Genomic DNA, 72,089 nt, shown 5'->3' with positions numbered 1-72,089 from the left:
TGCATTGTCACCCATGGTGTGATAATACCACAATGCTACTGTTAATGAGCATTTGAGTGGTTCTTGCTTTTGGCTAATAGTGGCACTATGAATATTCTACTCTATGTCCTTTGTTAAAAATATACACACCTTTCTTTTGGGTATATACTTAGGGAGGAATTTCTGGGTCATAGGTATGTACCTGTTCAGATTTAGTAGATGCTGCCAGATAGATTTCCAAAATGGTTGTACCAGTTGATACTCTGAGCAACAGCATGTGAGAGTTTTGGTTGCACCGTGCACTTGCCAACACTTCATATTGTCTGTCAGCTTTTCCTTTTTCCTTTAAATGTCTTTAACCATTGCAGCATTGCTTCTATGAGTTAAGCTTCATGCTTTATGCAGAATTTCTTTGTTTTTCTTTTGCACCACTAAGAGAGATAAAACCTTATATATTCTTTCTATGCCTTCAGATTGGAAGACTTGTTTTGCTTTTGAAATTTAGTTCAACAAACATTCAGGCAATGCTAGGCAGCTTGAGTTTAAAAAGGTTGCTAGGGGCTTCCCTGGTGGCGCAGTGGTTGAGAGTCTGCCTGCCGATGCAGGGGACGCGGGATTGTGCCCTGGTCCAGGAGGACCCACGTGCCGCGGAGCGGCTGGGCCTGTGAGCCATGGCTGCTGGGCCTGCACGTCTGGAGCCTGTGCTCCGCAGCGGGAGAGGCCACAACAGTGAGAGGCCCGCGTACCGGAGGAAAAAAAAAGGTTGCTAACCCTCAGTGTCTGCCAATGAGAGACAAATGCTATTGAGCTAGAGATCAGGACAGGAAGCCTCACTCCAACATTTCCTACAACCTCCCAGTTTAATAGTTAGCCTTATATACTTCCTTTCTTCCTGCCAAGAAAGTTCTTCCTTTAAAGCATTATTTCATCCACAAAGGGCCCTGATAGCCTTATTTAACCCTCTCCTTCCCCCATGAACTGTTGATTTGAGGAAGACTCGTGTGGCTTTGAAATTTGGTTCAACTGTTAAGAAGCATGAGAATTTTTTGTTATTTATTTATGGTTGTTTAATGGCCTCAAAATAAACAAAGGCCATATAGTAAATAAAGGTATAGTCTAGGAGGCCTGTCATTTGGCAGGAAATTGCCCACTGGTATCAGGATTTATCTCCATCAGTCCTGCAGACATGATATCGAGTGCTTTAGCAGATTTCTCGAAATACCAATGTTGTTTTTTTCCAGAAATTTGGAACTATCCGGGCGGATTTGATTGAACAGATGAGATTCAAACAGAGACTGAAGGTGATTCAGACACTGGAGGATACTACAAAACGGAACGTGGTGAGGCTTTTGAGAAATGGCATGTGACCTTCTTTCTGCATCCTTCCGTACACTCCTACCAACTCAAATTCCTGCTTGACAGACTGAAGATGATTTAAAACAAGAAAATCAGGAAGTTTGCCATTATGACATTTTTGAGTTCGTGAAATTCATTGTGTTTATTCTTCTTATAGGTACGAACCATTGTGACAGAAACTTCCTTTACCATTGATGAGCTAGAAGAACTTTATGCTCTTTTCAAAGTGAGTTTCAAAGAAAATTCATGTACGTTCAGGGGGAAAAGGAGTTCACTTTAATAATTCAGTTAGTTCTAGATTTTTCTCTTAAATTATGAAGGGATAGCATGAGTGTCAACATGCATAAATAGGAAGATAGAGCTGAGAGTGTAAAAATAGAGTACTTAATATGAAAAATAAAGATATAACTCATTTAAATTGATGTTTTAGCTTTCTTCCACTCCATATAATATTTTAGCTGTTTCCTTGGTCTTAAGAAAATAGGGCGTTACTTTATAATTCTCACTGGAACGATGGCAATCAAGTTTAAATTCTTCCTGAGACTCCTGTAAATTGCAGTTTCCTATATTAATCTATATTAAAGCACCCTTAAAAAGAGATATGTAGCTAGAATAAGAATAAAGCTGCTCAAATGTCTAAGGAAAAGCTTAGTTGTTAAATTTCTGCAATTTTCCTTTCTGAGTCAGCCCATACCAATCTTGATCCTCAATAAGAAAAATATTATGTCAGTAAATAAAGCAGTATAGAATGGTTTTTCTTCCAGAAAAATACTTCTTTCATAACTGTCATTACCAACATTGTAAAAATGAAGCAATTGCCAAGAAAAAGTTTTAAAAGATGCCTTTTATGTGGGTACCGATTTTATCACAGTCTTTAATTGGCTAGCTTCTTGTGTACAGAGGCTTTTACTCCTAGAACTAAGGAAGACGGTTGAGGACTGCAAAGATATTATAGGAACAAACATAAAGGGACAAACATAAAGATCTGAGTTGGACACTAATAGATCTTAGGATCAGACAAAGTGAGAGCTGGGAATATTTTTGCAAATGTTCCCGCTTGCCTGTTAGCTACTGGAGGCACCACCGTTCTATTTCCTTTTGTCTCACTGGTGCCTAGTTTAGTGTCTCTCCCTACTAGGTGTTCCAAACATGTGTGTTGAATACATAGGTGAATTAGTGATCAGTTTTCCATCTAGTATGATCTCTGTGTGCTTCTGGGGCCGGCAGAGAGAGGTTGATGGCTTTGTGCAGCCCAGCAGCATGACCAACAGAGTGGACAACTGTGTTCCCACCAGGCTGTGTTCAGCACTTGACGGCGAAGTGTCTAGCCTGTGCCATCTCATTCGTGTTTTATTCAGACACGTAAAGCGCGGTAGCTAATTGCTCCGGGTACGTTGGTTTTCCGTAAGGAGGGAGTCCCTCTTCGTTTCGTTAAGCAAAACTACAGTGATCCAACTTGGATCAAAACAAGAAGATACAATGATCCAGTTGAGATCAGATTTTCAAAGGATACTGAGGACTGGAAGAAATCTGCTTCACAGGGTGGTAGGACCCGGTAGGACCAGGATTTGGGGTAACTAAACGGAAGCGGGAGTAGCAGCTGGAGGCGGCAAGATCATGCATAGATAATGGGAAGCGCTATAACATTAGAAAGAGGAGGTTGACTCTGGGGCACACCGGGAAAAGGAAGACCAGGGCTGGTTGTGCAGAAGTCCAAGATCCGGAGATCACTGAAGATACAGAGACAGGGGTGCCCTTGTCTTCTTACCCGGGCACCCCTGCACTCTCTGGTCTATGCACCTCCAGGTACCAGGTGTGACATTTATACACCGAGGATATTGCCTGAAGAAAGCTTTCTTTACACTCCAGAACCCTGCCCTAAGGGTGTGTTGACAAACACGAGTTCCCCAAGTCTGCTGAGCGCCCCAAGAGAGAACCCGAGACCCTTGGCTGGTGTCAGGGATGGGAAGGACTCTCGGGTACTTTGGAACCCAAGACAAAGACTTAAGTTACCGACTCTTTCTTGAGTCTTTTGAAGACTTTCATTGGCTTTAATTCATCTGAACGAACGTTTATTGAGGCATTACTGTGTCAGACACGCTGCCAGACTCTTAGTCCTTTAAAAAGCCAATTTCTGGGGGTTTTCCTTCGGATACAAAGGAAAGAGACATTTGTCTCCCACGGAGCATTCTGCCTTGGGCTTTGGGCTAAAACTTGGTAGGAAAAAGGTGAAAGGCTGCCACCCTGAGGCAGATTTGATGGAAAAATGTGGTTCAGGGCCCCTATGCCTTAGTTTCTCTTGAACTCTTTCTAAATTAGTCCTTTTTCAATCTCGGGTCCCTAGTGCCCAAATGATGGAGTAGGGGGGGCTCATCAAAGAAGAGGGTCATGGTCTGCATGGCTTGTTTCCTGAAGGTTGTGAGCACGGTGAAAGTGTCTGCACCACATTCAGGCCTGGTTCCAGAGGAACGTGAGCGCTTTAGTTAGGAGGAAGTGCTTTGGGTAACCTTCATCCACTGACGAAGCTCCGGTAAAGAGGACCCTTCCTGGGGATGTATCACCAACACCGTCCCACCCAGAGGGCTGCTGGGCATCACTTCAGAGCACAGCTCACCCGTGCAGTCCCTCGGACCCTCCTCTCCGTGACGTCACCACCATCACCACTCCTCCCAAGCCCCGCCCCCATCTCCACCCACAGCGCCAGTGCAGCCCGAAGCCTGGTGGTCTGGTGGACCTGACACACTTCCTTTATTCTCCCGAGGCTGACCTGCAGAAACCTCTCCTTCCTTCTCTCTTGCCTACTCTCACTCCGCTCTTTTGGGGGTTATTAGCTACAATTCCCAGCAAACAGTGAGGACAAAGACATTGGTCCTCTTCGCTCCGTTCTAAGTGAGAACAACACTCACTACTGACTCTCCCTTCTCAGAACCCCTAGGCAGGGGGAGGGGGAGATCTGTTTCGTAAGTGCCTTTTGCTATTGCAATATTTATACATGCTTATAATGAAATAGTACAACAGAGAATAAAGTAAAAAATAAAGTCTCCCTCTGCATGCCCCTCCCATCTCCCCAGGCTACCATTCAGTGCTAACTGTAAATGTCTACATACAGGAGAGCTGGGGTGTTCCGTACTGGCCTTTCTATTAGATGTTTTTCCTTTGCGGTCTTCCTAGAATGGGCGTATATTTCTACCAGAATCAATATGACCTCATGAATAAAGAGGCAGCCTTCTTTCCAAGGACAGAAACAAGAAGCCTTTTGCTGGATCTCTGTTCTCCTCACCCTAGTTGTTCCTGCTCATAAGTTCCCTGGAGCTATTTTCAGATGCGTGAAACAGGAGGACCGCACACTTGTAGCCTGACTACTGGATGACTAGGATGATATTAATGGGATTTTGGTGACCAGGAAGCAGGGGGTTGACAGGACACTAAACTAGGAGTTTGGAGACCCAAAATCGCATATGATGATTCTGCTTTGACTAACTGGTTAGATGACCCCGTGGAAGCTACTTACCCTCTGGGCTGTAGCATCCTCACTGAGGACACAAGGTGACCAGATTGCCTGAATTACAGATCCTTTTTTCAGGTTAACATTCTATGTATTTCTTTTAAATTAAAAAAAAAAAGTTTGTTTTTATGGGAGTTACTTCTTAAAATGCTTTTGAGTGTGGGGATGGGCAGGTGGAGAAGAAAATGGGGAGAGGGAGGGTTTTCTTTCTTTTTTCACCTACGCCAGTAATTGAACCGGGTTTTTCATGCCAGGTGTAAACGCAGAGGTGGTTGCCGTGGAGTTTGGGGGGAGCGGGGTCAAGTGGAGATATATGTAGAAGAGAAGCCGAGGGGCCCTGCGACCAGACCACTGCCCCCCCCCCCACCCCAGGAGATGCACACGGGTGACCTAAAGCCTTTTTCCAAATTTGAGGGAGGGCCTTTCTTCTTGGTATTTGCTGTGAGATGCAGTCCCCAGTAGTCCTGTTCTTTGATTTTTCAGGCGGAACACCTAACCAGCTGCTACTGGGGTGGGAGCAGCAATGCCCTGGACCGGCACGACCCCAGCCTGCCCTATCTCGAGCAGTACCGCATCGACTTTGAGCTGTTCAAGGGCATGTTTGCTCTGCTCTTTCCCTGGGCCTGTGGAGCTCACTCTGACGTGCTTGCCTCGCGCTTATTCCAGCTATTAGATGAAAATGGAGATTCTCTGATCAACTTCCGAGAGTTTGTCTCTGGACTGAGTAAGGCTGTGATGTTATTGCGTGAGTTGGGGCAGGGGGAGGGGGGAATAGGTCAGTAAGCACCGTGGTCCTCGTGGTTCTCTGTGCCGCCCTCAGGACCACAGCCCCGCTCGCTTCAGGAGACAAGGTTTACAGGACAGAGAAGCACATTTTAAGGTTTGCAAGCTGACTGTAAAATTCGTTTTTAGTTAATGGATATATTATATGATTAAATCGTTACCTTCTACATTCGATAGTCCTCAGCCCTAGTTAAAATACATTATCAGAGAGTTTGCAAGAATGCCAACTTAAACACTGAAACCACAAATCACGATAACTTTACAAGGGAAGAAATGTTTGGATGGATTGCTTTTCTTTGTCAAAAAATATATTTACAGTACATATGTTTCATAAAATTTTATAAAACATTTCATAATGTTTTTAATAAAGAGCTGAAAAAAAAAATGCAACAGCCCTGCCGTCTAAATGGAAGTCTTTTCTCTCCATTCTGCGGGGAGGAAGGGTGTCCATCCTGAGAATACACACCCTCACCTCCCAAGCAGCACGAGTTTCTGCCTGTCAGCCTCACTGTCTGACCTGTTTCCTGTCCTATATTCCACTGGACTCTTGTCCCATTAATATTTGAGCAGAAAAGCTACGTGGTGGTCAAGCTTGGCCCGCCCATTACGAGGTTGTGGATATAGCAGGCATTATGTCAGGCTGCCTGAATGAGATAAGAAGGAAGACTTTTTAAAATTCTAATTGTGCCACTCTGTGACCTTGGTCCATGCACTTGAAAATGGCCTGTGCCCACGAAAGATGAAGGCGTCAGACATAGAGCCAACGATGATTCCAAAAAGTACCCTAAATCATTAAGAATAATGACTGGAAGGCTTAAAGGCCAGAGAAAGCTGATGGTTATTAAAAAAGCAAAGAGGTGTAGATAAGGTCCTCTTAGATAAGTAAAAACTATTTGTATCAAGCGCTCAGATATATCATTCAAAGGGGGTACATGGAGGAAACTAGCCTTTTTTAAGTGCGGGCTCTGTTGTGATGCTTTAGAACTTGTACTTTATCACTTAATCCAGACAACAGACCTTTGAGGGTAATAATAGTATTGATAACTAACATTTATATAGCATTTGCTCAGCCAGGCACTGCCCTCGTGCTTTATGTGCATTTAATTTACCTAAAGCACACAACTACAAAGTTGGAGTTTGAACTCAGGCACCCTGGAAGCAGCGTTTGTGCAGTTACTATCAATATTATGTTTTATTACCTGTCTGCTTACTATTAATACCCCCATTGTCAGTTAAAGAGATGGAGGCTTAGAAAAGTTAAGCAACTTGCTGGAATATTCATTTTTAGCAAGTCAGTATATGTCTGTTATTGAACTGAAAAGCACAGTTAGTACGTGCTGGGTCCAGGATTCAGATGAGGGCTGTTCTCATTACTCTGTGCTAAGGACAGCAAATAGGATTTGTTTTTTCTTTTAGGGAAGAAGGAGGCATTAATTTTTAATTACAAAAGTAACATAAATACATTCTGCTTTTCAAAAAAGTGAACAGAATAAAATAAAGTAAAACAACCCAGACAAGGCTAAGGACCCTTTTGACCCTCTCCTAAGCTTTTCTTCCACAAAGTAACTATTATTATCACCTTGGTGTCTATCAAAAGGGAGATTTTTTAAAATTAGCTTTGGACAAAAAAAAGGAGGAGAAGAAAGAGACAGGTTCTGCGCGTAGAAAGGGTTCTAGGAATTTTTGCCGTGAACATCTTTGCTGCGGCCAGTTTTGCTGCAAAGCTAATTGGCCATAAGGCCATTTTGCCATAAGAGATCAAAATAATTGGTTGACAGTTACGACACTAGAAAAAGATAACAAATCAGTTTTTATAAATCCTTCGACGAGCACAGTCATGCCTCCCACTCGTCGAAACCAAAAGTTCACCAAGCTATGGCAAATATAAAAGAAGCGGCGACTAATTCACAACAGCCTTCGAGAACATTAGTGATTGATTCTTTAGCTAATTTGGATACAACAGATTGTCCTCTCAGGCCGTCTTTACCAAATTTATCGTGCAGTATTAGACGCTGGAGGCAAACGAAGAATCAAGCTCCTCCTATCCCCCCAAAAGGAAATCGTAATGTGATTCCTGATGGGTATAAGTTTCTTGAAAATGGTGCAAATTTTAACACAGTCTGGCTTAGATTAGCTCGCTGAAGGATTTGCAAAAATTGCTATCTTATTTTCTAGTGTAATGTAACCATCAACCAGTTATTTTTATCTTTTGTGGCAAAATGGCCTTACGGCCAATCAGTTGTAATGCGAATCTGCTTCTAGCAAAGATGTTCACAACAAAAATACCAGACACGTGTAGAAAGTGATAGGAATAAATATAAATATTTAACTTACTTAAGCCTAGTCAAACCCCAACAAGGTAAATACTCTTCAAAATCTTCCGAAAAGGAAAGCGAGGTTTGCAGTCTAAGATAGTGAAAACATTGGAGAAGAGTACTTGGGCTTCTTAAAAATGCAGTTGAGTTCTCTGAGCAAAGTCAACTCCACCCCGTTTGCCAGGCGGAGTCTCAAGAGCTGTAGTCAGTCATGCGGGTTGATTACAGCTATGGAGACAGACAAGTAGACTAGAAAAGAGAAATTCTATTCAAGTCTTAAGGAACTAAAGAATGAATTCTGGAAGAGATGGATCAATAATTTCAATGTTCATCTCCAGAAAGATCCCTCTAGAAATTAGTGAACAGAACATCTCTATGGAATTAGAGATGAGGGATTACAATCGCAAGCCACAAATTAGCTGGACCTCCTTTTCCAGTGGTATTGCTGGAAGGCAGCCTTTCTAAACACGCCATAGATGTCATGAGGCAGCTGGTCACTGGACAGATAACTCATTATAAATGGAAAGTTGGAGGGATATGGATGTTGGTGATTCAATGACTGTCTGAACCCTGCACCCAAAGCATGACGGTCAATGGAGAGCTCTCTAGTATGCTGGGCTTGGTGTTTAACCTCTGTGATTGTTCCCTCATTTGCAAAATAGTTATCGTCAGGACTAAAAGAAATAATTCAAGTAAAGTTCCTACAACAGTGCCTGGCTCAAAAAGTGTTAGTTATTGTTGTCACTACAATTACTGCTTATCCATCCCCCTCTACCTGACTTAGTCAGGGATTTAAACTATAAAGGTAGAGAAGCTACCATTACAAAAGTGAAGAGAGACAGCCATTGTGTTGGAGGACAAAAACAAGATTTAAGGAAATCAGAGGAGGAAATGGTTGGCAAAAACAAACTGATAGAGATAAATCAGAAATCTTAAGTTTTAAGAAATGATTGTAAAAGAACTGTATGTTTGCATATATAGTATAGTGGTTTCAACCATGCGATCTAGGGTCAGACAAATCTGAGTTCAAATCCTGGGCCTGCCACTTGCTAGCTTATGACCTTGAACATTACTTAACATCAATAAGCCCGACTTTTCTCACCTGTAAAGTTGGGATAATAGTTGTGACCATCTCGTAGAATTATTGTGAGAAGAAAGTGAAATGCATATGGAAAGTAGTTAACATAGGATTTAGCACAAAGTGAATGGTTCAAAAATGTCTGTCATTATTTTCATGGTTAGTATTAGTCAGTGTGTAAGCATTTGGGGGTTTAGTTAACTATGTGGTCAATAAGAAACTCCAGAGTGAAGAGTGTAAGGAGTTGAATGCAGACTTAGGCTAAGAGTCAAGAACAGTTCCACTATTCTCTGCAGTGGACTAGAAGCTTCTGGAACTCTCTGTCCAGAGGGTTATTGATGGACACATTAACACATAAGGTGGATGTGGGTAAGAATAGGGAAGAGTGTACAAACGATGTCGTATAAGAAAGTTGAAAAAATGTAGAGAGGGTATAGCCTGGGGGACATAAATATGCCTTGAAAAGATAAGCTGGAGAGGAACAGGACAGCTGTCCTTAAAATCTGAAGGATCGTTGTAATGAAGACGTAATAGACCTATTTTTTTTTTTTTTACTCTAAAGAGGAAGGAAAAGGAATAGTTCTAAACCTTTTTTTGAGTTGTGATCTCTTTGAGATCTGATAAGGACTGTGGAAATCTTCCCAAAAAGTGACATCGGCACGTGGCCACATTTTACATTGTTTGCGGTTCATGGAATTTATGCACTTGAACCTGTAGGTTAAGGGTCCTGACTAAAGTTAAAATGACAGAAGCCCTTTCAGTGTTTCTAGAATTCCCCAGTGAGATGAGATGCCTCTGGTTGTGATGAGCTTCCCGTCCCTGAGGATGTTCAGACGTCTCTCTTACGTGGATGTGGGTGTGGGAGGAGGCCCCTGCGTTAAGTGGGAGGTGGGACGAGATAACCCCTGGTGCCCCTGCCAACCAATCCATATCCTGTGATTCCCCTTTTCCCAAATCTTATTAACCTTCAACTAGGCGCTCTGAGAACACGCATTTACAAAGGATTTTCTGATTCCTGAAATACGTATGGACTGTAAGGGAAAAAGTAACAGGATTCTTTGGGTTGAAGCAGTGGTGATATAATGGCGGCTAGGTTAGGCTCAATTGAACTGAAGAAATATTTAAGAGACCCCAAAAGCAACTAAAAAAGATTTCTAAAATGAGTAATTTGAAGCACTCTTAAACGTGTATTGAGATTATTTCTGAACTCTAGCAAGTATTTAGGGTGTTGAGGCCCAGTCACCTGACTTTTCTTATCAATAACACTAGTTATATTTGTGCCGGCCACTATTCTAAGTGTTAACACCTTTAGTTCTCACATTTCATGGGCCCTGATATCAAGACCACTGGTAGTATCTTCTAATTTGTCATCCTGCCTCATAGAGGGGAAACTGAGGTACAGAGAGGTTCACTCTCCCAAGGGCACATAGTAAGTACAAAGCATTTGAAACCAGGTATCCTGGCTCCAGAGCTTTCAACCCAAATACGTCCTGGCCAAACTTTCTGCCACACAATACCTGGGTTTCAATTTGTAAAAGTAGGTGCTTCAGGGGGATGCTGAGCCTGGGGTGGGGGGGGGATTGTAGCACACATGGTGCATTTCACATTTTTACTTATGTGACTTCTAGGTGCCGTGTGCCATGGGGACCTCACAGAGAAGCTCAAACTGCTGTACAAAATGCACGTCTTGCCTGGTAAGCGAGACACACAGAGTAGCACATGTACCTGTGACTCTGGCCTGGCTTGAAGTCTTTTTTGGCGAGACCCGTTTGCCTTTTTTTTTTGATGTACAAAATCACTCATTGGTCACTGAGAACAAACTGAACGATACTTTTTACATGAGTTCCTGAATCAGCAGGTGCTTAATTCAATGATCATTCACCTGTGTGAACTGTGAGTTGTAGTAATAGAAAAGAGCAGGCTTCTGCAAGAGAACAAATAACACTTGGTAACTCATGGGATTCTGAGTCGAGGGGGAGCAGTGTTACCACCGACAGAAACAGTGGGAAAGATGGTGAAGTTGTGAGTTCAGTTTTAAACAAGGATGGCCTCCAGCTGGAAATATCTAGCAAATACTAAAAAAGAAATGGAGGGAGAGGTGGAGGGAAAGAGAAAGAGAGGGAGAGAGAAAGGAAGGAAGGAAGGCAGGAAGGAAGGAAGGGAGGGAGGGAGGGAAAAAGGGAAGAAGGAAAAAGGGAGGGAGGAAGGGGGATTAGTTCCAAGGATAGAGATAGGGTAAAACTACAGATTTGGGAATTATCATGATAGTGTACAATTTCCCAAAATTTGGTTCCTTAAACCATCATTCCATAGGATTTAGGAAAAGTCTCCAAAAAAGGCAAATGTGAAGGGACACTTCAGTGTGGGGTTGTTATAAAGGAAGGTGGAGTTAGTACTGGAGGGAGCCCCTCCCCCATAAGGGTTTTGAGGAGGTGGGCGTTCGAGGCCCGCACCAGTGATGGGACCCCCCAGCCCACCTTCGTAACTTCAGCTTCTCATGAGCCCCGTGTCATTTCTTCAGCAATTAAAGCACACTTTCATTGAGTCCTGGCCCTGCCAATATGAGAATCATCTCTCCTCCCTCTCCAGAGCCATCCTCTGATCAAGACGAGCCAGATTCCGCTTTTGAAGCAACTCAATACTTCTTTGAAGATATCACCCCAGAATGCACACATGGTAAGTGACTTTCCTCGTCAGGGCCTCTCTGTTTCTTTTTCTACAGAGCCCTCTGTTATTGGGAAAAGTTGCCTCCAAAGCTAGGCAATCAGAAGTATAATGAATACAAGTGCCTGATATGCTACTTTCTTTTTAAATTTTTGAACTTGACTAACTACTGGGGAGTGGGAACTTCAGCCCACCGAAAGGACCATGTACATTGTGTCCTGCTAGCTTAGAAAAAGCGTTACCTGGAGAGCATATTCTTTGCTCCCCTCTCCTTGATAGGGAGAAGCGCTCACTAAGAGTGTCATTCTGTTGTTATGCTGCTGTCCAGAATCTGGACTAGCATTGACATCAGACACGCTGCTCTGTAACAGACGTCAGCAAACTTTGGACCAAATCCAGCCCACCACCTATTTGTACGGCCTGTGATAATAAAAAATTTATTTTTATTTATTTTTTATTTTTTGTGGTACGCGGGCCTCTCACTGCTGTGGCCTCTCCCGTTGCGGAGCACAGGCTCCGGACGCGCAGGCTCAGCGGCCATGGCTCACGGGCCCAGCCGCTCCGCGGCATGTGGGATCCTCCCGGACCGGGGCACGAACCCGTGTCCCCTGCATTGGCAGGCGGACTCTCAACCACTGCGCCACCAGGGAAGCCCGATAATATAAAATTTATATCAAAGAATTAAAATAATATAAAATTGAAACATTACTGCCTATAAATAAAGTTTTATTGGAACACAACCAGGAACACAGCCAAGCTCATTCAGTTATATATTGCCTATGGCTGCTCTCACACTACAGTGGTAGAATTGCCTCAGATATTTGCCGTCTGGCCCTTTACAGAGAAAGTTTGCTGACCCCTGCTCTGTGCGGTTGTTAGATCTACACAGACATGATCCGGCTCATTGGAAATATCTCCAGATTTACATATGAACCTGTTCTGTTGTGCCATGTGTGGATCTAAGCAGCGTCTGGGCTTGCTGCTGCTGAGCATTATCTCCATCCTATTGATACTTCATCCGTAGGGCAGGCGGCCTCCTGACTTCACCCAAGGTTGAAAGTCAGCATGGGTTGCTCCTGGATCCTTTTGCCTCTTAAATCTTACGGTCCCCAAATAAGCACAGCTTAGACCTGCTTTTAAACTGTGAGCCCCTAAGTGATTGAGTGGAGAGGAACGAGAGCCAGACAGTCTTCTTATTGGTGATACATGTTAAGGGCAGGGGTTTTGGACAGGATGCTAGCTCTGTTTGTCTAGATGACCTCAGGCAGTCTCGGGCATCTGGGAGCACCAGCGTCCTTGTGTGGAAAGTGGAGATGAGAGCTGTCACATTGGGTATAGTAAGGACTTAGTGAGATAATGTAGTAAGCCTCTTAGCTTAGTGCCTTAGCATATCTGACAGTATTCTTCAAATCCTTAGCAATCATATTTTGGCTGCAAAATGTTAGCCGCATCTTTCTTAGTGGGCACTCATCTCAGAAAAGGAGTCACTTGTTTCAGAAATGCTTCAGGAATGGTTACATGCCAGTAGCACTTAATAGCCTCAAAAGATGCTTTTTAAAAAATGTTTTTTCTGGGCTTCCCTGGTGGCGCAGTGGTTGAGAGTCCACCTGCCGATGCAGGGGACACTGGTTCGTGCCCCGGTCCGGGAAGATCCCACGTGCCGCGGAATGGCTGGGCCCGTGAGCCATGGCCGCTGAGCCTGCGTGTCCGGAGCCTGTGCTCCGCAACGGGAGAGGCCACAACAGTGAGAGGCCCGCATACCGCAAAAAAAAAAAAAACAAAACTATTGCTTTGTATGAAAATTTTTTAAATATGGGTCAAAATATATAAAATAAGCTAATGATATCTTAAAACTGCATGATATAAAGATAACTATCAATAATAATTAATATCTTGAAGTATTTCTTTTCCTTTTTTATCCATATAATTTTAATAATATCCATAATGTATATATAAAACTGGGATCAAACTGCCGATACAGTTTTGTTCGTTTGTTTGTTTTGGCTGAAGGATCGTTTTATGAACAATTTAAACATAGAACAAGTGTGTTCTGGCACATGCCATCTCCACGTCTTCTGCCTGTACAGTTTTGTATCCTTTTTTCACTTAAAATCCAGTGAGACTATTACGATGTCATTTACATTCTCTGAAAACACGGTTTTTAATTGGCTGTATAATATCCATTTGATGGGGCTTACCATAACATTTTGGACTATCTACTTGTTCCCTAAAGCTAGTTCAACATTAAGAGGAGAGGACTTTCTCCACGGCATATATAGTTCATTGTCCTCAGTCTGTCTTAAAAGCTGCTGAGATTTTAATTTGGCACTAAATATGTAAAGGTTACATATGCGGCAAACCAGCCTCCTTTTGTATGGCTGAGGAAGTGCTTGGGATGCATTCTTACAGCTCACAAACTGAATGGGAAACTGGGGGGATAGTACACCTCTCCCTTTTGAAGCCCTGGGATGTCCTGTTTTAAGAAGAAAGAAGAAAACAATTATAAGTTGTTTTCTTGAAAGTCAAAAAATGCCAGATTATGAATCTGAAGGAATTTAGTAGCACATGACATTTGTTTTCTTTTATCAACATAGATGTCAGTTTCTTTTTAAAAAGTGGGTTCTTGATCTTTTGCAGAGCCTGACAGAAGGTCAATCTCATGTATACAAAGTTAAGATGATAATGTAACAGAGGAGGGAAATCAGCATTCACTGGGGCCAGCACCACCGTTTTTTAAGTACTGAACACCACATGACATCGCTCCTTTAATTCCTATTTATACACCGAGCCCTGCTTGTGAAAAAGGATTCTTGGGGAATCTTTCACCTAGAGATAGAGTTTTTCGATTGTAAAAAAAAAAAAAAGCACTACCTAAAAGTTGAGAATTACGTTTTATTCAGCAGACGTACTGAGGACTTAAGCCCAGGAGGCAGCCTCTCGCATAGCTCAGAGGGACTGCTCCGAAGAAATAAGGGAGGAGAGCCAGGATATATAAGATTTTTTTCGCAAAAAAAAAAAAAAACGGGTAGTGGGAATATCAAAAGATTAGTGTTAATTAAAGAAACCAGATATCTCAAGTTAATGAATTTAGTGCTTTTCTGTGTATGGGAAGATGCAAGAGTCTGGGCTTACTGAAATCATTCCTTTGATATGCACTTTAGCTGTCTAGGGCCAGTATCCTATTTTTCTCCATCCTGAATCCCTGCAGGGTGGAGATGGCACAGTTGGGGGCAGCTGCAGTGCTGCTGGCTTGATGGCTGCAACATCCTTTGTTTACTGACCTGGCAGGCAACACTCAGTTGTCAGATCAAATATGAGACACCCAGTAAAATTTGAATTTGAGGTGGACAAAAATAATTTGCTTAACGTGAGTATGTCCCATGTGATAATGTGGGAACTCACACTTTAAAAAATTATTTGTTGTTTACCTAATTATTTATGTGCTGGGGTTTTGTTTTGTTTTGCTGTGTTAGGCAACTCTACCTAGAGGTTTTTCTGTTTTCTACTACACCTGCTAAACCTATGGGTTTATCATGTAACATTCTCCTTTTCTTCTTCTGAATCTTTCCTGGTAGTGGTTGGATTGGACAGCAGAAGCAAACACAGTGCAGACGATGGCTTTGTTACAGTGAGTCTAAAGCCCGACAGAGGTACAGACTTTGTCTTCTCTGTGTTTCCCTTACTGCTGGTTCAACAGTTGCTTCTTGACCTTTGAACACTTACTTCTCGGCATTTGGGTTTTAGGGAAGAGGGCAAATTCTCAAGAAAATCGTAATTATCTGAGACTCTGGACTCCAGAAAATAAATCCAAATCAAAGAATGCAAAGGATTTACCCAAATTGAATCAGGTGAGTACCGAACAGTGTAGTTCATGCATTTCAAACCTTGAAGCTCTGTTTTCTAGTCATAGATAAATGTAGAATAAGTACTCCTCAAGGCGCTTAAGTAGTACCTGTTTGGATCTATTTTGTGCATGCTTCTGTGCATTCAAAGCATGCTCTGTTGTGAGAAAATGACCTCCTCAGAGAATATGTGAACCACGAAATATTCAAATTTGAGAATACATGCATTGTCATCCCAGTCTTTAAAAATACCCTCAGATACTCGGAAGACAAGCTCATGCTGTTTTCAAACCACTGTGCTCAGCTATAAAGGTGTCTGACATATTTTTTTCCTTAAACAGCTGAAATGTAATGAGGGCGATAAAACAATATAAATAATTAAAATACAGGATGCAAATGCTGTTTTCTAACAGAAGAACAGATAAATCATCCTGGTGGGGGTGGGAGGCATGACTTCCGTCCGTGGACACCAGCAGATGTATCATGGGAGAGGGGATTGGAGCTGACCTGACCTTGGAAACATTGGGCTGCCTGCTGTAGTGTGTAGATATGAGATGAGGTGAGGTCTGCGATTTACTTAAGATACTGCAAGAAAGGATAAAACAGTTAGTGAAACATTTGTATAACATGGTCCTTCTTTTTTTTTTTTTTTTTTTTTTTTTTTAATATTTACTTATTTATTTTGGCTGCACCGGGTCTTAGTTGCGGCACGTGGGATCTTCATTGTGGCACGCAGGCTCTTAGTTGCCATGCATGTGGGATCTAGTTCCCCGACCAGGGATGGAACCCAGGCCCCCTGCATTGGGAGCGCAGAGTCTTACTCACTGGACCACCAGGGAGGTCCCCGTGGTCCTTCTTGACTCTAGAATGATAGGTACTATTATAAAGGCGTATTATTTCATTCTTTCTACTTTCATGGATGTTAGAAGTTTTCCCCGTTTAAAAAAAGGAAGCATTGAAAGAGACTTTAAACTACACATCCATCCACCCTACGGTAGGACTCTTCCAGGATCTTGTAGGAGTCCTGATATTAAATGGCTTTGCCGTCCACTTGGGTCCTGCCTCCGTGCTCCTCATGAGGTGGCCACATACTTGTGTTTTCCCTCCATCACTTTGCAGGGGCAGTTTATCGAGCTGTGTAAGACGATGTATAACATGTTCAGTGAGGACCCCAACGAGCAGGAGCTGTACCACGCCACGGCGGCGGTGACCAGCCTCCTGCTGGAGATCGGGGAAGTGGGCAAGCTCTTCACTACCCAGCCCGCCAAGGAGGGCGGGAGCGGAGGTGGCGGGCCACCCGGCAACCAGGGCCTCCCCGGCGGCATGCTCTTCCCCAACAAAGGGCCGGGCCAGCCTTACGCGCCGGACCCCGTGGAGCCCCTCCCGGCCAGCTTGGCGGGGGACGGCGAGGAACACTCCCTCGGGGGACAGATGGAGGACATCAAGCTAGAGGACTCCTCGCCCCGGGACCACGGGGCCTGCTCCTCCATGCTCATCTCCGACGACGACACCAAGGACGACAGCTCCATGTCCTCGTACTCGGTGCTGAGTGCCGGCTCCCACGAGGAGGACAAGCTGCACTGCGAGGACATCGGCGAGGACACGGTGCTGGTGCGCAGCGGCCAGGGCACAGCGGCGCTGCCCCGGAGCACCAGCCTGGACCGGGACTGGGCCATCACCTTCGAGCAGTTCCTGGCCTCCCTCCTGACAGAACCTGCCCTAGTGAAGTACTTTGACAAGCCCGTGTGCATGATGGCCAGAATCACCAGTGCAAAAAACATCCGGATGATGGGCAAGCCCCTCACCTCGGCCAGTGACTACGAGATCTCGGCCATGTCCGGGTGAATCCCGCGCCTTCTGTAGGGACACGCAGGCCGGGAGCGGGGGGAGGGTCTTTTTTATGTTCTGTGTTGGGGTTTCTTTCTTCCTTTTAAATTAAATATTTATTAGTACCCGGCTTAAAGCCTAGTGTTTTCATAATATAATACAATGAAAGCTGTTGGAGGAATACTTAAACACCTCGATGTAGGCCCAGTACACTCTCTTGTCGGGGGGAGGGGGATTTACCAGAATACAGTTTTATTCAGTGAATTCCGAAAGAAAGATGACTGTCCGTGATATGTGTGTATTTATAACTTCTTAATCTTGCTGTTGAGCTATATACATAGTGCTGTTTAACACTAAATAAGGCAGCAGACGTGTATTGGGGCTTTTTAAATAAAATTAGAGCTGTTAAGGAAAGTAGAATGCCACAAACACAGAATGTTCTTAAATGGAATAGGCATTGTCAGCTGGGGTAAATCCTACACCACTTTTAGGGAGCATTAAAACTATTTTTTAAGATTTGAAATATATTTCATAAAAGTCCTCTATTCAAAAATCATGTTTAACAGATGTTCCCTTTTGAGGTTCTAAGCAATTATGAAAGTGTAAGTGATTTTTATGTGATGCCGGAATAACACCTCTATCTGAACAGTTTGGACAAATACCAGGCCAATTTTGCATTTACAAAACTGATGATTTAAGTCAGCTGGCCAGAATTCAGGGGAAATGAACAGTCTTTTGTTACAGAGAATCTGAAAGTGGCAACAGAAATGATGAGAGGGCTCAGGATTTTTTTTTGGGGGGGGGGGAGTAAAAATACTGATGCTTCTCATACTAGATTTTCAGCCTCTTGTTACTCATTGCAAATGAAGCAAAAAGTAAAACGATAAACTTTACCATTTCCGTACTCTCCATAGGTTCAAGAAATTATACCATGTATCACATATGACCATCTTTCCATTTAAATCCATGTAAAGTAGAGATAATGTAAATTGAAAACACAACCTGCAAGATAACGTAACTGAATGTTTAAAGCGGAACTTGTCACTTTATATAAAAGAATAGTATGCTCTATTTCCTGAATGGACTGGGAAATGAAAACTATCGCACCTGCACTTTGTATTGTTGCTTCTTTTTTATTCCTATTATATTTCTGTCTTTTACACATGCTGGCGTTTTTTTCTCTTATTGTTGCATTCATTATCATGGTCACATTTTCTTTGCTTATGCAGAATACTCCTTCCAATGCATTCCTTTATTTTAGTATCCATTGGTCTTTATTTTAGCTGCTGCTGCTGTTTTTTATTTTGTTTACAGAATGATTTTTTAAACTGTCCAATGAAGTAGTGTTAACCTCAAGTAGGATAAATGTGAACAAATAAAATACATCCGATACTCAGATGTGGCTTTTATCTCAGTGCTTGAGTTCCTGTCTAAGGTGATAACATTATTCTTTTGACAGTTTAGCAGGGGAAATTATGTTAGGCAACCATTTTGACTTAGGTAACAAATTTTTGTAGGCAAATATTTTGAGGTAAGAAATACAGTATGGGGAATTCCCCGGGCGGTCCAGTGGTTAGGATTCGGCGCTCTCACTGCTGGGGGCCCAGGTTCAATCCCTGGTCAGGGAACTAAGATCCTGAAAGCCTGCAGCATAGCCAAAAAGAAAAGAAATACAGAAATACACTACATAGTGATGTGCATATGAATGTAAAATAAGGAAGAGAATCATTGTCAGTCATCTAATCATTTAACTTATCCTGCATAAGTAATAAAAGGGTGAAAATACCTGTTTAACCCTGATTAGTGCATGGTAACACCATTTGGCATGTATTTAATTGAGTAGTCATTCATTTGATTCGACTCTTAGATGATTATACATTATTCCATTATTCTGTCTATCACTTAAAGATGCCTCGAGAGATAACGCTATAGAGTCTGATCCTCTCTCTCACCTCCAGAATTAAAGATGGGTTTGGGAGGGGAATGAACATGTATTTAAATGTGTAGCCCTAGATAAATAAGAGGAGCCAGAATTTTCCATTATCACTGAGAACGGGATTATAACTGAACAGTGTATCACGCTGAAAGTGTATGTTCCTATTGACACTCTGTCGTAATACTGTCCTTATTTGTTCAAGCACCTCATAGTGTTTCTGTCACAGTGTCAATATACTATATAACAGCAGGTTCTAGTCCGTTTGCTTCTAAAGGCTACCTATGGAGGAGCCCTGAGCCTTTGAGATGATTCTTTCCAGCTCAGTCTCTGAGACCACCTTGTCAGTGCCTTCCTCCAGAGGCAGACAGGGCATTTCAAAGAGCATTAAACTTCCTGTCTAGTTTTTAATGGTCTGTATGCCTTTCTGGTATCCTCATGGGTTATTCTCTTTGATTTCAGGGTATTGTGATTGACCATCTTCTCTGAATGGCCACTTCCCATCTAGTTCTGTGATGCTAATAATCATTCCACCATCACAGATGACGGGCTCAATGTCTATATCCTAATAGACTTGATCTGGCATCCCAGTGAGCTTCTAGCTCCAGAGCACTGGGCACTGGCCTCAGTGGACCTTTCATATATGAAAACTCAGAAGAGGAAGCTACTACTGGGGGAAAAGGGGGAAACCATTTGCAGCCTGGGTGCTAGGGAAGTGAGTGCTCCAGAGAAACCACAGATCTAGCCACATCGTCCATCCTGCATTACTTCAAGTCTGATTCTGGGTAGGAGGGGGATAAGCTTTGTGCAAGTGCCACCAGGGGAGCCACGGACAATGAGAAGGTCCACTGCCAACAGTGTCTTCATCCCCCACCGAGGATGCAGGCTGGGAACCTTGGCGGCCAGGCAGAGGGCAGGTCCCCGTATGTTCTTGTCATAGTCATTAGCTGGGGTGGGGGGGGGGTGGCGGTGGCTAGGCTTCTCCTCCCTTTCCTGTCCCCAGAGATAGAGCAGCTTCCCAGTCCTGGTAGAGTGACCTTGACCTGGTCTCCGATGGAAGCTTTGTAGAGAGAACCTCAACTCAGCTACTTAGTTCATGAATCTAACAGTGGAACTCATGGGGTGTCCTGGCCGATCCCTCATTCTCCTGTACATCCGGTTAAGGGCTCCTCTGCGTGTTCTTCACGACTCGCCCTGTAAGATGGCTCTTTTGTTACAGCATCAGCTTCTAACCCGAAAAGAACAGCAACCGATGTGGTGAGTACAACATTTCACGCTGTTTTCTGTTTTAAAATAACTCTTTTACTTAATGTTTAGGGCCCTGTGCCTTTTGTGTAACATATTCGTGACAGTCTAATCCTTTAAAAAGAAATCTTAGGCAGCCAGACAAAGGAATTTATAGACAGACACAGAGTGAGGAGGAAAGGCAGGGCCTGGGATGCTCTCCCTGTGGGCTTTGGTAATAGGACCGTCTGCCGGGAGACGGGTCTGCACATCGGCTCGGCTGAGGGCCAAGCTGTGGATTATTTGGGCTTCCTGGATTCACAACTACCTCCCCTCACCCTCACAGAGAGGCCAGGACTCTGCAGACGTAAATCCTGTAGCTGTTCTTAGAATACCTCAAGGGGAAAGTATCAGCTAGACGGATGCCACATCCTGAGGACTAGGTTGGAGATAATCTGTTGTCTAGTGAATTCCCTTATTTCATGACTGTCCACCACCTACGGTGTTCCAGATACTGTCATGCACTTCAAACACTGAATGATTTTGTCCCCATAACCTGTTTCACTTTATTTCTTAACTTGATTAACAATACCAATATCCATCCAGTACCTGAAGCCAGAAATGTGAGTCACCCTTGATTCCTCCTGTTGTCCCACCTCCAGTTACTGAGACCAATCCATTATTTCTTCTGAGTGCCTCTTAATCTCTGTTCCTCTGTCTATTCCCAATCATACTTAGTCCAGCCTTCTATTTTTCTGTATGTCCAAGAGGGTTTTATTAGACTCATATATTAATATTTGTTCTAGCCTCTTCACTGCAGACTGTACTCAAAAAACAAAAATAGGTTATCCTTAAATGAAAGTAGCAATCTCAACTACCTGCCACATAACAGGAGATCAATTGCCTTTTACTTAAAAGAACAAAGCATGCCTCAACCTTTGGTGGATCAAGCAGGTTCTCAGCAGTTTTGTCTCTTCTCGACACCTCTGCGTCATAGCTGATGGTCCAACCCTTATGCCCCAAAGTGTGACCCAAAATGAGACTCATAAGTTTATGCTCTGATGGAAGATTATATGTAGATTTATAGTCCCTGACTCTGGCAACTCCAAGGCAACTTTCCTTAATTGGATCTGTTTTTTAACAATAGGAAGGCAGTCATTCAGATTAGCCCTTTGGCTATCGGTTAGTCTGAGTGGGATATAGTTACTCTTCCATCCACTGGCAAGCAAGAAAGAAATGGTCAGTTTTGCCAGTGCGTGATGCCACGCTTTCCTATGTGTGTATAAATGTTTGTGGCATGTGTTTTGAGAAGAATAAAGATTTGATGACAACAAAGATTGCCAGATTGTGGCCGCTTTGTCTGCCCCTAGGCAGCCCCGTAACTCCCTCCAGTTACTCTTTTAAGCTGCTGCCTACATGATCTTTCTAAAACTTCAGTGTGATCACGTTTTCCTCTGCGTCAAACCTCTTCGGTTTCCTACAAGATAATAAACAAGCGTATAAGAATGTTTATGATCAGTTACTGCTTGTTTCTCATAGAAATTTATCTTCACTTATTGGTATTCTAAGGGCCAAGGAACCTAAAATGTATGAGGTTTTACAGTTTATTTTTCCCACTTGCTGGTTTTGGTACATAATTTACAGCATCCTTTGTCATACTGTCAAAATATGAACCACGTGCAATATTTCAATCCCTCCAACAACTCCTGTCCCAAATTTAGACCTAAGAGTGAGAAATAGAGGACAGTGTTGACATTTGAAGTTTTGGAAGTGAACGAAATCTTGGTATGAAATGATATCTGATCAATATGACATTTCATCAAAAGCCAAAAAGGAGGGTTTAGCATCACACGTTTGGACAATATTCCTCTGTAATTTGTATTGAAATATCAGCTATTTCCAGTGTAATGCAACACAATATCTCTTCTCACTGTGAGAAAGAACTGTATGTCAGAACAAGGAAAAAAATAAGGGAGTAACATTTGAATTCACTGGGTCCTTCTAGGAGAAATCAATCAAAGAGATGCTCATATAAGCTGAGAAGACCTTTGAGAGAGTCCATGAAAAAAATAAAAGCACAAAATATTTTGGGGTGAGGCCCTCGGTTATTTCTTCAAGAGCTGCTCTCATGAAGAAGAAGATGCAGTGTTCAATAAGGGGATTTGTGAATGCCTGCTGAGGTGAAGTGAACCCGGGCATACTGACTTCCTAAAAGACTTCAGCAACATACGAAACGCCTTTGAAAATGAAATGTAAGATGGAGTAGCTTTAATAATACACACAAGTTGACATGGAGTTTTCAGAGTCTCCTTTGGAATTCCATTTTCTTTCTAAATGGGAAGGGGAAAGGACAATTTTAGAGCAAATTGTCTCCTCGGTGGCTTGACCAGGTTCAGGGGTGTTTGCTGGGAAGAGACGTGATGGTTGGAGTCCCCAAGTTGGCCCTCATCACTCCCCCAACTCTGCTGCCATCTCGTCCATCCTAGCCCACTCCAGAGCCCCGAGTAAACAGCGCTGACTCAGGCAGTGATGAAGCCAGGAAAAGATTCGGACTATCCGGAAGGTTACAGATCCACTCATTTCTCCAGCAAAATGTTTACCCAATGTGCTGGGATTTCTTGAAAAATGACACTTGGTAGAAAGACGTCCCTGGGCTTAGTCTTGCTACTTTGCTAAATTTATACTTTCTACACCCTACAGTGGTGAAGTCTCCAATCAACATCAGTATATCCACAAGAACACCACATAATTATATATAATTATTTTTGTTTACTTTTTACGCACAAGAAATACACAGATGCAACAATCAAAAAAGAATACCCATATCGAACACTAGAAAATTACCTAGAAAGTCTTCCTTTATTAACAAACTCCTATTTCCCTCATGGTAATATTATTGAGTGATTGAAGCTCATTGGTTCCACAAATTTATATACACATCTATGTACATACACACATAGGTGTCTTTTCTCTTTCAAACCCTTTTCCCACTTAAGTTTTTGCAGAATATTGAACAGAGTTCCTTGTGCTATATGGTAGGTCTTGGTTGATTATTTATTACATACACACATTTCAAAAAGTAGATCAAACTAGAAGTATTTTCTGATTTCATTTTCTCACCTAAGTGTCAGAGAGATCGTTCCATGTCAGTATAGATAGATCCACCTCATTTATTTTAATGGTAGCACAGTTTGCCGTAGAAAGGGAATGTTCCATGTCTCATTTAACAAACACACCAATCCCCCCTCAGGTGATGGACTTTCGCTATGGTAGACTCTTCTAATTATAAACCTTGTGGCACTGAATATCACTGTAAAGAGATTTGGGTCATATGTAAGAATATTTCTCTGGGACAGAATTGAAGGAGTAAAATTATGGGGTCAACGCATACACCCATTAACACTGTAGCGCACCCCGCCTAATGGGCTTTCAAAATAATTCACTTTGTTCACATTCCCAGCAACAGCCATATGCATTCACCGACATTTGAAGTTAACCATCTTTCGATGTATGCTAATCTGATAGATGAAAGATGACATTTCATCTCAATTTGAATTTCTCTCATAGTAGGGACGTTGAATATTCTTTGAAATGTTTACTGGTCCTTCCGGCTTCTTCTGGATTTGTCTTCTACCTTTGGATGTCACGTGTTCTACAGTAGTGTGTAAATTTTCATAAGAGCCAATCTGTTACCCGTTTTAAATCTGGCTTCTGGTTTTTGTATTCACTGTGGCAACAAAGAGAGAATAAAATGAAAGAAAATGAAGAGGTTATTAAGCATGATGAATTGCTCCACCCTCACCAAAGGCTAGTGACTTTCCAAACATGAGATGTATTTTAAAATTTCCTTCTTTCTCTTCTGCTTCTTTCTTTAGTCTTAATAGCCACTTGTATTTGTCACAGAGCAGACCTGACACAAAATCTCCAGTTATACCTGTTCAGCTGCATCCTACAACCTAATTAATATCTATTCTATTGTATCCCACTAGAGGGTAATGTTGGGCTAAAGCCCATTCTCTGTGACTAAGTTTGAGGCCCACATTCAATATATCCCGGTTACAGTTTTACATCTCTAGTAAAAAATAAAAGGACACGTTGCCCCTTAATGCTCAAAACAAATAGGGCAGAAAAGGAGGGCAGAGCTGTGAATTCAAGTGTAACTCAAAGGATATCAGGAAGAACTTGACAGAAGCATCTGTTTCAGGTCACACAGAGCAGAGACGGTGCGCTTTATTCTATTTTGAACACCGGAAGTCAAAGGATCAAAGGACGAAAAGATTACAAGGAGGATAGATGATGTCCTCCATGACGCAAACATTACCTAACGGGAAATATTTCCACACGATTTTCTTTCTGCTTACAATGTAATTTCCTCTTGGGTTCATGGCCTTAAACTGGCAACATTTCCTTATAGGCCATGCCAGGGCCAGGCGGTCTTCAGAGGCACAGAGCCCTCAGCTGGCACCCCATCAGGTGCCTGGATCACAGATGACTTCTGGTGGCCTCCCCTGACAGTCATAAGCTCAAGAAAAGCATGTACAAAAATCACGTCCAAAAGCACGGGTCTAGGTCAGATCCCTTCATCCTCCGAAAGACCCTCCTCCTCTCCAAAGGCACTTCAATCTACTGCACTTAGTATTTTCTCCGCAAAAGAGGCAACGTCAGTTGCTCTTTCAAAAGCTCCTTTAAAAATATGAGAGGCCTGAATGAAGAAACAAAGGTCACAATGATCCACATTCAATGAGACAACCATCTAAAAATTCAAGGCTGTTACTTTTTTTTTTTTTTTTGCGGTACGCGGGCCTCTTACTGTTGTGGCCTCTCCCGTTGCGGAGCACAGGCTCCGGACGCGCAGGCTCAGCTGCCATGGCTCACGGGCTCAGCCGCTTCGCGGCATGTGGGATCTTCCCGGACCGGGGCACGAACCCGTGTCCCCTGCATCGGCAGGCGGACGCTCAACCACTGCGCAACCAGGGAAGCCCCCAAGGGTGCTACCTTTAAAATAATAAAGCCTTAACTTTGACAGGGGGCTCAATGCTGAGTGGGCCTTCCACCAGGAGAGCTCCCAGACAGCAACATCAGCAGACGAAGCTGGGTAATGTTCTCTCTCAGTTTGGCAAAGGGGAAACAGGGTGGGAGGTGAGATCAAAATGGCCAGGGTGCCAAGCTCTCAATGGTTTATGTAGTAACAGAGGCAAAAATTTCTTCTACCCACAGTCCAGCAAAATCCATAGGGATGGAATAATATTTTAATATTTAAAAGGATCGCAAAGATTATCCAGTTCAAACTCCCCAATTCCCTTTACTCAATTTGATGTTATAAAAATGGACCTGGCCATCTTCAGTTTCAAGCTTGTCTGATTTCCAGACAAGAAACTCTGACAGTTTTGGACCTTTTGTGTTATGTCAAAACATGTGTTATGCATAAATATTAATAGTCAAGTTATCCCTTTGAGAATTGCTAGTATTTCACAGTGCTTTTCTCTACATCCCCCAGGCAGCCTTCCCCGCCGAGCTGCTTATGTCCTGAGTATTTTTCCTTAGTACACACTCGACAGATGGGGGGTGAGTATCCTCCTATTATCCTCTCTGTGACCACAGGCCACTTCACTCCCAAGAAACATCAGAGTTCATTTAAAAATGGAAATTTATTTTTTTAAATTTATCTTATTGAAGTATAGATTTACAATGTTGTGTTAGCTTCTGGTGTAGAGCAAAGAGATTCAGTTATATATGTATATATACCTATTCTTTTTTCATATTCTTTTCCATTATGGTTTATTACACGCTATTGAATATAGTTCCCTGTGCTATACAGTAGGGCTTTGTTGCATCAGCTAATCCCAAACTCCCAGTCCATCCCTCCCCCATCCCCCAATCTAGAGATTATCATACTAAAGCTATGAAAATTTTTAAAACATAAAATTAATAAGTAGCAAAAAGCTAATGGAAAAGTGGATGTTAAGTAGAACAAGAATGTGAAACCATTAAAAACCGTAAACTTGAATATTTTAAAACAATGCTAATACCCAGAAAGTTAAACATTTAAAAGTAAAATAAATATGCCCTTACTAACAAAATCAAAAAACAAAATACAAATAAAAATGAAATTTTATAAAGCAAGCAATTAATCCTTAAAGATGAGGGGAGAAAAATCAATACCATAATCAAAAACACTAAAGTTTCTCAATGATCAAATTGTAAAATATTAATAGCAATATACACCTTTACCCTCTTACACTCATTAAAGCTGCTCAAAATAGACACAAATTTTTAAAATGGAAATTTAAACTTCTCCGCTGCTTCTCACTATTTACAGTAAGAAGAATCCCTCTTGTTTTTAACTGGCAGTAAAAATGGCTCAATTTGTACCAATGGCATTGAAATACAAGCTTATGGCTACAGAGCACAGTACAGACTAATTGGTTTCATATAGACTTTGATTTAGGATGACTCATATATGCAAACCGAATACTCAGAGAATGTATGTAAAGGAGATGCTTTACTTGTTTCAGATCATTTGGTATTCTTAAGGATTTCTAGTACAAATCAATTTTCATAATCCAGATAAACTAATTTATGTTTAAAGGTATGAGTCTATTTTAATTTTTCTGGTTAAATAATAACTTCTAATACCATAAAGATCAAGCATTGCTCACCTTTATTAACCCCCTTAAAAAATATGTTGCTGAGTACTTTGGCTTCTAGGTACAATAGACTACCTGTGTCAGACTGACTCTACTACAAGAACAACTAGAAAAGCTGCATAAAATACCAAAAACAAAAATAAAACCAAAACAAAACAAAGAACCTATTTGACATAAGGAAGCCATCGAGGCAGCTAAGACTTCAGGGACCAAGGTCCTGGAGAGAAGAAATATGCGTGGAGGTGATCCCAATATGCATGGAGCTGCTTAGCTTTTCTCCTTAGAATCTGTCAATTATTTATCAGTGCAGGGTCAAGAGGCTGAGAAGTTGAGCAAAAACTGGTGGTAAAGAGGCAAAGTGCTGAGCAGAGCTTTTAGTAACCTCTCAGGCTGGAGAGACAAAAATTGGAGTGCAGGAATGACAAGGCAGCAAGGCCTTGAGGAGTCCAGATCCTGGAGAGGATATCAGCAAAGAGAAGTAAACTCTACACTGCATGCTCCTTTCCCTTCAAGGTTTCTTCTGACTCCCAAGCAGCAAGTGGGTGAGGTAATTCAGACAGAGAAAGATAAATATCATATGATATCACTTATATGTTGAATCTAAAAAAAGTGATAAAAATGAACTTATTTACAAAACAGAAATAGACTCACAGACATAGAAAACAAACCTATGGTTACCAAAGGCAAACGGTAGTGGGGGGAGGGTAGGATAAGTTAGGAGTTTGGGATGGACAGATACATGCTACTACATATAAAATGATTAAACAAAGACCTACTATATAGTGCAGGGAACTATATTCAATATCTTGTAATAACCTATAATGGAAAGGAATCTGAAAAAGATTTTGTATATATATAACTGAGTCACTTCGCTGTACACCTGAAACATTGTAAATCAACTATACTTCAGTTAAAAAAAAAAAAAGAAATGCTGAACAAGAGAGTTTAGCAAAGGATTTAAACAAAGAGGGCACATCTCAAAAGGGCAAAGAACCAGAAACATGGAGTAGAGCATATAAAGGACAGCTTCTGAGTAAACTAACCTCCACGTGAGCTATTTCATTATGAAATCAAGCAGGGCAAAGAAAGCTCCCCTGGAGAGCCATCAAAATGTCATTCTGGAAACCACTGGAAAACAATGGAAAGGAAGCTTTAGTCTCTTGTCTGTGAGATTCGGGCATCTTAAAATTAGTCACATATGTGTTTCCAAATAATCATTTTAACCACACAGATAAAATGTAAAAGAGAGTGCTTTTATGGAATTTTGAGCACTCATATATATGTGCACATTGTAAGAAGTGCATGTACCCTGTCCTTTCCCTTCAGACGCAGCACCTTCAGAGGAAAGAGATACTGAATTCCCCTGAGGAGGTTCCTCATTACCTGCCCCCTTAGCATTTTACGTTCCACACTTACACAACAAGGTGAGAATACTTAGAGGCAGTACTTTATCTTGCCCTTCTGCATCATGCTGTGGATGAAATAAAATCCATCTTTTTCTTAGTGTCTTTCCCAGATAACTCGGGATCAGCAACTCGTCACAGCTCGTCACACAGGCCTGCAGTGGCTCTGTTCACAGGCAGCGCAAAGCTGAGGGGCTTCCTGGCCTGTGTCTGATTCCCGAGCCACCGCCATGCTGGAAACTGGCAAACTGTGTTTGAAGCAACGGCCTCAGACGTCACAAAGAATGCTTCCAGCATGGGTGCAGCTAGAGATGATCATATATACTACGTAAAGCAAGTCAGAAAGAGAGACACAAATACCATATGATCTCACTTATATGTGGAATCTAAAGTAGGACACAAATGAACCTATCTACGAAACAGAAACAGACTCACAGACATAGAGAAGAGACTTGTGGTTGCCAAGGGAGTGGAGGATGGGAGAGGGATGGAGTGGGAGTTTGGGGTTAGCAGATGCAAACTATTATACATAGGATGGATAAACACAAAGGTCCTACTGTATAGCACAGGGAACTATATTCAGTATCCTGTGATAAACCATAATGGAAAAGAATATGAAAAAGAATGTGTATGTATATATGTATCACTGAATCACTTTGCTGTAGAGCAGTAATTGACACAACATTGTAATTCAACTTTATTTCAATAAAAAATAAACTAAAAAAAAAAAAAAAGAGGGCTTCCCTGGTGGCACAGTGGTTGAGAGTCCGCCTGCCCATGCAGGGGACACGGGTTCGTGCCCCGGTGCGGGAAGATCCCACATGCCGCGGCGCGGCTGGGCCCATGAGCCATGGCCGCTGAGCCTGCGCGTCCGGAGCCTGTGCTCCGCAACGGGAGAGGCCACAACAGTGAGAGGCCCGCGTACCGCAAAAAAAAAAAAATGCTTCCAACATAACCTCAGTTGGTCTTTGCTCCTTTCCCCTGTGTCTGTGTCACATTCACACAAGGGCTGTACTCCCTGACCTTTGGCCAAGTCCTCTCTGCCAGGCAGGATGCACCACTCTGAAATCTCCTGTTGTTCAGGAGATTAGGAAGAGGAGGGATGTGGGAAGGAGAGGGTCCTGGAACTTGGCTTTGACCTCTGACCCGGCAACCACGTCCTCATCAGAACAGTGACCGGGCACCCCAACCCCGTGCACCAGGAGCGCATCAAGGCTCTTTCTCAGCTGGAATGTTCCCATTTCACCCTCATGCCACTCCTGGCCGCTCTCAACAAAGAGATCTGGGATCCAGCCCTGCTTCTCCTATATAATAACTGCATCCCAGGGTAGGTCACAGAGTCATAGCCTCAGGAGCTCAGAGTGAGCAGGGACCTTTCACATCTGTTAGTAAAACCTTTAGTACAGGGCTTTGGTTCCCAACAAGCTGCAAAGCGGTCATCCAAACTGTATTAATAAAAAATCAAAGTGTAACAATCACTTCTTATGCCCTTTCTAGGGGCCACTCTGTAGTTACTGTGCTAAGATCTTCACCAGTGTTATTTACTGTGTGCTCACAATAGCACTGTAATTAAGATTACTGTCCCCATTTCATAGACAGGAAAACAGTAGTGTAAAGAGATTAAATAAGGTGCCTGAGGTCACATAGATGGCAAATGGCAGATTCAAAACCAGGTCCTTCTGAAAATAAATCTGACACTCTGAGTTAATCTTACACCAAATCACCTGAAATTTAATACCTGTAGTGACAGAGAACTCATTACCCAAAACAGTATCACAGTCCATCTCTAATCACATTGACAAAGTAGAACAATTTTTACACTTACCTAAAATCTGTTCACCTGTACTTTCCACTCCTCAGTGCTAAATCTTTTCCTTAATTGTGTACAGAGCAACTCTAACTGTTGGATGGATATGCCTTTGAGTATCTGAGGACAGGAATGTCCTCTCCTCTAAGTCACCTCTTCATTCTCTGCTCCCCCCACTGGGCCTCAATCCCTATAAATCTCATTTTTCTAAATCTCATATATTACCTTCCCCAACTCTTCCACCAGGTTCAACTGAAGATGGAATGAAATCAAGTGATTTTTAAAGCAAAAGTGTTGTAATGTTTATTCATGTCTTTGTAAGTCCCCTAGTAATGTATACAAACAGAGTAAAGGATATGTGTTTCATGTGATTTGGAGGCAAATTTTGATATGTCTTATAGAAAAAATATGTTGAGTATATCTAGCCATTACACATCTTCAAAGCATAGTAAAGTATCCTGTCACAAATATATTGGAAAGTTATATATTAGGCATTTGGGATTAAACTATACACACTACTATATATAAAATAGATAACCAGCAAGGGCCTACTGTATAGCACAGGGAACTATACTCAATTCCTTGTAATAGCCTATAGTACAAAAGAATCTATATATTCTTTATATATACATTTAGAATATATATTCTATATATTCTGAATCACTTTCCTATAGACCTGAAACAAACACAACTTTGTAAATCAACTATATTTCAATGAAAAAATTTAAACAATAAATAAATATATTGAGAAGGCAGCTTGGGCATGATTTAGTGATTGAGAGCCTGGGGGTCAGATAGATCCCAAGCGTACCATGAAATGGTTACGTGACCTAGAAGTTACTTAACTACTCCGAGCTTCTGAGTTTCCTCATCTGTGAAGTGGATAACAGTAGTACATACCTCAGAGGGCGGCAATGAGGACTAGGTGTGTTAAATTCAGTAAAGTGCTTAGAACAGTGTCTAGCACTTGTCAAATGCTGTATAACTATTCATTAAGTGCACGAACTGGATAATCTTTCATTGCATTATGAGGATTATATATATCCAGGGCTAAGCACAAGGACTTAACTTAATGGCTCATATCCATCATTAAAGTGAAGCATTTGAGGTTCAGAGAATTTAAGTGATCTGTCCATGCTCAACCAGTTAGTAAGCATCTTAGAATTTGGACATGGGTCTGTTCTCTTAATCACTATGCTATGCTACGTTAATCAGAACGGAAATGGGATATTTTCTCCTTAATGTGGATCTCGATAGGCTCCCTCTCTTTGGGCTCGGATGGACCAAGAAAACCCTTTCCTATCCTCTCCCTACTGTCTCCCTGTTCCTAAGGGCAGTTTCTTTCCCCACTCACACATCAGTGCACACCAGTAGACACTTATAGACACGAGCATACACAGCCCTTCAGACAAAGCCAGACATGCAGACCTAGATCCCAGCTGAGGCTGGTACTGCCACTAATTTGCCGTGATAAATATTAGACTGAAATAATCATCCTACGTATGTATGACTTTTTCATATTTTGTCTAATGATTTTAGGGTAGATACCCAGAAGTAGAATTATTGGAGCAAAGAATATGGACATTTTCTTGGCTCAATGCATACTGTCAAGTTGTTTTCCAAAAGAATCATGCAAATTTATAATGCCATCATTCATATCATGTTGATATTAAAATTACCATATTTTAAATATTCATAATTTATACATTCATAATTTATATTTATAAAAGTAAATTTAAAATGTACATGTAAATGTTAAAATAATAATAATTTTGGTAGAGACGAGGTATTAATTTACTAGGTGAAAGAAGTACATTTTTTAGTAGTGATAGTGAATATATCGCCCACTTTAAAGGTTGTATTTCTTCTTTTATAAATTGTCTCTTCTGTCATTTGCACATTTATCTATATGACTACAACACGATTTACTACTGGTAGTTAATGAGAAAATTACAGAAACTGTAGAACATTTTTCAAATGCACAGCATTGTTATCCTTATTTTTTTTTAACACAAAGACGTTTTGTTCAGAGATTCCTGGTTGACCACAGTTTGTTGTTCTAAATTTTAAAAAAGGAAAATAGGAATTTAGTACAGTAGGAACCTGCTGCCACCCCTTAGCTACATCATAAAAGGTCTGCTGCCCTTACTCACACTGACCTATTCTTTACCTCTTTACTTCTTTGTTTCGGAAGAGCAGACCTCTGACCCTTTGGGGACACCACCCTCTCCCCTACTGTTCTCTCCAACCTGAGGCAAACTTTCTCCTACTTCCCAGAGCCTCCCAGAAGGGGTGAGGTAGCCTGGTCCTTGGAATCCAGAACCATTTGCTGAATCTTGAACTCCCCTGACCTGTCAGGGTCCCCTGCTTCTTCTGGACCCTTAGTACTGGCATTGTGCCTAGCACACCTCAGATGCTCAGCCGCGATTGAATAAACCATACTACCTCCTGGAGAAGACTCTTAACTGACCACACCTACCCAGCCCGATGTTAATATCCCAGAGCTCATGCTGTCATTCAGCTCACAGTCTGAGATCAATCAGCCTCTTTATCCTGTCACAAATCCCCTCTCGGTACCTGTCCTTACCTGACTGGGACGACAACATTTCTGGTTTTCTAACAGATCCTTTTCTCACTTTCCCTTCCCTTCTAATAGCTTTCATTTCACCCTCTCCTCGAGTTGTCATACTCTGTCCTTTTAAAACATGTGCCTTGGACTTCCCTGGTGGTCCAATGGTTAAGACTCTGTGCTTCCACTGCAGGGGCACAGGTTCGATCCCTGGTCAGGGAAGTTCTGCATGCCTCGAGGTGTGGCCAAAAAAAAAAAAAAAAAAAAGAACATCATCAGTTATGGGACATAAAAATAAAACATGTGCCTAAAGGAAACAAAACATCTTTTAGTTTACCCTGCTTCTCCTTCAAAAAGTTACTGTGACTTATTGTTATAGTCCAAATCCAAAAATTCTACACCCACCCACTGCGTCCAAATCCTCATCATGAAGGTAGTGTTGTAGGAAAGGGCAAAGAGTCTATGTCACTCTCAATTTCTCAAAAAAGAAAAGGTGGTTCCAGCTTAAAATCACAACCACTGCATTGTATCTCACAATTTCATGGGTCGGGAATTTGGGCAGGGCTCAGCTTGATGATTCTTCTGTCCTACTCCATTGATGGAGATCACTTGGTGTATTTAGCTGACAGATGGGTTTATCTGAAGAGTCCAAGACGGCTGCATTCTCATGTCTGGTGCCTGGTGGGGAGGGCTAGAAGTGCCTACCTGGGTCCTCTCCAGCATAACAGCCTCAGAGAAGTTGAATTTCTTACATAATGACCCAGGACTCCAAATGTTCCAGTGAATAAGACAGGAACTGAAAAGACTTTATGAGCCAGCCTCAGAAACCACAGAGCACCAGTTATGTCTTATTCTATTGGTAAAGCACGCACAAGCCTGCCCAGATGCAAGGGGAATGAACATGGAGTATCTATCTATCACCTTTTGATGGGAGGAATTTGCAGTTATGTTTTAAGACCACTACCGACGGAACCACTGTGAAGGACGGTGGGTAGGGTTGGTAGAGTTGGGTTGTGGGTTGAGGATTGACCAGATGATAGCAGTTCACTAGAGTTATTAAGGAGTAATGCCCCCTTTTATACATTTAGTCACATTATACCAAACATTCTCAATCTGCTTAGCCATCAGTCTCATAACCTAATGACTCCACTGCAGTTGCACCCCCTAAGATGACCAATTATGTTAGAGCCAAATCCAATAGTCTTTTCTTTGTTTTTATTCTCTTTTGACATTTTTTTCTAAACATTACACTAGTCGAGACCCAACACTTTGTTAATTATATTCTCAAATGCCATAGTTCTGTGACTGGGTTCTCTATTTCTTTCCTAACTTTACCTTTGACAAGGCCATTCTTCCTCGGCCATAACTCTGGGGACCCCTATGACTTAGCCCTTGACCCCTTTCCCTAGTCCCATTATACTTACCCCCATGTAAAGTGTGGACCCTCTTTTATCACACTCATATTGCTGATTCTCAAATACCTCCCAGCTCTGATTTCTCACTCTCTTTGTATGTTGTATGCAGTTGCCTGCCGTAGCTCTCAACTATGAGAAACACCCTTCTCTTCAAATAATTCCACGACTTTTAAAAGCTGATCTTGTTTCCTTTCCCCTAAATTCACCTCCCCTTACCAACTGCCTCATGACAATCAGCTGGCACCAACACTGAGCCTACTACCCATGTTCTTAATCATCTCCAAAAAATCTTTGACTTCATACCCAGTCTTTCATAAAGCTGTATTATCTACCAGATGAAATGTGACATTTACGTGAGGACACGTTACAATCTGTAAAATAGTACACAGGCATGAGGTGATAACATGACTTCACGTTCAGATGACTTGACCAGGGTCACAGAGAAGGTAAGAGCTGCACCTTGAGCCAAGCGACCTGCCATTGTCCTTTCCACTGTGCTCCGCTAAGCATGAAATTAAAAGGAGCCAGTGATAGCTCCCTTTATATAGTGCTTCAGCAATTTACTACCGATTTGCTTTCTAGTATGTCTACTATCTCATTTGACATGCTCCTGCCCTTGTGAAAAACAATTAACAGGTAACTTTTTTTTTTACACGGCAGCTCTGCACATTTATAATTTCATCTTGGAGTTTCTCCAGCCATATTATACTGAATCCCTTAACTGTAATAATTTTCTCTTTTAAAAAAATAGGCACTTTTGAACAATAGATATACTATAACCAAAACCCTAAGTTTGAGAAGTTTTGTTGCAACATTCTTTTTTTTGCAACAAAACTAAGATGCAACTGTATTCTTACATCAGCATTATTCTCATTTAATACTAATATATGGGACTTCTGTTAGCATCTTATTCTTATAAAGAAGAACTCAGGAAGTGAATCATCCTCCACTATATCCAGATGAGCCAGTTAAATAAGGAGCTTCTTGGTGGTTTCATCCAAAAAGTAGAACCATTGGATAGGTTCCTAAAAATTTTATTCTAACAGGTTCTGGAGACATTGAAATCCTCCTTGGACAATGACTTTAATTCAATAAAAAAGTATTAGATGCCTATATATCAGGCATTATGCCATACCTTAAGGACACAGAGAAAGGTGGCAGGTTATTTTCCTAAAGCACTTACAATCCATTATGCCATTTACTATTTGCCAACTTTTTCTAATGTGAGTATAACCTTCCTTACTGTATTTTATTTATTTATTTATGTTTAATGCTCTCTCTTTTTAAATTATTTATTTATTTATTTTGGGCTGCATTGGGTCTTGGTTGCTGCGCGCGGGCTTTCTCTAGTTGCGGTGATCGGGGGCTATTCTTCATTGCAGTGCGTGGGCTTCTCACTGCGGTGGCTTCTCTTGTTGCAGAGCACGGGCTCTAGGCGCGCGGGCTTCAGTAGTCGTGGCATGTGGGCTCAGTAGTTGTGGCTCATGGGCTTAGTTGCTCCGTGGCATGTGGGATCTTCCTGGACCAGAGCTTGAATCCGTGTCCCCTGCCTTGGCAGGTGGATTCTTAAGCACTGCACCACCAGGGAAGTCCACTGTTTTTTATTTATTTATAAGAAATCCACACTGACCTCCTGCTATCAACAGGTTTACAAGGATCTGATAGATAACTAAAAGTCTGGGGTTGACCTGTCTCATTGACCCATTTCAGATGATGTGCCCGGTCACTTTGTGTCTGCTGTTATTGCTGGATTTTGCACAACGGTTCTGTCCTCTCCAGTGGATGTGGTGAAAACCAGATTTGTTAACTGTCTACCGGGACAGTACACAAGTGTGTCCAACTGTGCAATGATGATGCCCACTAAGGAAGGACCATCGGCTTTTTTCAAAGGGTAGGATGTGGTCTTCTGTACCTGTAATGTTGTGTTCAGGGTATCTGTGTGCTATGGAACGCTATCTCATCTAAACAATTGACAGTTAGCTGACCAGCCTTAGAATGTGCAGTATACTTAGTGTCTACTTTTCTTTGCCATAAATTTCTCCAATCCACCAATTCCACTGTGCCAGAAAATTTAAATCTGTGATAGTAAAATTTTCTCAAGCTTGATCTGAGGCTCATTCAAAACCAGCAACCTCTCCCTTGGTCTCAGTCTATTGGAAATGTAGACAGTATTTTGCCTTCTCTGGGCAGGAGAACTATAAAATAGAGGGAAAGCATAATAGAGGGCTATGAGAAAGCAAGATTTGATTTTTACTATTTTAATTTAGTGGACTCCGTTTTTTAGATTGTATTAAAGCAAAACTAGAGAAAAATCATTCTTATTGATTGAGAAAAGTGACATAGAAAATGATGTAGTTTAATGATTACACTCACCTAGAAACTAGTATTGTTTCTAGTGAATCATATTTTCCCATAAAGCTATCTTTTATATTATATTATATTGTATTATAAATTACCTTCTTAAGAAAATATAGTATGAACTAATTTATGGATATACTCAATAAGGATTATGCTAGTGGTAAAATAACAAGCAAGATTCCACAACCTTTAAAAGTTGTAAAGCAATGCCTCAAACCTTATGAAATAAGCATAAATGCACCATACACGTTATACAAAAGTTCTAATTCACTATAATCTGTATTTATGACATATTAATACAAATGGAATATATTGTAAAATTAACTTAACATAGATATATCAGTTATCAACCAGTAAATATTTAACAATTCTACTTTTTTCAAATTTAAAACCTTTTGGGGGGATATATGCTACAACAAGGATGAACCCTGAAAACATTATGCTAAATAAAATGAGCCAGCTACAGAAGGACAAATATTGTATGACTCTACTTATATGAGGTACCTATAGTAGTCAGAATCATAGAAACAGAAAGTGTCATGGTGGTTACCAAGGGCTGAGGGGAGTGGGGAGTGGGGAGTTATTTTTTAATAGGTACAGAGATTCAGTTTGGGATGACCAAAGCTTCTGGAGATGGAGGGTGGTGATGACTGCTCACAATGAGAACATATTTAATGCTACTGAATTATACTATTTAAACAAATATATAAACATATACGTACATATGGCTAAAATGATAAATTGATGTATATTTTATCACAATAAAAACACACAACAGGGCTTCCCTGGTGGCGCAGTGGTTGAAAGGCCGTCTGCCGATGCAGGGGACACGGGTTCGTGCCCCGGTCCGGGAGGATCCCACATGCCGCGGAGCGGCTGTGCCCGTGAGCCATGGCCGCTGAGCCTGCGCATCCCGAGCCTGTGCTCCACAACGGGAGAGGCCGCGGCAGTGAGAGGCCCGCGTACCGCAAAAAACAAACAAACAAACAAAAACCACAACACACACATATCCAGGAATCAGGAGAAATATGTTAAGAGACCCCACAAAATATTTGAGAGTGACTTTTATAGGCCAGATCTCTAAAATATCTATCCAAGGCAGATTTAACTATGACATCTTTTTCTCTGGGAATATTTCATTGCTGCAGATAGGCATTCAAAAATCAGTTATTTGGTCTGCACAGTTTGGCAGAATTCTTCAAGATAACAAGAGCAACAGCAACAACAAAATGCAATTAGATCCTTGACAATTCCTCTTAGGACAAGAATTGCCAAGATCTAGACAGCACTCATTTCTTGACTCTGGAAAATGGTCCAATTACTCATCACTTTGCTTTCTCCACTTACTTCCTCTTTTAAACTATTAGTTTTAACTATTAGTTTCCTACTTCCCATTCAGAAAGCAAAGCAAAACAAAAGTTCCTCTCCCTTCAAAAAAGAAAAGATGCTAAGGAGGAGACAAGCTTTGGTTTGCTTTGGTGGGATCGTATTTGTATAGATGTGATCATTTGGGTTTTGTTGTTTTGAAGAAGGATAGGGCACCTGGATGAAACTTTAGGCAGAGGAGGGAAAGATGAAGAATAGGTACTTTCAAGCATCTGCATTTGAGGGGAGTGGCACAAGGAGAAGCATAAACTTGCCTGTGCTCTAATAGCTTTAAGAATTTCGAGCAAACTAATAGGATGGTGACACGCCTTTTTCTAGATTTGTACCTTCCTTCTTGTGACTGGGATCCTGGAACATCATCGTGTGTGTGCTTTGAACAGCTGAAGCGAGAATTGATGAAGTTGAGGCAGACCATGGACTGTGCTACCTAATCATCTTCAGGGAAAGGATGGAACAGACCAGTGGGAATCTTTGCTAACTGGATAATTTTTAAAAAGCAAACAAACCCATTCACTTTATTTCACACTAAAAAGATAAGAAACTCTGGACTATTTTTTTCAAAGGAAAACTAATACCTATTTCTTGTGACTTTTATCCTCAGTGTTTTAAGGAAGGGAAAGCAAAACATTCAGTATACACCCTGGCAAATGTAATGTCCAGATAAGTTACGACATTTGATTGACCATTTAATGGGATAGGGAGTTTATGATTGAGTATATGAAGATCTTTAACAGGTTTTAACTATTAATTCAAACTGATGGAAAAGGAAAACTGAGTGAAATGCACTTTATAATAAATACTTAAAAATGAAGTTATCAAATACTACTCTTTCCTTTTTATTTCTTAACCCAGTTGTCAGTTAATACATTCAGTAAAGAATTGCTGATACCTTTTAAAGTTTGCCTTTTTGGATCTATATCTAATGTAAGAGTTGAAGTTCACCTAGATTACAACATTGCCCAAATAGCAAGGGAAGGTCTTTAGAATCAATAAACTCACTTTAAATAGTATTAGTAGAGATTTTTAATTTTTAGAGTCCATATTTTATGGCATCTATAACAACTTCTAAGATACAATATTCATTTGGGCATTGTTGTTAGAATCGTAGTATCTATTCTAGAATCACAGAATTTTAGAGCTAGAAGGTACCTCTGATAAGATAGAGGAACAAACTGAGATGAAAATTAATCTTCACAGCATCTTTCTAGCAAAGCCAGATTCATCATTCACATCTGTAGTAACTTTTGTCATGTCTACAAACTGAGTGCAGAAGAAATAGGGAAAGAATAAACAAGGACTTAAGTGTTAAGACAAGGCTCAGCCTTGTCTTAAGCCAAAAACAAGGTGTGGCCGCCAAAGGGCCAACAAGCCCACAGGCCGTCAGGCACCATAATCAGCTCCACATTACATTTACTGCTGTGTTTCTCCCCCGTTGACTTCTGAGGTTTCCCTCCTGCTTATTTCCCCCCAGTTGTTAACTGTAAAATGTCTTGTAGCAGATGTCCTAATATCCAGCCCGGCTCACTGGGCTCTGACCACTTTAGTGATGCTGGCCTGACTTCCTATCGTCCTGTCAGCACCTGTACTTTTTAGGGTCTTCTTCTGGCCTCCAGAGACATATCTGCCCACCTGTGCATGGCACACTAGAAGAACAGGGGAAATAACACCCCCCCCCCCCCCCGGAGAGCAGCCCTGGACCAATAACTGATGGGAGTTGGCGGCGAATATCTCAGGCCCCTCAACGTCAGGTGGAATACCTCTGAGCGATCAAAATCCAGTTACACACAGAGCTATTTTGCTTACCTCTAAAACCATTTATGGGATGACTTCAAGTCCCTCTCTCTGTTCCCCACTCTCTTACCCGTATTTCCTGGGATCACTTCCTGAATGAATTACAAATCTTTGTCTCAAGGCCTGACTCTGGGAGAACCCAAACTAAGACAAAGCACGACCTTAGAGTAGCATGTTTTTTTCAAGAAGGAAGAAAACATAGAACTTCACTTGCTGGGATCCTGGTCGGCCAATGGGCAGTAGTGACAAGTCGCTACCAAACTTTAGTCAGGCTCCTCTGAGTTTTCTCTACTAGGTCCTGTCCTTGGGCATGTCCTCAAGAGCCCAGTTTTAGCCAGAATCCTGCTAAATTGGTTTAGCCAGAATCCCTCACCCTCAACATGTGATCACTATTGACACCAAATTCCTCATCCCTGCCCTGAATACCCAACCTCCAATTCTTTTAGATGTTCTATGTACACACTCATATCATTTATAAGCAATAACTTTTCTTTCCATCCACTTGTTTTCCTGCAGTAGGCGGGACCTCTAGCAGTTTTGAATTTATTTGCTATAACAACTTGAATGATTTGCTCCTTATCCCTTCTTAATAGAGTGCATTTCCCCGCTCTATTGATGTTGGACTTGACCATGTGACCTGCCACAACTAAGGGAATGCTAGTATACATGATGTGAGCAAAGGCTTGAATGTGTTTGAGCAATTGGGTTAATTCTTGTGTTTCTGCCACACCATGAAAAGAGCATGCCTCAGGTAGCCCACTGACCTCAGATGAATTAGTCACATGGAGCTGACTGGAACTGAAACCATGGCCCCAATTTAAGGCCAGCTGAATCCAGCTGAGATTAGCAAAACTGCCTGGCTAGCCTACCCATGTGTGAGGAGGAAATTGTTTTTGTATGCCACTGAGATTTTTTTTGTGGTTGGTTGTTGTACATTGTTATTGTGGCAATAACTGACAGATACAAGTGGTGACAGAGGACATCCCTTCTTAATTCTGATCCCAATGTTTTACAATTAAGTATATTTGCTATAGTTTATTTTATAAAGATGCATTTTTTTTTTATTTTATAAAGATGCATTTTATAAAATTAAGGTAAACCCTTTCTATTTCTCATTTGGTAAAAGTTTTTAACATGAATGGATGTTGAATTTTTATCAAATGCTTTTTCTACATCTATTAAGATCTTCACATGATAGTCTGATGAATTGCAGAGTGTACACTCTAAATTATCTGGATGAGTTTGTGAAAACTAACATCGTTTTATTTTTAAATGTGTTAACTCACTGGTGAAAGCCATATAAAGCTGCAGGTTTTTTAGTGGAAAGGTTTTTAGCTGCTGAATCCATTTAATAGCTCTAGGACTTTTTGCTTCCCTATTTGTTCTTGGATAGTTTTGTTTTGGTAAGTTGTATTTTTCTAGAAATTGTTATATTTCATCTAATTTTCATAATTTTGACAAGGTTACTCAATATATTTTCTTTTCAATATCTGTAGGATCTGTAGTGATGTTTCATATTTCATTCTTGACAGTATTTATTATTTGCTTTCTTTTTTTACTGTTTATTTGCCTCACCAAGGTTTAGCAATATTGTTCTTTTCAAACATTTTATTTTTGTTGATCCTATTGTATGCATGTTTTCTTTTCTATGCATCTAAGCTCTTGTCTTTAAGATTTCCTTCTCTATTTTCTTTAGGTTTGTTTTGTACTTCTTCATCAAACTCCTTGAGATGATTGTTTGCTCTTTAATTTTTGAGCACTTCTTTTCTAATATATACATTTAAAGCTATAATTAGTACTAACTTTAATGAGCATGCACACACACACACAGAGGAATGATTTGCAGCTGTAAAAAATATGGAAGCTATGTATTAATATAAAAATAGATCTATGATACACTGTGAAGCTACGAAAAACATATTGCAGTAAAGTATGAATTATTCCTATCCTTTCTAAGAACGGGGGTGAGGTGGGGATGGTAGCTTCTTTTCTGGCCTCATAATCAATTGTTCTTATCCAATAACATCTTAAATAGGTAATTAGTGGATGAGTTAAAGTCACAAAAATAAAAAAAAATTTCTGTATATTCTGATTTACTCTATAGGAACATGATTAAAGGATTAAATAAGAAAAGTATTATTTCATGAACATAAATGACTTAAATAAGGGATGAGGAAGATGGGAAGTGAGAAGTATTAACAGAAAGGCTTATAACAATTTCAACATGTTTTTATTTGCTCACAACATTCCAAACAAAATGACATCGCATTTCAACTATTGCTTTTACATAAGAAGTTAATTGCTTTATCCAAAGTAGACAAAAATCTATTTCTTTAAGTTGCCAACCAGCACTCTTTCCCCCCAGGGAAAGCTACTGCTTAAATATTTTTTGAATACTTTGTTTAATAAAAACATAGACTCGCCCTATAACAGTAATGCAGTAGTTGGGTCTTACCTGCACTACATTTAACATTTTTCTTATCGAAAGCTGAAGCCAGGAAAAAAAAAACAAAAACAACTCACTCACGATTTTTCTCAGATTTTTACCAATTCCCTTAATCTTCATTAAAAAAAAATTACTCTGTGGAGAGGTTCATAAATATGAAATGGAAACTAACCCTCCCCAGAAATTGGGTGGACCATTTATCCTGAGAAAATAGCTGCTGGTCCCCAATCATTAATTCAAGAAGGATAATAACATTATTGCCCTCCAATTTCTTCTCTTCTGTGCCAAGATAACATGTAATCTCTTTTGCTCTGGCAATGAGCACTCCACTTTCACACTCATGTAATGCTTCTCTCCTTAGAGCAAATCTTTGACCAAGTTCTATTTCACTGAATGCAAAGGGGAGAAACAGCACATAAACAATTATGAACACTGGAATAAAAATGAAGAGTATATGTATTTCGCATAGAAAAATACATACAAATCCAAGTTGCTCTTAAAATAGAAAAAAATCAGGAAGGGCATTTTTAAGAAAAAGGTTCTGTTTTCTAAATTGTAAATGGTGCCAGTAAGACACTGATTTTTATATCTAACTATATACCACCATATTTATATATAGAAAGGGGTTTGGTCTAGGTTCGCTGATATCCCCTGATTTCTCTTAATTCTTTAGAGATTGTCTTTCAGAACATATTTAAACTGCAACCATTTTAATTATATTTTTAGACTATTCTTATCACTGGTTCACTCTTCAATCTGGCACATACAAAAATTCATTTCAGCACTGATTCACTTTTTTGATGCTAAAACAAACAATTTTCCTGCTACTTCAATTCTATCACTACTTTGGTATTTTATTATTATAGAAACAGGTAAGATTCTAAATACGGATTTTCAGACTACCTAAAATTCTAACATACAAATGTTGAAAGCAAGGAAAAGTAGGAAGGCAGACACAATTATCATATTTTTCTTTTCATGTACGTCATTATCACATGAAAGTCAGAAGGCTCATGTTACATTCTAATTTACAACTGATGGCACTTAGCTTGGCTTTCAAACTAGCAAACCTCAGAATCTGTTGGTGGCTTTTAGACCAATTTGCTACAGAATTATCTGAAATGGTTACAGATTATTTTAAGCAAAAACAGAACAATGCATTATACGAACAGAGGTGGACTTAAATAATATATTATTGAACAAAATTTCTAATAACATTTTAAAAACATTATTAAAATGTTTGTTTTACTCCCTAGAAGGGGAAAAACTTAATTACTTGAAAAGTTTCCTCTTCCATACTTGAATCATTCTTTTATTAAGCATACAGACAAAGGTTTAAATCAGTTCAAGACCTCATCTGTTAAAAGATGAAAATATAAAGGTAAACATTTTCTAAAACTAAAAGACTAACAATTGCTTTCCATGTAATGGTAAACACCTTGATAAAATGAACTTTAATGGTTAATACCTGATCCTTATCTCACAGAGCTCTGGCTGGATGATAAAGCATAGAAAACATTTAAAGAAGTTAAGATACTCCCAAGGTTGAGAAGTCTCCTATAAGAAACCAGTTTTAAAATTCCTATAATACTGAAAAGCGTTTTGCCACTATTATAATAAAATGAGCCCAATTTTTAAGTTTTATCTTGTTGAGAAAAGAATTTTAATGCACGCACTTTTAATGTATGTGCTAGACAACACTGCATCTGTTATTTTCCAATTGTTTATTTTTTTTAACCACTCTTCTCTTTGGCAAGTTTAAAGAGAGAGGTTTGTCAATAGACATAAACAAATACTTGAAAGTTTCAGGTCTTGCTATATATCACATAAAAGCCAGTCCTTAAACACCTGATATATACCATTTTAAAGCTGTGCTAACTATCCTCGTGTTTTAGATTAAATTATGTGTTTAACAGGCTGCTTTTTGTAGGATTTAGGGAGAATCTGGTAATCGGATGAACCTATCCTTAAACTTTTAGTTTCGCGATGAGTACAAATGTCTAAAACACACAGAGAAGAAATCGTTCCTATTAGAATCTCATCACTATATAATCCTTGACAGCACTTGCTGCTCTCCTGAGATTTTCGGAGAATAAAGCTATACAAAAAGCACAGTCATCATCTTAGGCTACTTTAGAATCCCACAGACTGTTAACTCAGTGAATACCCACGAAGTCCATACATCGTTATCTAGAAACACTGTGGAGTCAAAGCAAAGAGAAGCAAGACTTAACAGTAAGTAAAATAAACCAACGATGTTTAACTGAGATGTTTAAAAGCTTTGTTTTTCTCTTGTTAAAACTCAAAGACAGCTTTATTGAAATAGCACCTGTTCTTTGAGTATAATCAAGATTTTCTTAGCAAATGCATCTCTTTTCATAAACATACATCCATAGAGAAGCTTCATGAAAGGCCCTCATACCAAGCACTAACTACAAGTTCTTCTCTCTAACTGATAAAAAGCAAATACTGAAGATGAGAAAATGTCTTTAAGCTTTAAAATTCCACTGTGATATTTCAGTGTGGTATTTAAAAACAAAAAAGCTAATCACTAATACTGTCATTCCCTCATTACCTATTACATGACATAATCAGAGAAAGCGAAAAGGCCATAATTCTTCGTCTTCTCTGACTTATCTATATGCTCCTTTTGCTCCTATGAGGCAACGGTATGACGTGTGATTGAAATGCAAACAAAGAAAACCATGAAGAACGAATCTCTCTGTTAATTAACCTACAAATAAAATAAGGCAAAGAAAATTAAAAAACAATCATTTCCAGACTAAAAAACAAAAAATCTTAGGAGCTCTGAAAAGATACCAACTTGATAGCTACAATACATAAACATGAAAACTGGTTTTTACACATTTTAATCAATCAAGTTAATAAAAATACCTGATTTGTACTTTTACACTAAATGGGTTAAGTCCCAAGTTCCAAACTGTAGTTCACATGACTCTACAGAGGGGATCTTTGGAAGGATAAGGTACCTTTGGAGGACAGTGTATAAACAAGTGTAAACATACACTGATTGTCTACTAGCTTTCTTAAATAGAATTTCTGAAACATTTTTGTAGGAAATTATATATAAGGAGTGTAAATGATCAGATAATTTCTATTACAACATATAAATTCTGTTGTGTGTGCAAAATGTGGTAGAAATAGAAGATACTACGGATGATTCATATTTTTAAAGTAAGTGATACATTACAATCCAGTAAGAGTCCTTTAATCTTTTCATGAAACTTCTCTCTGTACACGTTGAAATACATAATACTTTCTGGCTTTTCTTCAAACCAAAACTTGTCAAATTCATACACAAGATAACCTGCAGTTAAAAAGAAACCATAAATACAGTGCTCAATAGTGAAATCACATCCAACCATCTCATTTTAAAAGTATATCCTAATCCATATTAGGATTCAATGATCAGAAACCATCTTAAACTACTAGAAACCTGAGGAACTTTATAAGAAATATATTTGTATGTTCAAAATAAATATCAATTTCAATAAGATACTTAGAGTACATATACTCTTTGTCGCAAAAAAAATCAACAAAATGCCTCAAATTTAAGAGAGACTGTCAAAAGGTACCTTGAGAATAGAAAAAAAAGGTTATCCCCAGAGACCCCTGAAACAGGAAAATAAAAGTACAAGAAAATGGATGAAGTATAGAAAAGCTGTTTTCCACTTGATTTATAAATCTAAGTTATTTCTGCTTTTTTCAATGAACTATCATATCAGCACCTTCCCTTTTAGAAAAGAATACATGAACTCGAAATAGGCTTAATATTTTTGTTTTTCAATGTCCTTATTACAGTAGCCAAATTCACACTCAAAATGTTAAAAATATTTCAGATAGGGCTACCCTGGCGGCGCAGTGGTTGGAAGTCCGCCTGCCGATGCAGGGGACACCGGTTCATGCCCCGGTCCAGGAGGATCCCACATGCCGCGGAGCGGCTGGGCCCGTGAGCCATGGCCGCTGAGCCTGCGCGTCCGGAGCCTGTGCTCCGCAACGGGAGAGGCCGCGGCAGTGAGAGGCCCGCGTACCGCAAAAAAAAAAAAAAATTCAGATAAATGTGTAAACAGACATATTTACAACAACAAAAAAATGCGAATTTAAAACCGCTCCTAAACCCTATTTGGATTCAACCGAATGTATCTATTTAATTATTTAAGAAATGCTTCTATAGTCCTCGCCATGCGCTCATTCACTCTCATGGCAATTCTATGACGCAGTACTGTTATTCCCATTTTTCTGTAGAGGAAACAGAAGTGCAGAGAAGTTAAATGACTTGCCCAAATCACACAGTTTGCAGGTGGTCTCTATTATGTTGTAAATTAGACTTTGTTTCCACCAGAATCTCATTTTCCCTTCTGAAAAGCTATATTCAAGAAGGGATAGAAGTGACTTATTTCAGATAAATGGGGGGGGGGTGGGATAAAGCCAGTGACTTTACATAAAAGGGTGGCTAGGCTATCATAATTGTCTAGTGTGAAATAAACGTAAATTCAATTTTAAAACATTAGTCATAAAGCAAACATTAACAGGTAAGAACCATGACATTTCAACATTGAAACAGCACTTCATAAGAAGGTCCACTGAAGAAAGATTTCAGATTAATCCCTTCATATATGATAAAACAGATTTTTGTCAACCAGGATATGGGATAAATCAAAGAATAAGGCCTCTTTGAGCAGACGGACACCATCTGCTTCCTGTTCCCAAAAGACAAGCTGAGAATAGTAATCTTGTAACTATTTTTAACTAATATTTTAAGTCTTTCTTTCATTCAAAATTTATTTTGTGTATACATTAGCACAAAAGAACATCTACAGAAATTACTCATCCATATATAAACTGAGTCTGTGTTCTCCAGCACCCTACCCCCAGTATCCTGATAGGGGTGTGCAATCAAAAACTTTGGAGATTAATGTTCTAGGTAGTATGAAAAGTCAGACATCCATCTAAATTTTATAGAATACAACTTGTTTTAGTATTTCTGGCTATCAGGTTTTAGCTGTTTACCATTCCTTTAAATTGCTTTCATTACCTATTCAAATGACTATATAGTCTAGAACAAACTGCTCAAGAGTAAAATACTAGAAATTTCTTGCTTCAGAGTGAGGTCGTTATAATGTAAACTGGTGTCAGAAAAAGACTGACTCAAAAAACTGAGACTGAAATGGCTAAGTTGATTTAATGAGACATGAGGAAACTGCAAGATACCGAAATTCTAGGATGCTGGCAGGGCCGTACATGGCATAAGACTCCTAAAGCTTGCCATGAAGTGATGGAAAAGAGTTGTTTCCATAAAGCACTCCTATTGCCCTTTTGACTCTAGGAGTTTAGAACACCAGACTCAAGAGAAACACCATAAAAAATTTCTAAACTTACAATTCCCTGTATGCTTCTACTGCCCCTAACCAAAGCTGCAGGGACACCTGAGGTTTTCCCATAGGGATTAAAAACAGGAGAACCACAGGAACAGGGATTAACTGTAAACTGGTATGAGGGATCTTACGGGGGTGACAAAAATGTTCTACAACTGGATTATGGTGATGGTTGTACAACTCAGTAAATGTACTAAAACTCATTGCATTGTACACTTAAAATAGGTAAATTTTATGGTATATAAATTATACCTCAATGAAGCTAGTCATAACTTTTTGTTACTAGTCATAACTTTTTGGTTGTAAATTTGAGGAGTTATTTTTTTGAAACCACCAAACCAAAGGTCAGTGACTTCCCAGGATGACAGTGACTATGTGCTTACACGTTAGATGTACAAAAGGTGACAGCAGAGCTAAGGAGCTAAATTACCACTCACTGCTTCCGCCTTGCCCATGGAGAACCACAACAGCAAAATAGCAGGAGAGAAAAGGGGGAAAGGGGAGATGGACACAGATCACAGGGAAAGAAAAAATGTGAAACCTAATCTCTTTATATAGTTCTTTCTTTTAGATAGAAATTACTATCTTGGAACTGATTCGTACGAATGAATTGGGCTCAGTCCCCAACCAAAAAAGGTAGGTATGTTTAAAAGATAAGGTTTCACATTATTTTCTAGTCAGAATACGCCCCTTCCTAGAAAAGCAGAACCTTAATTAAGATATGAAACTATCGGTAAAGGGTATGAAAATCAATTTTGAGGGGGAAACTTCTGCGTAAAAGATGGATGTACGTACGTGTGTGTGTGTGTTTGCTTTAAATGTTTCAAGAAATTTGAAAAACATAAGCTTCATTGTTTTCCTGATGATCCACAGCTCCATGGATAGGACTGATAGAAACAAGGCAACTAAGAAGGTCCTATAACGACTTTTCCACCTCACATATTACTTTGATGCTCTTCCTGGTCAGGAGCCAAACAAGATGCTGGTGTTGAGGGCACTGGAAGCAACAGTATCCAAAGATGCTCCAGCTACCCCTCTGCAGGGGAAAACAATACTGCACAGAGGTCATTTTGTACTGCTTTCCTACCTGTCACTCTCCTGTATTTATTTAAATATGGTAAAATGCTTGATTGGGGGGAGGGAGTTTTTTGGTTGTTTCTTTTTATATTTGTTTTATGTTCAACAGGCACCACTACACAAGCATCTATTTCATACAGAAAACAAATATCTGGAAGCAGTTAGCAAAGTCTCAGGAGTTTAGGCACTATGCTCAAAGTCAATGAGAGATTTAGGAGAGGAAATCAAATAAGACTGGTGGGGGGAAAAAACAGTTCCTCAGCAACAAGATGAAAGAAAATGACTAGATTTTCATTTTAAATAACTATACCTTCAATGTGGAGATTTGGAGGAGGGTCATCACTGAAAAACTAGGGAAAAGGCTATTACAGTAACGTAGTAACAAAGGACTGATGTCGTGCAGTTACAATGGGATAGGAAAAAGTAGACAAGTGCAAGAGGAATTTAAGAAGTAGACAAACCTGGAATTAGGGGGTAAGTAAACATGGGATGTTGTGGGGAAGAGAGACCTGATGACTCCTTCAAGAATGGAGTTGAAGAAGTTATGATTCGGACACTTATTATCTAAGTAGTTTCCTATATGCTAGTTTCCTATGTCCTATCTAAAGACACGAAAAGATCAAGAAAAAATAGAGTATGAAGCCAAGCTAGAGTTGAATTCTTTGCTTCTGAGCAATAGCTTCAGAAGATGGGTTCATTCAATTAAACCTTCAGCATTCAACTATCACAATAAAAGTTAATGGAACAGCGGTGATATGACTGCTTTAGGAACAGTTATTTAATACCCCAACCTAACACAAGAAAACCTGGCCTTGAAATAAAAGGTGTGTGTGTGTGTCTGTGTGAAAGGTTCCCTGAAATTTCCTTACAAGAGCAACCAAATGATCTGTCCTTGACTCAACAGCATTCACTAACCAGTATCCAGGAAGAAAAATTCACTTTATAGTTGACTGGAAAACAAACGTCGACAGAAAAACTGTGTAAACCCTACATTTGCATACATGTCAAAAATTGCCTCACTGAATTTTTTAAATCAGCAAATATATAAACTGAAGTACAAGATACTCTTGGATACCCATCTTCCATTATCTTCCTGTTTTTGAAAGATCCTAAATAGTAAAATGACAAGTATAAGTTACATATTTGATAAAGGTATTATATGTAATACTTTCCTAAGGATTAAAAAATTCTCTTAGAAATTTCTACTTTTAACTCATTTCAATACTCACAATAAAACTGGTGAAAGTGTTCCATTGTTGGTATACCAGGAACAAAGTTGTAGAGGTGAAACTTCAAAGCTTCACTCTTCAGCAAGCTATAAGCCATCTCTGTAAGATTGATTCCAACTATTGCATAAGAATACCTATGTCAGAAACATTACCAGTTACCCCAGCTAGCCAAAATAGCTCATAAAGTAAATTTTAAATTATGCAAGGAATTAGGAAAAAGTAACTTTGATCCATTTCCAACACTGTATTGAGTTTACAAAAATTTCTACATATTAATTTATGTTCTTTAGAGGCTGTTGATTTTCTGGATATTATCTAAGATATGAAAACAAAGCTCTGGCCACATGACTATCTAAAACCAAAATCATTTAAAAAAAAATTAAAAAGAGTACTACATACACCCTCATTGATTTCTAAAGTATACTGGGTAATCTGATATTCTCTCCTCCATTATCAGGGTATTTATTTTTATGGCGTAATAGCGTTACAATGCTTTTTCAAAGATAGGTATCATTGGAATATAAAAATAATGACAAAGCTAATAATATGATGTCAACTTGCATTTCACTTCACAAGTTTCAAAGCTATTTCTCATTTTCTTATTCCCATTTCAAAGCCATTTCCTATATTCTTATTTTCAAATCTATCTCTCAGAAAATTTTTATAAGGTCCTTATGTCCATTTTATAGATAAACTATACCTTGCGATAAAAATATATTGAATTACATACAAAATTGGTTATGATCTCATTTAGCCATAAAATAATATATCACGCAATATTCTTTATGAAGTTCTTATTAACTAGAATAATCTAATTTTAAAAAATACCCGGAAATACTTTCAATTCAAGAGCTTATGGTTTCTTTAACATATCCAGCTTACCCTAACTTTGGATGATTTGAACGCAAAAGAATCTGATGAGCTTCACTGGTATAATTTTCACTGAAATACCTGAAAAAGTTTAAGAAAAATAATGAAATTAACACGTCATGCAAATTGAAGATATCCAGAAGCAATTTTAAAAGCTACTGTCAAAGTGACAGTCTTACTGCCAAAAGCATCCCAATCTCCATCTCAAGTCACTTCAGTGACTCCAAGATGCTTCTGAATCAAAACTTAATTCTGAGCCATCAGGCCTATCTAGTACAGGACATGGACCCTTCGCTAGACTTTGAAGTATTTTGACAAATAAATGATCTAACAAGAGACTTTTATCTATTTTAAAAGAAAATCTAGAGTTCTGATTATTTGTTTGTTCTAAATTTTCTATAAAGTAGTCACTGTGTACCTGTTAGGACACTTCCTTTCACCTGAGCTCATTCCTTCTGTTGCAACTTGAGTCTATATTGCTTAATGCCACTGTCAATGCAATCAGAAGAAAGTCAATAGCCTTCCTTTTGCACTAAAAAAAAACGCTCTTTGATCAGTGGTGTAACTAAAATACTGGCCACAAAACAGAAGTATTAGCAGGTACAACAGAGAAATATATAAAGGTTCATAAATACTGTTGGCTTGTACTAATGCAACCTCTTCGAGTTCTTTAAGACAGGGACCAAATCTATTCAAACTTTGGATCACCCCATAATGCACTGATACTCATACACATATGATGACTGGCTGGATGTTTACGTAAGGATAAGAAGTAGAAGAAAAAATGGATTTCCATGGTTTATTTAAATTTTAGAAGGCACAGTCATTGACATTTTCATAAAGCATAGAAATTTCTAACCAAATGTCCCTCTATTTTTCCTTCTGCAAGTTAATACTACAGACTTCCATTTTTCTTCATTGGCTCTAATTTTCAACCCATTTAAACAGGGATTGTTAACTTAGAAGTTCATGAATGAATGATCATTCATGAACAAAGGGGGATCCATGAATCACTTTATATTATTCATACATTTTCTGTGTGTACATTTTCTGGGGAGAGAATATACAAAACTTCCATTTGATTCTCAAAGGGATCTGTAAATCCCCAAACAGAAAAAAGTCCTGTTTTAGTGCAATGCTTTCTTTACATGTTCTAATTTTCTACTTTATCTGGAGGCAGGCTCTAAAATGCCCTTAGTAGACTATTTATATTTCTTGTTTTTTGCATGATACTTAATACAATTCAGTATTATATTAGTATTTCAATCATCAAGCTACTTTTAAAATATTCAATCTGTAACACAGAGAAACTTAATTTCCTTGCTGAACTTACCTAGGAAACCCCTATGTAAACAGTATCTAAGGAAAATAAGCATCTATGTAATAAGGAGACCTATTCCTTACAATAATCTGCACTGACTTACTTCCCTTCTTTCCTTCCTTCCTTCTTCTTTCTTCCTTCCTGCCTTCTCTCCCTTCCTACATATATTTTTGGCCTTAGCTTGTATATTTTACCTTTCTGCTTCTCTTTCCTCATTTATTCAGATTTTTCCAGTCTCTCTTCAATTCATGTTCTGTAAAATATCCTTTTTATTTTATACCTGCCTGAGCATTCATTTACCTAAAACATCGTTATCTGTCAAACTACCAGCTGTCCTTCAAAGCAACAAAATATTTCAAGAGATTTGATGACAAAGGCCAAGAAATTTTTAAAATTCATTACATAAAGGTATTTGAACAGCTTGCCTGCTTCCTGACTGTATCTTTATTTTGATCCTGAACAGTTATAGCTCCATACACAGGACAACAAACATAATTAGAGAGAAATGAGAGCTAATTTTATGTTTTCAAGCATCTCTAGTACATCAATGGCAATCAAATAATTAATATATCTGAATCTTGGTCATTTTTCAAATTAGTAGATACTAGCTCTAAATAGAGTAAAAATATCTGCAAATCATTTAAAGGTCTACCAGAACTCCTTACCACAGTCTTGAATCAAATTCTATTAAATTATTTAAATTTTAAGCTAAATTAAATTATCTTCTGGCGAATGCTGAAAAATCTTGATTTCTGAGGAAATGAACCAAAAGAAAGGTTACTCAGCAAAAGTTAAGAAAGGAAGCATCAGAAGAATGTGTGTGTGTCTAATTAAGTTTCAATTATCTGTGTAGTTTATAAGTACCAAGAAAAAAGATGGTCTTTAAATGCTAAAAACAAAAGATCCATGTGTTCTGAACAATAATGAATTTTAAAATATTTCATAATTTTTCCAAGTGAAAACAAACTGCATTTATTCTAATTAAATTCCCCAAATGGAAGTTTCTGTTTATCAAAGTGGAAAATTGGCAATCTCATTTTCTGTAATTATTATTATTATTCAGACAACGGTGTTTTATCTTTGAAAAGTAGATGCATGGAAAACTTTCATGCTCATACAATTTAGGTACTACAGAAAATGAAATACTTTTGTAACTGGAAAAAATTGTAGATATTGAAGCCCTACTGTTATCTTCTATTTTCCCCCCAAACGGCCTTATCCATATTGACCTAGATACCTTTTCTGAATATTAACATAAATTAGCTCAGTTTCAGGACTAATTTTTCACAGTAACAATTATCCAAACTTTCTTAATGGTTAGCGTTCCCATTCTAGGCATTTTATAGTCTATAAATCACAATTCAAGGACAGACCCAAACACTAGACTATCTTCATTTGCATATTCATATTAATCTTCCAGTTTACTTTCTAAAATAGTTTTGGCTATCAATTCTGATTTTAGTTACATATTTTGAGATTTCATACATGTGCCCAAGCATAAATATTAAAGAAGAAAAACAAGAGACAGTTCATATAGGCTCTGAAAAGTCAGGGATTTAAATTACTTGTCACAGATGGCAAAGAAGTGTTTAGAGGCTTTATCATTATCTTATCTGGTTAAAACTCCTAAAATGAAGTCAGAGAGCCAAGAGAGAACAGGCAAGAGGATAAAGAGATTAAGAAGAGAGTACACACAGTTCCTTAAAAGGTATCAGAAAGGCGGTTAGGAAGAGAAAGAAAGAGGCAAGTATTGGGAAGTAAAGAAATCACACACATGCACGCGTGTGCGCGCACACACACACACACACACACACACGGTATATGGCTTATGTATTCATATTGTTGCCAGCGTATTAGTAAATACCTTTAGCACAGCAGTTATTAAAATTCAGAGATAGAATAAAACTAGATTGATTCTCACTAAAATTTAACAAGATTAGAGATTACATGTAATTTCATTTAGAGAATTAAAGAGAATTTATTTTCACTTACACAAGATTGATTAATCCAAGTATTCCCATGCCTCTGAAGTCTGTTTTGGGATCATCACCCTGGAAACCAATGTCAGCCCACTGCTTGGAGATTCTAGCCTTCAATTTTTTCGTGGGCATTAGAAGATTCCAAAGCTGTACAAACATGCTTCCATATTACAAATAATAGTGATGCTCGTAATTTACCAAGACATTTTTCTTCTCATAGCTGATATACTGGTAAGTCGAATGCTTTTAATTAAACAACTTTTGTAGACAAATCATAGGCTCAACAAAGACTATATTTAGAGAACTTTTCAATTAGCCTAAAAAATGTAGCATACTTATTCCAATTTAAAAGACATACAAAGAACAGTAGACTTTGAAAAGGTAACAAATACACAGAAATCGAAAACAATGAGATGTCTTTACTTACTAAGTAATACATATATACCAGGATTAGTAAACTGCTTCCTTGAGAAGAACACAGTGCCAGGCACTTGGTCCTTGCCTCAAACACTATATACTTAAGTAGGCTCTATTCTAATGGCGGGTGATTATCCTTAATCAGAAGGAAAATAAGTCTGAGACAGGGAGGGGATCATGGAGAAATAACACTGATAGTATTAAAACCTATATGATCATTATTTTACAAATTTTCATAGTTTTAAAAGAAAAAGAATATGACTTGGTTGTAAGTAAATATATTCCTTAAGATTGAGGATTTAAGAATAGCTATCAAATATTGGATAGCAACAAACCAATTAGTGCAAAATAAAGTTTAAAAATGTAATCAGTCGTTTTCTAAATTCAGCACCGCAAGTCATCAGACGAAAGAGACTTACAAAAGTTGATAAGAAAGTTTGTGAAAATTTGCAAAACAGAAATACTTGCTTTTTTTAAATTTTTCCCACTTCACTACCATTTCAGGCACTGCTGAGTAAAGGACTCCTAATGAAAGGAGTATCCTGTGACCTAGAATGAAATGTGAAGACTTTGTGACCTTACTGTAAGACAGGGTCAGCACTCTGGCCCTGAAGTGAATCCAATCATTAGACTGGGTTTTATCTGGTCCCTTCTCTCATTACTCACACATGCACCTGCTCACCTTAGCCTCTCTCCATGAGCTCAGCAAGGGTTTGATTATGCCAAGGATGAGGCCTCAGTGATGTGGTGAGAGACAAGGTAAGACCACTAAAACTCAAAATTCAGCATGCATAAATATCAAATTTCGGGGTTCCACCCCTGAAGATTCTGATTTCGTAGGCAAAGGTGGAACCTTGGATTCTCAATATTAAACACTGGTTAACTTTAGTGAAGGTGGCTCTTGGACTGTACTTAAAGAAACACAGATCTCCTTAGCCCCTTACCCTGCTGAGCATGTGTGAGGCTGGGTGATTCACTGCCAGCAACTGGCTCTTCACCTCTGAATGAGTTTCATGATGAATCACCAAGTTGAAAATTCCCTTGACTCAAATGCTAGGACTTGGGTCTTACCCCTTCTCTAAAGGGAAGGTATTGTGTAGAGAGGGTCTGAAGTTAAGGGAATAATGATGACGAGGAAGTTATAAAGAAGTCAACCCTTAGTGAGTGCCAGGCACTGTGCTAACACTTGAAACATAAAAATTCAACCCGCAGCAACAGTCTTTTGAGTAGTTTTATTATCCTCACTGACAAAATCAAGTTTTATTTTTAAAATTAGGTGAAGTGTATATTTATCTCCTCCTGAAAACAAGTTTTGTTGTTTTTAAACTTGTCTCTTACTTACTTGAATACTCTCACTGTTTGTTTCTTTCCACTGCACTTTTAGTTTATAACAAACTCCTAACACCAGGTGCCATGTGCTATTTTCCCTAACTATAACCATTTAAAAATATAATTAGAATAGGTGAAGTGGATGGGCAGCTGATTCAGCTCTATTTCAGAATTGATCTTTCTAAAGCAAATGACTTCATCTCCTCTAGGCCTTAGAACTAACCTCATCCCTACAATAAAGGTACTAGATCAGATGATCTGGAAAGCTTACTCCAGGCCTGATATTCTGGAATTTCAGCATCTCATTGGCCTCATGCATTTTTACTTCAGAAATAAGAAATAGGAAGGTCCTAAGTAAATTTCTTTACTCTCTTAATTTTTAAATCTATTGTGGCAATATTTGGCACATTTCATAAATCCCAAAAGATCTGACATAATAATCTGAAAAGGGACATCTATGTTCATAATTCAAGAGTAAGCTGAAAAAATGCCTAATTTATGTGAGGATTTATATAAAAAGTAGGAAAAAATCTGAAGCTTGTGGACTCATACTTCTCAGTTGAAAAGATCTCCCTTTATAAGTTTATAATTTATTTCAGAATTAAAAGCATTAAAATAAAATTTGAATCTATTTCATTGATGCCTATCAGGAAATTATAAAAATAGTTAACTAAAAATCTTTCACCAATATAATAAAATTCTCTGAGAGGCAAAGAAATCAGATGGCTGTGTAAGCCTCCAGATTCTCCACACAGGCCTTACTGGCTCAAGCCTGATTTATTTTCCAGTGAACTCCAAATACAGAACACCAAAACTTACCTTGAGAAGCAGCTTTTCATGTTGCAGGTTATCAGAATCATATGGTTTTTTTCGCACACTTTCTACATCCAAATAGAGCTGTTTATAACCAGATATCTGTAGTAAGCATGCCTTCATACAGATTTTAAAACTGAAAATGATAAAAGTTATTATTTTAAAAAAATCGTACCTTCTTATCACAATAAAGTAATGCCTTCCATAGCTTGTGGTTCATATGTCTATTTAGAAAGCATTCCCTAGCTTTTGGTTTAATACAAGAAGCATCAAGAGCCTCTGTAAACACAAAACATCATACAAAGTATCATGCAAGATGTGATAGAACAGGGCCTACAAAGAGGGCAAGACAGGTAGGAAAGGCAAACTTCCAAAACTGCAAACTTTGTAAATCCTTGATTCGTTCACTTCTTTCCATGTTTTCTCTGGGCAATCTCATGTGTTCCCCAATCTTTATTGTGAGACACTACCAGCAGACCTAATTTTCTAAGGGTACAGCAACACACAATGCCGTGACAGGTTCTCCCCGTGCTTCCAAACACAACAGCTCATCCTCCCTGAAGAAGCATGCTCTTTCTCAACTCTAAATCCATTAGTGGAATCACTAAGCACTAGTTCCCCAAGCTAGAACGCTCCAAGTTCTGACCTTCCTCTCCATCAATAATACATCAAAAGGTCCCTGAGCCCTTATCCTTTCTAGCTCTGAAATGTCCCTCAAAGCCCTCATCATATATATCCATTTACCCTGGTGTATTTATGGCTTCATCATCTCTTGCCTGAATGACTCAGTTTCCTGACTGTTCTGTCTTTATTCCTTCTACCAGCCTCCCACTTCTTCAAGTTTACCCTTCATCTTCCTAAAATACATATCTGATAATGTAGCTTGTTTGCTTAAAAAAAAAAAAATCAGAGGACAATATCTAAATCTCTCAGTGTGGCATGCGAGCCTCCTTGCAATATATCTCTGATCTTACACTCCACTCACTTCTCCAACCTCTGCTCTGCGCCTATTCAGCGCTCCGGCTACAGAGGACTCCCTGTCATTCCCAGATACTCAAGGACTCTGTGTCTTGTTGGCACCTTCCTCTGCACGGAATGTCCTCCCCTACCCATTCAACAAGGTCCAGCTCAAACGTTACCTCTTCTGTGGACTTATCGTCACAGTTCTCTCCTGTACCCTCCCCTGCTTCATCCCAAATAAATTACTCCTTCCTCAATATTTACAAAGAAAATACCAAATGAAGAAAAGCTTGCTAAATATTTACTATCTCAATATACTTGTGCTGGGAAGACAGAAATGTGTAAGTCAAGTCCTCTTATGGAACTCAGAATTTATTTGGGGAAGAACAAGAGCAAATCAATGACTACAGTACAATGGGTTAAATGTATGGTAGAGGACCTTCCTGGAGGAGGACAGAAGAACTGAATTTTGAAGGACAGGAAGGACACAGGAATTATTATTTAAATTTGGGAAAGTAATGGTAAGTTACCTTAGAGAAGGCAGATGATAAACTGGCAATAGTACCGGACTGGGAACCCAGAGATATAGGTTTCAGTCCTGCTTCCATCACTCACCTCTCTGGGCCTCACTTCCTTATCTAGTGAAGTGAAAGGGTTGAATTAGATGATCTCCACAAACCCTTCAGCTCTAACGTTTCACAACTGTGTGAGATCTCCAGCCTCACAGGATGTAAGCACACGATAAATGAGAACACCGTAAAAACACATACCTGGCGTCCTTCTCGGGGTTAATATTCTTTTCCTTCATTATGTCTACTACACATCTGTCCACTTCACTCTGAACAACAAGTGTCGCTTTCTGTAAGACCTATTTGTGTGAAACAAAGCTGAATGAGAAAAATCCCCTATGGCTGAAAAAGAACAGTACGTTTTGAGGTATTTAGTCAGCTTCATAATGCGTGTATTAAGATGCAAAACCAAATGAAACCGAATTTGTTTCAAATTTTCAGTAGGGCTAAAATCATACATACATAAAATAGAAGAAAAGCAGCATGATGTAGTAGATGACGTCTTCCTTAACTGAGAATCAAGAGGTTCTAAGCCAATGAGTTCTTAGCAAATAAGCTCCCACCATAGTATGCTTATGAAGCAAATACTTTTTATAAAATTCTAAAATTACATAATAAAAATATATGTACAAAAATTTTAATGCAGAAGGAAAAAAGTTTAAATTTTAAATGCAGACGAGCAAAAAGAAGAAAAGTCAAATAATCTTGTCAATCCTACCACCAGAGATAGCCACTGGTAACAGATTAGCAGATATCCTTCCAGTCTTTTTTCTATGCATATAAAACAGATTTCTTAAATAATATGTCTTATAAATGTCCACTGGATCCTTCCTCTCAAGAAATAAGCAAGTTCAGGCCTTCTTTACCCTTAGAAGGTTTCTTTAACTCTTATCCCTCTTTAATTGCTTTAGCATCCTACTATCAAAATTCCATCTGATATTCCTTATACTCCAGACAAAATAATCTAATCATACTTGGAGGTATGCTTCTGCATATCCTGGGCCTTTCTTCTGGAATGATCCTTTTTCCCAATCTCTAGACATATCAATTCTTCCCATTGCTAAGCTAGCTCACATACCGATCCAGGAAGCCTTCCCTGATTCTATTCAAGTGGAAGTAACCTCTCCTCTCTTGGAATCCGCATAATAATGTACCTGTAACCTTTCTGTGACTCTTATCACTTTCTATAGTATAGCTATTTTTATATATTAAGTGGAAAATTCTCTGAGGACAGAGACTGTATCTAACTCATTTTTTCATATCCTGTATAGAAGAGATAACAGACATATAATTATCGAACGGAGATATCTGACAGATGAAAACCTTAAGAAAGGCAACTGTTTCAGTAAAAGTCACGTACAGCTATTCCATTACTTTTCTTTAAATTGAGGTTAATTTAAATACAATGAAAGGAATGGATGTTACATATTCAGTTTGACCAGTTTTGACAAATGCATATACCCAAATAATCCACATCCCTATCAAAATATAGAACATTTCCATCACTGCAGAAAGTGCCCTCATGCCCCTTCCCAATCAACCCCTCCCCCAACAAGCACCCACTGTTCTGCTTTCTATCACCATAACTTTGTGGTGTGCATATAAATGGAATCATAAAGTATGTACTCTTCCGTCTGCCTTCTTTTGCTCAGTAACGTTTCTAGAATTCATCCACATTCTTGCTTTCGTCAGTAATTTGTTCCTTCCAATTGTTGAGTAGTATTCCATTGTATGAATACACCTCAATTTGCTTACTCATTCTCCCGGTGATGGGTATTTGCATTGCTTCCAATTTTAGACTACTATGAATAATATTTTTTATCTTTGTGAAGTGACTATTAGAGGCTCTTGTCCTTTTAAAAATTGTGTTGTCTTTTTATTACTGAGTTCTAAAAGTTCTTTACGAGATATAAGTCCCTAATCAGATATATGTGCTGCAAATATTTTGTCTTGCCAATTCATTTCTTAAAGGTGTCTCTGATAAGTAGTTTTTATTTTGATGCAGTCTAATTTTTCTATTTTTTATTTAAATGGTAACGCTGTGTCCTCTCTAAAAGACATTTTTGCTTAACCCATGGTAGAAGATGTATACTCTCCTATGCTTGCTTTCTTTTTTTTTTTTTTTTTCCGGTACGCGGGCCTCTCACTGTTGTGGCCTCTCCCGGTGCGGAGCACAGGCTCCGGAAGCGCAGGCTCAGCGGCCTAGCCGCTCCGCGGCATGTGGGATCTTCCCAGAGCGGAGCACGAACCCGTGTTCCCTGCATCGGCAGGCGGACTCTCAACCACTGCGCCACCAGGGAAGCCCTCTCCTATGCTTTCTTTGAGAAGCCTTAACGTTTTGGTTTAAACATAGCTCTAAAGTACATATCAAATTAATTTTCACATGTAGAGGGAGATAGGAGCCTCCCCTCCCCCAATTTGGATATCCAGTTGTTCCAGCACTATTTATTGGTTTTCCAATACTTTCCTGTCCTCACTGAATTGCTTTAGCATCCTTGTTAAAAAATTATGATGGTCTATTTCTGTTCTCTCATCTGTTATATTTATCTATTTGCCTAGAAAGTCTTTAAGTCAGTATAAATCTTCTAACTTGGTTCTTTTAGAAGATTATCTGGGCTATACTAGTTTCCTTAAAATTCTGTATAAACTTTAAATGAGCTTGCCACTCCCTTCACAAATAGCTTGCTGAGGGCTTCCCTGGTGGCGCAGTGGTTGGGAGTCCGCCTGCCGATGCAGGGGACGCGGGTTCGTGCCCTGGTCTGGGAGGATCCCACATGCCGCGGAGCGGCTGGGCCTGTGAGCCATGGCCGCTGAGCCTGCGCGTCTGGAGCCTGTGCTCCGCAACGGAAGAGGCCACGACAGTGAGGGGCCCACAAACCGAAAAAAAAAAAAAAAAAAAAAGCTTGCTGGGATTTTGATTGGAATTGCATTGAATCCATAGGTTGGTTTGGGGATCAGCATCTTAAGAATACTGACTCTTCCAATTGATGAGCACAGTATATCTTTCCATTTTAAGTTTTCTCAGGAAAAGGAGTCGTAACGCGGACATCTTGCATAGCTTTCGTTATATTTATCCCTGAGTATTTTACGTTTCTGGATGCTACTGTAAGTGGAACTGTTCTTTTTTTGTTTTCCAAAAGTTTGCTCTTAACATACGGGGACATACTGTGTCCTACGACACTGCTAAATTCATTTATCAATAATGCTGGTTAATTTTATAGATTTCTTAGGATTTTCTATACTCACAAACTATGTCATCTGTTAATAAAGACAGTTTCTTTTCAATCATTATGTCTTAGATTTCTTTTCCTTCCCTTACTACACTGCCTAGGACCTTTAGCACAATGCCGAATAAAAGGAGAGTAAACATCCTTGCCTTGTTCCCAACTGAGTGTGTAGAGCATTCAATAATTCAGCGTTGTATACCTATCATGCTAGCTGCAGGGTTTTCATAGATGGCCTTTAATAGGAGGAAGTTCCTTTTACTCCTAGTTAGTTGAGTGTTTCTGACCGTGAATGGGTATTGAGCTCTGCCAAAACAGTTTTACAGTATCTACTCAAATGATCTTCTTTTTCTAATTTACTTTGTTAATGTGGTAAGTTACATTCATTGATTTTGAAAATGTAGTCATGACATATTATTCTTTTTATATATTACTGGGATCAATTTGCTAATGAAGAATTTTTGTTATCTATATTCAGGAAGGATATTGGTTTGTAATTTTCATTTATACAGTGTCCTTGTCTGGTTTTAATATCAGGATTATACTGGCCTCATAAAATGTGTTTCTTTCTACTCGATTTTCTAGGAGCTTATGTAATAGCAGTATTAATTTTTCTTCTTAAACGTTTGATAAGAGTTCACTAGTGAAGCTAATATTGGAAGATCTTCTTGTGCAAAATGTTTAAATTACAGATTCCATTTATTAGGTATATGGCTATTTCAATTGTTTTATTTCTTTGTGTTAGTTTTGCTAAACTGTGTTTTTCAAGCACTTTGTCTCTTTCATCTAAGCTACAGACTTCATTCGCATCAAGTTGTCCATAGCACCTCCTTATACTTTAGTGACCACAGGCTGTGGTGATGCCCCCTCTATCATTCCTGATATGGGCAATTTGGGCTTTCTCTCTTTCTTGATCAGTGTTCCTAGAGGGCTATTAATATTACTAATTTTTTCAAAGAATCAACTTTTGAGCTTGGTGGTATTTCCTATTTTTATCTGTTTACTATTTTGTTAATTGTTTCTTATTTTCATTATATCCTTTCTTTTATTTATTTTGGGTTTAATTTTCTCTCTTCTAGTTTCTTAAGGTATAAGCATAGCTCACTGATTTCAGGCCTTTAAAAACTGCTTTGGGTGTACTCCACAAATTCTGATATGTTGTGTTTTCATTACCATTCACTTCAATTCTCTTTCTAAATTTCCCTTGTGAGTACTTCTGTGATCCATGGGTTACTCAGATTCTTAATTTCCAGATATTTGGGGATTTTCTAGATGTTATATTTTTCTTATTTTTTTTTTAAATTAATTTATTTTTCTGGCTGCTTTGGGTCTTCGTTGCTGCACGCGGGCTTTCTCTAGTTGCGGCAAGTGGGGGCTACTCTTCGTTGTGGTGCATGGGCTTCTCATTGCAGTGGCTTCTCTTGTTGCAGAGCACAGACTCTAGGCACGTGGGCTCCAGTAGTTGTGGCACGTGGGCTCCAGTAGTTGTGGCAAGTGGGCTCAGTAGTTGTGGCTAGCGGGCTCTAGAGCACAGGCTCAGTAATTGTGGCACATGGGCTTAGCTGCTCCGTGGCATGTGAGATCTTCCCAGACCAGAGACCGAACCTGTGTCCCCTGCATTGGCAGTTGGATTCTTAACCACTGCACCACCAGGGAAGTCCTCTTATTTCTAACTTAATGCTGTTGGAGACAGAAAACATACTCTGTATGCATTCAGCCCTCTGAAACTTGCTGACACTTAAAAGACCCAGTATATATCTATATGACTGTTCCATGTGTACTTGGGAATATGTATTTTGCATTTGTTGGGTGTAGCACTCTATAAATGTCAATTAGGTCAAGATGGTTAATCGTATTGTTCAAATTGTATAGAGCCTTCCGATTTTTTTTTCTTGTTGTACTATCATTTATTGAGAGAATGCAGTAAAGTTTCCAGTTGCAATTGTGGGTTCATATATTTCTCCGTCTAGCTGTGTCTATTTTGGCTTCAAGTATTTGGCAGCTTTGTTAATAAGTGTATACACATTTAATACTGTTATGTTTTCTTGATAAATTAGCTGTTTTATCATTACCAAAAAAAAAAAAGATTTAGTCTCCAGTAACACTCCAGGTTTATATTTTCTAAAAGAAAGCCACAAAAGCTTTTTTATGCTTATTGTTTGCACGGTATACGCTTTTACTTTCTATTTGTTTGTGACTTTATGTTTTGAGTATGCTTCTTGAAATAACATTCAGTTAGTTGGGTCTTGCTTTTTTATCCATCTGTCAATCTCTGTCTTATTCTCTAAACTTTTGGTAGATCTTTGGTTCCTAATCAAAAACAAAATAACAGCTGGATGGAGGAGAAATATAACCCATTACATTTTCTAAGTTCTCATGTATCCCAACATTGTCTAAGTTCTCATGGAGCTCATGAAGGTATATTCAATACTGGAATATACAGGACTTAAAGAATTTCTTAGGTCAGCAATTCTAAAACTTTCTCTTTTAACCTAAAACTACATAAGTATACAAAGACCCTTTTCCCAATGATGTTTACTTTAGAGCTAAAGAAAAAGTAGGTGATAATAAACAACAAGAAAGCAACATATACAAATCACTTATATATTTTGTAAGAAAATAATATATGCTTATGCATATGATTTTATTACAAAATAACATTCAATAAACATAAAAGTAATCTAGTCTTTTTTTATTATACCTACCTTGATGGTAAGTTATAAATTATATGACTAGCCAAATTATATTTATAGCCAACAAACATCAACAATGAGTTTCACCATGCAAGTAAATCTGGGGAAATTATATATACATTTGTGTTAGTGTAACCACAGAGTGTGAATGTTTCATTTTTGAACCACAATGCCTATGTGGTTATATACTTAAAGTCTAATTTTGGAAAATTAGAGACCAAAAAATATGCAAATGTGCATTACTATACCATCAATGCACAGACAAGTAAACTGATGCTATAAAACTAATTTATCATTCAATAGCTAGAATGTTATCATTACTATTTAAGAGCTAAGACAGCAGCTCTAACCAAACAACAGCCGATCAAAAACATGACTAGACTGACAAAGTGTTCTTTCCCTAAATTTCAAATTTTTCAAATACCCATATATGCATAAGTACAGTGGAGCTCTGCAACATTACCATACATTGAATAGCAGCCAGACCTCTTAGCAGAATACTGAACTAGACTCCTCAAGTTCTAAAAAGGTTTTCATTTTCATTTATAAATCCCAAAGTTTTAGTAATCCTTAATATATAATTGATAAGTGGTTGGTCCTAATGTAAAATACAAGCAAATGAGACTCAATTTTTAACAATCAAGGAAAGAATTTCCACTACAGAACAATTCACAACCCAATAGGACCACACTATCACTGCTTCAGGGAACTGGCCTTAATAGATTAAAATCACTTTTATTCACAGCAATCATTGGTAATGTTAAGTATTTAAATAACTAAGAGGTTTTCATGCATATTTTAAACTTCTAAAAATTTTGTAGTGTATGTTGGTTTAATCCCATCATCACTAACATAATATTAGTGATACCTATCAGGTACTGGGTATTCTCTTAGGCTGCTTTCATTATAATAATATTTCTAATTCTGAAAGAACCATGTGGATATTAATACCTCCTTTGACAATGAGAAAATGAGTAACTTGCACAAACAACTAGAAAGTGATACAATCAGAATCTGAACTCAGACTTTTTTCATAGGAATATAAAAGTAGAGCGGGTTAATAGAAATATCACAAAATCAGAATTCAATTTTACTCTACAAAGTAAATGAAATATACAAATGAGACACAATACACACCATAAATTGTATATTTAAACTGATGAGACTTCCTCCATTAGCTTATTGACAAGTTTACCTTAGATTTAAAACCGCAAGAAAGCAAAGCTCCTGTGATTTAATTCCGTAAGTATTTAACTACCCATTTGTTGACTATTCCTTTTTAGTATGCCCTCCAAAACACAATTAGCAATTCATATTTTTAGATAATAAATTCATAAGAATACAATTTTTTTTTTTTTTTGCGGTACGCGGGCTTCTCACTGCCGCGGCCTCTCCCGTTGCGGAGCACAGGCTCCGGATGCGCAGGCCCAGCGGCCATGACTCACGGGCCCAGCAGCTCCGCGGCATGTGGGATCCTCCCAGCCAGGGGCACGAACCCGCCTCCCCTGCATCGGCAGGCGGACTCTCAACCACTGCGCCACCAGGGAAGCCCAAGAATACAATTTTAATGTTTACTTTTCAAGTGAACTTTAATTGCCAGTAAATGAGATAAAAGATAATGAACATTTTATTTTCTTTAACTTGTAACCACTACCTTAAAGCCTCCAAACACTTCAGCCCACATTTACCTCTTCCGTCTCTAAATGCCTGATTTTAATTACATTAGATTTCAGTCTTTTTTTTTTTTTAATATACCAAAGACCCTGGTGGAATGTTGAACATACAGCAATCATTCAAATCTTCGCTCAAGGATTTGACCAAGGCACTAGAGTTCTTAAAAAGTATCATCTTGTGTGCAGTCCCACTTAAGTTTGGGGTAATTTTACCACATATAAAATCCCATAAGTAAATTTTAAGACCAAAAATGTCATTACAATCAATTTTGGCAATGATGGTTACACAGACAGATGTGAAAGTGAGTTCCCAGTTCCAGAGACCCTCCAGAGTTTCATCTACAATTTATGATACTGTTACTTTGTGAAATTGCATCCGAAGTTTCAATTAATGGAACTATACGGGTGGATAGGTATAAACAAATTTTTAGAATGAGCAACTTGTTAACTTTCTAGATCCCTACAGTCTCATTTTAAAAAAAAAGAATATTAATCACTTTATAGGATTCTAAACAAAGGGGTAGGACTCTAGACTCTTCTCCCCTCCCCGGTATTCATTCACGTATGTGAGTTATTCCCAAATTGACCACTCATAAATAAAAGACTAACTAAATCAGTAAAGCACCTATTTTATAGGTCACTCTCCAAAACTTAACAGATATGCTTGCAATATTCAGCAGTGTCCATTTTCTTTCCAGCATGAATCAGTAACTCATATTAATATCACTAGACAGTAGCAAATCAACAATTTTTGACCCTATATTCTCAATCCACATTGTACATCATGACCAAATACAAACATATATACGGATATCTAAAACAGAGATAGATGCACACACAGATAACTAAAATTAAATTTTCATGAAACCATATTTAACCTTACTACGACCGCTGTTTTCTAATTATTTTCTATTCCATTCCTTTTGTTGTTGTTTAATGCTGGCTGTGATCTACCATGGGATTTCAAACAATGGTCTACATGTTCCATACTCTAACTTTGCCACACCAAATAATCTATATATAGAGAAAAAATATTGTGAAACACTATAGGGAAGCATGTGGTAGACTGAATTATTGGTCCCTGTTTTTCACTCCTGTGTAACTGAATTATATACCCACATGCCTAACATGGCCTCATGGTGGGCATAATGTATTTTTCCACCCCTTGACTTGGGCTTGACCATGTAACTTACTTTAGGGATATTAATGGACATGGCACAAGAAAACTTAAAATATGCCTCTGTGGCTGGACGTTCAACGATTAATTGTGAGAAGAATATTTCCCAGGTACCTTTTCAACCTAGGTCCCACAATGAGACAACTACAACAGACCTGAACTTGGCACCAGCTTGAAGAAGAGCTTCCCCAGTTGGCCCACAGACACATGAGCAAGAAATAAATAATGCATTTATTTATAATGCAATTATATAATCAACCTATGCCCTGAGATTTTATAAGTTTGTTACACAGCAGCAACTGACTAATAAACAGTATGAGGTATGACTTATTTTGGATCAAAAGGTACATGACCCAGGATTTTCTATAACTATCCAAACCTATCTTAAGGACACAGTCTATTAGAAAGTTTTCCCCCTAAGACCCTGCTTTCCCAAAAGCTAACAAGTTTTGAGGTAAAATAAACAAGCAAAACCTCAGAACAGAAAAAATTATTCAAATACCTTCTTTGTGCATGAGTAGTGCACACAAACACATACACACACAGAAAAAAAAGGTTTTAAAAAATAGAATATTTCTTCTAAGATGGGAAAATTTCACTCAATACTCTTTACAGCAAAGACTCTTCTAGTAGGACATTAAAAATAATTCACTCTAAAATTGAGACATTCTTTTAAAGAAAAAGTATCTCCAAGTTAAGTTGTCTAGAATAATCACCTTGATATGATCCTACCTTATTCTTGGAGTATGTCAAGGAATTTTCTGAAATGAAAAAAAAAAAAAGAATATTATTACTTAAATGCTGTTTGTGAATTACTCCACAAACAAATAGTATAAATATCAAGCCAGTAATAAATTACTTTAATAGTTCCAGAAGATATAATTTCTACATGAATAACATAGCAAACATTAAAAAATTTTATCCTTACAGTATGATTCCAAAATTCTCAACCCAACACACATACCAGAGCCAAAGAGGTAAGACCAACCTAATTTCCCCAGAATCATCTGTTTCTGTGCGGGCCCCCAAGTGTCTACTAACTGCTGCAAATTCATCCACGGCTACCTCAGAATAGCTTGGGTTCCAGAAACTCATCTTAAGAATTCAGTGAGAGTGCTCTATCCTACCTTTCCATGTGTTAGCCTTATGAAGTAAGCGTTTATATTTGAAGAGCTAGCAAACAAAACATACAACAAAGGGGCAAAAAGGAAGACTTTAGATTATCTGGACAACCATTCTCTAACCAGACAAAAAGCAAAACAGCTTTTTTGTTCTTGCTTTCTGCTTCAAGAATCACAAGAACGTTTTTTACTGGTCTGTTTACAAATTTTTCTGGCAAATAGTAAACAGTCTCCTTTTCTCAGCAATTTGAAAAATTCAAGAAAAATGTTCTTGCTGCAAAATAAAGTCTTAAAATGTTCTTCCACCATAATATAAAAAACCAATCAATACTACTAAGAGTTCTTATCAAGAGGTACTTTGCTCTTCTCAGAGCAGTCAAAAGGGCAAATCAAAAGAGCAGGCAATAATTTAAGTCAGCTACAAAGTTGTGAAAAATCTAGGGAGGTAATTAAACTTCAATCATCTAGCAGCCCTGAGGCTCACTCTCTCCTTACTCTGCCATTCTTCCCCTGTTATCTTGGCTACCAACACGCACTCCTCAAATCTTACAGCAGTGGATTTCTTAGTTGAAGCACACTTGTTCAACACAAAAGAGGCTGTGGTTAAGTCATGATTTTCCATCTGACACAGTGAACATGAACTGCAGCCCATCCCTGGTCTGCCTCACTCTGGCCAAAGAGAAATGACCTCGATCATATTTCTCACTCATCTGTGTTCTAATTTAAAGCCATATTTTCAAGTAAGTATTGAAAGCTGATCAATTTTAGAAGGTACTAGAGCAGCACTGTTCAACAGAAATATAATGCAAGCCCAAATGCGAACCACATATGTACCTTAACGTTTTCTAGTAGCCATATTAGAGTAAAAGAAACAGATAAAAGTAATGTTAATATATTTTAACCCAATAGATCCAAAATATTATCATTTCAACATACAATGAATATAAACAATTATTAATGAGATACCTTTACATTCATATAAAGCCTTTGAAATCCAGAGTATATTTTCTAGTTCTGCACATTTAATTCAGACTAATCATATTTCAAGTGTCCAAGAGCCACATGTGGCTTTGGCTACAGTACGGGACAGTGCAGATTTTTAGTCTACTAATCTTTCCTAGGGATCACTAGATACCTGTTATTATTCTTTCATGAACTGCATAAGAGATTAAAAGATTGAAGGATGCTGAATATAAAAATGGATCTCCTTCACTGAAGTGAAAATTTCAAAGGGCTTATAGAAGTATAGAGATTTTTCTCTAGAAAGTAGGTTGCAACCATAATCTAAGGTAAAACGGATGAATTTCAGGAGCCAGAGAAGGTAATTCTTTGCACAGATGCAGAATTAAATAATAGTTTCTTTTTCTATAGAATCAGTTTTAGCACTGGAAGGATTCAAAGTGAGATTTCAAAGATCATGAAACTGAGATTAAGTGACTTGATCGTGATACACAAGCGCTACTGTCACTATCAGTACTGAGAAAAATATTCATTCAGAGTTAAATTTTTATTCGTTTTTAATTATCCTTTTTCGAAAAACATTACCTATCCTGTGTGTCCTTTGTGCACCTACATAGGTATCAAAAATTCGCTGCAATTCACATTTTCCAGTCATCTGTCGTAAGAGCCATTTCATCCAAAATCGAAAGAAGTGCCCATAGAAGAACTCCCACAAAGAAATAAACATTTTTTCCTGGAGAAGGAAATATATGACAGGTTTAACAACCTTAAATTGGATTTATAAAAAGAGAAAAAATTAGTGTATCCAACTCATCAAATCCCAAATTATATTAATAGATATAATGTGGTTCCATTGTGTCTATTTTGTAGTAGTGTTTGGGCACCTAAGAAAACAATGCCAGGTGTAATATATACCATTTAGATTAATTAAATGATGCTGGCCAAATGGTTAATTTATCATTTTAAACAATTAACTGTAAAAATCAAACTACTTACTTAGATTCAAGCCCTCAGTTCACTATTTAATTTCTTATTCTTTGAGAACAGGGCTCAACACTTCAACAACAAAAGGACCCCACCTAAAGCAACAATTATATCAAATATACCATATATCAGAATTGTTTGTATAAAGAATAAGTCTTCTTAACCCCTGTGGATAATCCCAGTTACAGCTGTCCCACAGTCAGGTGATGGCAGCAAATAAAAACACTACATATGGCTTACAAATGAAGTACACAAACTGAACACGGAATAGATCACACCCTGGCTAATTGTTGATTTTCCATTCAACAGGTGAACGGCAGAAATACTAAGAAGGGTAATAGACTACACCCTCGATAAAACTGAATCTTTATGCCATAAGAAAAATCTTCGGCTCCTAAATGAAGCGGGGTCAGGGAAATGAAAGTCAGGAGGAGTTACTTAAAAACAAAAATGCTCATCTCTTTCCTGCCTTAAACATTCCCACAGACAGATCATCTCCCGAGGGACTGTCAAATTCGAGATCCCCGCAGGTTAGTGCAGAATCAGTGCACAGAGACTGGCTCAACTGTGATTTTAAAAGGAATCCATCTGGTCCGCGCTCATCAGGACAAAAGAAGCCGAACTGCAAAGCGGAGGGAACGCCTGCCTCACGGCGCCTGAGCTCCCCAGCCCTCTGGGAGCCGCTGCGCCGCCGAGCCCCCCTCCCGGAGCTTGGCCGAGCCCAGCTCGTGCCCTGCCTGCGAGTGGGAGGGAACCGCTCGCACAAAGCCCCGCCGGCCCGGCAGCCCCGCGGGACTTTCCGTAGGACACCGCGGGGCTCGCGCGCCTTCAGCGCAGCCGCACCCAAGCTGCACCGGGCGAGAGGAAAAGAAACAGCAGCCACCTCACGGGAACGGGAAGAACTAGGAGGAGCTGGCGCTGCCTCGGTTTCCCCGACTGCAAACTGCCGGCAACGGAAACGACGCTACTCGCGGTACGCTCCCTGCAAGCACCGCGACCCGGAAGTCGGGGAGCGAAGCGGCGGGAACGCCTTCCCCGGCACACTGCCCGGCCCCGCCCCGCCGCCCTCGCCGACTGGCCCGAGCTCCACCAATCGCTATCTCTGAAAGGAGGTCGAGCTGGGCTGCCCCGCCGCGCGTGCTCGGATTCTAGGGACGCCCGACGGTTTCCCTGGCAGCCACTACCTTGAGGCACGCCCCGCGCCAAAGATCGGTCTTCGGCAGAGCGGCTCCGTAGATTTTTCTCGCCTTAAATTTCAGGTCTTTTGCGCAAGCTGAAACGGTGTACTACTCCTAGATTCCAAGCACGGGAGAAGCGATGTGCTTTGCGTAACTTTCATATCGCCAAGGTAACAAAAGTGCTTTCACCTGCGTTTAATCTTAATTCTGTGAAGTAATTAGTAACAGTCCCACTTTATGGATGAGGAAACAGAATTTACGTTGAATGACTTGCCCATGGCTACTACGTGGCAGATACGGAGAGCCCTGTACGTTGAGTAAAGAAGTTTAGACTTTGTCCTGTAATGATAAACATCTAATAGTACATGGAACATTTATTCCTTAGCTGGTTTTTTCTTGAAAAAGTAACTTATGCACATGACTTTTTAAAAAAATCCAACCTCAAACAGTACATTCATTAATTCAAGTATCTGTTAATTGGCCGTTGATGCACCAGGCAGTGTTCTAAGAGGGAGTCATACATTAAATAAATGCAAATATTTAGTATGTCAAGTGGTACTAAAGGGGTATTAGGGAAGGGAGGGAGAGTTTCTACATACAGTGTAGACAGGGGAGTCTCCGTGTTAAGGTGACATTTGACCAGTGTTCAGAATGAAGTAAGGGAGTGAGAGTATCTGGAGGAAGAGTATTCCAGACACTAGAAAGGCAAGTGCAAAGACATACTTCATAAGGTGGAGGAATAGCAAGAAGGGCAGTATGCCTGGAGGAGAAAGAACAAGGGGAGAGTAAAA

The 72,089-nt window shown here is 39.2% G+C and overlaps 2 protein-coding genes across 3 annotated transcripts in view; one reads left to right on the top strand and one right to left on the bottom strand.

Moving 5' to 3' along the window:
* Window positions 1–18,745, top strand: part of TBC1D9 (TBC1 domain family member 9) — a 114,887-nt gene extending 96,142 nt beyond the window's left edge. The window contains exons 14-21 of one of the 2 annotated variants that reach the window (XM_029234735.1): window positions 1,221–1,319; window positions 1,493–1,561; window positions 5,324–5,564; window positions 10,645–10,710; window positions 11,606–11,692; window positions 15,256–15,330; window positions 15,425–15,528; window positions 16,642–18,745. In XM_029234735.1, coding sequence (XP_029090568.1) covers window positions 1,221–1,319; window positions 1,493–1,561; window positions 5,324–5,564; window positions 10,645–10,710; window positions 11,606–11,692; window positions 15,256–15,330; window positions 15,425–15,528; window positions 16,642–17,367 — 1,467 coding nt within the window. In that variant the 3' untranslated portion in view covers window positions 17,368–18,745. Of the gene's footprint in view, window positions 1–1,220; window positions 1,321–1,492; window positions 1,562–5,323; window positions 5,565–10,644; window positions 10,711–11,605; window positions 11,693–15,255; window positions 15,331–15,424; window positions 15,529–16,641 lie in introns of those variants that run through there. The other variant, XR_003795511.1, reaches the window with a different exon arrangement.
* A 23,350-nt stretch (window positions 18,746–42,095) lies between these two features.
* ELMOD2 (ELMO domain containing 2) lies at window positions 42,096–71,131 on the bottom strand. The gene is made up of 9 exons (XM_029235905.1): window positions 71,004–71,131; window positions 69,722–69,869; window positions 67,788–67,816; window positions 58,490–58,587; window positions 56,766–56,895; window positions 54,214–54,347; window positions 50,913–50,981; window positions 50,031–50,164; window positions 42,096–45,656 (listed from the first exon to the last, which is right to left on the bottom strand). The coding sequence occupies exons 2-9, from the start codon at window positions 69,861–69,863 to the stop codon at window positions 45,511–45,513; spliced, it is 882 nt and encodes a 293-aa protein (XP_029091738.1). The 5' UTR covers window positions 69,864–69,869; window positions 71,004–71,131; the 3' UTR covers window positions 42,096–45,510.
* Between the last annotated feature and the right edge of the window lie 958 nt (window positions 71,132–72,089).

Source organism: Monodon monoceros, unplaced genomic scaffold, assembly GCF_005190385.1.
Source record: "Monodon monoceros isolate NGI ecotype Baffin Bay Population unplaced genomic scaffold, NGI_Narwhal_1 Super_Scaffold_20, whole genome shotgun sequence".
Classification (NCBI taxonomy): Eukaryota; Metazoa; Chordata; class Mammalia; order Artiodactyla; family Monodontidae; genus Monodon; species Monodon monoceros.
The sequence above is the reverse complement of the archived record's forward strand: the minus strand, read 5'-3'. Positions and strand labels throughout refer to the sequence as shown.

What these genes read in the sequence shown, in the direction of transcription:
- ELMOD2 (XM_029235905.1), bottom strand. Translation starts at nt 69,863, where the DNA reads ATGTTTATTTCTTTGTGGGAGTTCTTCTATGGGCACTTCTTTCGATTT. An exon ending in AACCCCGAGAAGGACGCCAG is followed by an intron (nt 56,896 to 58,489) that starts GTATGTGTTTTT and finishes TATCATTTTCAG; the next exon opens with TTTTAAAATCTGTATGAAGG. An exon ending in CTTGGATTAATCAATCTTGT is followed by an intron (nt 50,982 to 54,213) that starts GTAAGTGAAAAT and finishes AAACTTTTTCAG; the next exon opens with GTATTTCAGTGAAAATTATA.